Consider the following 72089-nt stretch of genomic DNA (forward strand, 5'->3'; position numbering starts at 1 on the left):
AAAAGCACACCAAAATAGTAATGAAACCATGATAATCATAATGAATATATAGAATAAGATTTGTAAGGTGGGTTGCCCACTACTAAAAAACCTGTCAAAACACCATTAGAGGGATACTGATAAGGAATGGTGGGGTAAAATGCTTCATCCATTGTTTTTGTCCTCATGAAGGATTTTAATCCCCATTCTCGGTCTATTATCTCATTTTAGGGGTATTTTATTTAGTACTCTCATATTTTTTAATTTTAAAATACTCTTATATTTATCTAATATTTTATTTGATATTTATATACATTGTCTTGTATTGAAATACCCCTAAATTTTATTCAAATATCCTTTTAGTTTCTTAAAATTTTATTTAAAACTTTTATACATCGTTTAATATCAAAATACCATCTATATTTTTCTAATATTTTTTTTAACACTTTAATATCTTATCAAATATCTAAATGCCCCATTTATATAATATATGAACTTGATTTAATAAATAAAATTAATTTTTGGACTAAGATTCATATAAATACCTTATTTTTCACGAATTGATTTTTTTTACTCGAATTTAGAAATATGAATTTTCTTCCTTTTGAACAAACTTATATTATCAAATATTAGGTAAAAATAAAGGTGAGAATGAGAGTTTGAATGATACGAGAAAAGTACAAGAGTGAGTTTATATAAAAGTGGTGAAAAGTAGTATTGATATTTAAAAAATTTTTTAAGGTATTTTTACTTGAGACTTTGAAAATGAGGTGTTTTTACTTAGTTTAGAGTAAGATGAGACATTTAATTTAATTTAGGGTATTTTTATAATTTAGAATAAAACATTTAATTTAATTTTTTTTATAATATAAATTTTTAGTGTGCACGAAAAACTATTGATCTGGCATTGACTTCACAAAATACAAAATCAAGGCTAGATGGACCCTCCCTGTTGAGTCTTGGTCAATAAAAAAGCTAGAATCTTGCCGAAGGAAGAAATTGTGGCTAATAATAAACTATTATTATGAGATTTTTTGTCTACTTTATTTATCTATAAAATTAAATAATAATAACGTACCAGTATGAGATTTCCGTTCACTTTCTTAATTTTGACATTTATGTCTTTAAACAATGTTAATCCCATCAAAGTTTAATGGTATTAAGTAAACGTGAAGAATTTTGCTTGGCCTTAACAAGAAAGAAAAATCAATGTAATGTAAAATAATAAATTTATGTATAGTATTTTTAGGTATATAAATATATATACATTTATATATATCATTATATGATTAGATGAGTTTTAATTGATGATAAAATAACACTCAATCATATAATGGTATATATAAATATGTATATATTTAAAATAAATATATATAATATTACTTGATGAAAAATGCCGTCAAGAAATAGCTGTCCAACCACTTAATTTTTTTATTTTATTTATGTTTTTGAAAGTTACAAATAAATTAATATTATTTTATAATAATAAAGAATTATAAACATCATTTTGTTCCTGTGACTGATTGAAGGATAGAGATTAAAATACTCTAACAACATATCAGCATCAACACTGGCCTTTGCATGACAAGCACTAATGAACAGAAAGTTGGGACAAGAAATGGCCAAAGGACTTATTTCGACCCCAAGTATCCTCTTATCTTAAGCTTCCACCTTTTAACTTTAAAAATCTCAAATATCTATCCATCAATAGTTAAAATTAATGGTTTTAGGGATAAAATCGTTATTTTATTTGTAATATTAAAAATAAACTAAAACTTTAAAAACAAAAAGTTTTTCTCTAACCCAAGTTTTAAAAAATGACAGTTCCCCCCTAGAATTTAGTTTTTAAATCTTTGACGTTAAATCTGATACTGTTGTGGATGACAGATAACTCTTGATGTCTCTTCTCCCTCTAGTGGCTAAACTTCTCTTGTTTGAAAGCTTGGAGAGAGTCGATTGATGCCAAAAATAACTCAAGTTTGTTGGGAAGATGAAAACGAGATCTAACGAAGATGAAAAATCTCGTCTTTGTCAGGGAGACAATGTTTCGTCTTTCTCAATGAAGTATTGTCTCTTGCTAGGTTTACGATCATCAATTAGAAGGAAATATGGTGAGGGAGTGATCGTTGGAGGAAGAAAAATGAGATGCCATTAGAGAAGCTCTAAAGATGACGTCGAATTTTGAAAACAAAACCTTGGGGAAGCAATGTTCTTTTTTTAAAACTTGGCCAATGGGGAAAATTGTTGGTTTTAAGGGTTTGAAGGGGAAAAAAAAATAAAATTTTAAGAAGTTAGAGTTTCGTTAACTTTAACCGCTTATAGGTGAGAAATAGCCCTTTAGCCATAAGAAATTTAGAATTTTTTTATCAATAAAATTATGTATATAACTAATTAATATAATTTTAAATATAAAAATAATATGTTATTTTATAATTAAATAATTAAAAATAATATACCACCTAATCATATATTAACATATAATTTATTATATTTAAATTTATTCTAATTATTTATGCATCGTAATCTTTCTTATTTTTCATTTCTTGACCTCACTTTCAAGACTTTCAACTCTATAGAATTAACATTCTTTACAAATAATAATTAATTTATTGACACATTAAAATATATATTATGTATTGTCTAAAAATTCAAAATTTGACTCAAGTGCATGGAATGGAAATTTTCTCTTTGAAATTATATATATACGACTACTTGCATCCCCACTGACCCACGAAACTTTTGGCTATCCTTCTTTCTTTTTTTTTTTTCTGAATATGAAGTTTATTTTCCAATTTTGATGCTTTCAATAGAATTGTATATTGCAAAATTTCTACATGATATAAATAAAACTAACTAGATGCCAAAAAAAAATGAAGTTGTGAGCAAAAAGACATTTTCATTGACGAAATCCAATTGAGGTGAGATGCAAAATTAGCAGCCACCAAGGCAATCACATTTTCCAGGCCAACCAATTTATTTTGGCCTAAGTTTTGATGCGTTTCAAAAATTATATTTATAAAGTTCTGTCAAAACACCATTAGAGGGATTCCGATAAGGAATGATAGGATAGAATACTTCATTCGTTGTTTTTGTCCTCATGAAGGATTTTAATCCTCATTCCCGGTCTATTTTTTTATTTTAGAGGTATTTTATTTAATACTCTTATATTTTTTAATTTTAAAATACTTTTATATTTATCTAATATTTTATTTAACATTTATATACATTGTCTTATATTGAAATGCTCCTAAATTTTATTCAAATATCCTTTTATTTTCTTAAAATTTCATTTAAAACTTTTATACATTGTTTAATATCAAAATATCATTTATATTTTTCTAACATTTTATTTAACACTCTAATATCTTATCAAATATCTAAATTTCCCCTTTATATAATATACGAACTTAATTTAATAAATAAAATTAAGTTTTGGGTTAAGATTCATATAAATACCTTGTTTTCACAAATTGACTTTTTTAACTCGAATTTAGAAATATGAATTTGTTTCTTTCTGAACAAACTTATAATATCAAATATTGAGTAAAAATAAAGGTGAGAATGAGAGTTTGAATGATATGAAAAAAACATGAGAGTGAGTTTATATAAAAGTGGTGAAGAGTAGTATTGATATTTTAAAAATTTTTTGAGGTATTTTTACTTGAGGTTTTGAAAATAAGATATTTTTACTTAGTTTAGAGTAAGATGGGACATTTAATTTAATTTAGGGTATTTTTGCTTAATTTAGAATAAAACATTTAATTTATATTTTTTTATAATATAAATTTTTAGTGTCACGAAAAACTATTGATCTGGCATTGACTTCACAAAATACAAAAGGCCAAATGACTATTTCCCACCTAAGATTTGATGTTTTCTCAAGTTTCTACCCTTTAACTATGGAAACACCAAACACCCACCCATGACCGGTTAGATTTAACAAAACCCTAACGGTGGTAAGGGTAAAATCGTCATTTTCTCGATAATATTAAAAATAAACATAAATAGATTCTATTTTACCCCCCTAAACTTTAAAAACTAAAACTTTCCCCCAACCTAAGTTTTAAAAAATCGCAGTTTCACCCTAGGGTTTCTTTTTGAAATCTCTGGTGATATCTCCGGCTCCATTGCCGACGGTCTCTCCCTCCCGAAACATCCTCTCCTTCTGACGATCTCTTTCCTCCCATTTGGACCCTCCATCGGAGTCGGAGAAGCCGTGGAAGACGAAGAACTTTGTCGGGGAAGACGAAGCTCTTCGTCTTCCCAATCGTCGTCGTCGTCTTCATCTTCCAATTGTGATCGGGCTTAATCTTCGTCTTCATCTTTCAACTGCGATCGTCGTCGTCAGATAAGTCGTCTGGGAAGACGATTTCTCTTCCCAGACGACTTATCTCTACGTCGGATGAGTAGTGCAAGAGTTTAGGGAGGCCGTCGGTGGAAGAGAAACTGTCGGGAGGAGAAGACGGCTGGTGATGGTGTCGGAGAGATAAACCCTAGGGGAGAAATGCAATATTTTCAAACTCTAGGGGGGAAATGAGATATTTTCAAACTTAGCTTAGGGAAAAAATATTAGTTTTTAAACTTTTAGGGGGGAAAAATGAGATTAAATTTACCACCGTTAGGATTTTGTTAAATCTAACCGATCATGGGTGGGTGTTTGGTGTTTTCATAGTTAAAGGGTGGAAACTTGAGAAACCATCAAACCTTGGGTGGGAAATAGTCGTTTGGCCAATGCAAAATCAAGGCTAGATGGACCCTCCCTGTTGAGTCTTGGTCAATAAAAAAGCTGGAATCTTGCCGAAGGAAGAAATTGTGGCTAATAATAAACTATTATTATGAGATTTTTTTGTCTACTTTATTTATCTATAAAATTAAATAATAATAACGTACCGTTATGAGATTTCTGTTCACTTTCTTAATTTTGACTAAATCCAATTTGACATTTATATCTTTAAACAATGTTAATCCCATCCAAGTTTAATGGTATTAAGTAAACGTGAAGAATTTTGCTTGGCCTTAACAAGAAAGAAAAAATCAATGTAATGTAAAATAATAAAATTATGTATAGTATTTTTAGGTATATAAATATATATATATATATTTATATTTATCATTATATGATTAGATGAGTTTTAATTGATGATAAAATAACACTCAATCATATAATAATATATATAAATATGTATATATTTAAAATAAATATATATAATATTACTTGATGTAAAATGCCGTCAAGAAATAGCTGTCCAACCGCTTAATTTTTTTATTTTATTTATGTTTTTGAAAGTTACAAATAAATTAATATTATTTTATAATAATAAAGAATTATAAACAGTTTTTTGTTCCCGTGATTGATTGAAGGATAGAGATTAAAATACTCTATCTAACAACATATCAGTGTCAACATTGGCCTTTGCATGGCGAGCACTAATAAACCGAAAGTTGGGATAAGAAATGGCCAAAGGACTTGTTTCCACTCAAAGTATCCTCTTATCTCAAGTTTTCATCTTTAACTTTAAAAATCTCAAATATTCACCTATGAGTGGTTAAAATTAATAGTTTTAAGGATAAAATCGTTATTTTATTTGTAATATTAAAAATAAACTAAAACATTAAAAACTAAAAGTTTTCCTTTAACTCAAGTTTTAGAAAATGATAGTTCCCCCTTAGGGTTTAGTTTTTAGATCTTTACCGTTAAATCTGATACTGTTGTCGATGACAAATATCTCTTGATGTCTCCTCTCCCCCTAGTGGTCAAGCTTCTCTTGTTTGAAAACTTGGATAGAGTTGATTGATGCCAAAAATAACTCAACTTTGTTGGAAAGATGAAAAATCTTGTCTCTTGCTAGGTTTACAATCATCGATTAGAGGGGAAGATTGTGAGGGAGTGATTGTCAGAGGAAGAAAAATGAGATGCCATCAGAGAAGCTTTGAAGATGACGTTGGATTTTGAAAACAAAACCCTGAGGAGGAAATGTTATTTTTTTAAACCTTGGTCAATAGGAAAAATTGTTGGTTTTAAGGGTTTGGGGGGCAAAAAGAATTAAAAATTTAAAAAGTTAGACTTTCATTAACTTTAACCGCTTATGAGTGGATAAATGAGATTTTCAAAGTTAAAAGGTAAGAACTAAGATAAGATGATACTTTGGGTGGGACATAGTCCTTTGGCCATAAAAAATTTAGAAATTTTTTATCAATAAAATTATGTATATAAATAATTAATATAATTTTAAATATAAATAATAATATATTATTTTATAATTAAATAATTAAAAATTAAAAATAACCTAATCACATATTAACATATCATTTATTATATTAAAATTTATTCTAATTATTTATGCGCCGTAATCTTTCTTATTTTTCATTTCTTGGCCTCACTTTCAAGACTTTCAACTCTATAGAATTAACATTCTTTACAAATAATAATTAATTTATTGACAAATTAAAATATATATTATGTATTGTCTAAAAATTCAAAATTTGACTCAAGTGCATGGAATGGAAATTTTCTTTTTGAAATTATATAAACACGACTACTTGCATCCTCACTGACCCACGAAACTTTTGGTTATTCTTCTTTTTTTTTTCCTGAATATGAAGTTTATTTTCCAATTTTGCTGCTTTCAATAGAATTGTTTATTAAAAAATTTCTACATGATATAAATAAAACTAACTGGATGCAAAAAACCATGAAGTTGTGAGCAAAAAGACATTTTCATGACGAAATCCAATTGAGGTGAGATGCAAAATTAGCAGCCACTAAGGCAATCACATTTTCCAGGCTGACCAACTTATTTTCACCTAAGTTTTGATGCGTTTCAAAAATTATATTTACAAAGTTTAAAAAACTAAAAATCTTATCCATAGGTCAATTACCATTAAAATTTTTTGTTTGAGATAGGGGTAAAATCATTATTTTACTAATAATATTGAAAAAAAATAAAATTCATTCATTTTCCTCATAAGGTTTAAAAACTAACACCTTCAGCCTTGTCTAATGTTTTTTAATTTTGAACAGTCACAATTTCTACACCCATAATCTATGGTTTTTTCTTTCACTCCTTCGACTACTATCTCTAACATTGACGACCTCCCCTCTTCATCTAAAATTTTGATCAGCGCACGGAGACCTCTCCTCTTCAAATCTCTTTGTTAAGATAAAAAAACCGATCTCTTCGTCAAAGATGAAGAGATCTGGAGAGGGGAGGTGTCGTCCAATGTTTTAGGATAGAGAAGAGAGATCATTGACGTCAAAGATAGTAGCTAGAGGGAAGAAGAAAAAAATCCTAAGTTTAATGGGGGGGGGGGGGGGGTGAATATGGGTTTTTAAAGTTAGAAAATTTTAGATAAAAGTGAAATTTTTAATTTTTAAAATTTAGGGAAAAATGTGACCTTTTAAAATTAAATAAACTTTAGATAAGGATGAAATTGTTAATTTTAAAACTTAAGAGCAAAATATAATAAATTTTATAATTTTTTAAATATTATTAATAAAATAACGGTTTTATCCTTATTTCTAATAAAAAATTTTAATCTCAATTAGATTATAAATAAGATTTCAAATTTTTCAAATTTTGTAAATATAACTTTGAAAAAACATTAAAACTTTGGTGGACAATACTCCTTTTGCTCATTTTCCATGTACTTATTTATGCATATAAAAATGATGCTTCCCTTTCCTCTGTCATCTTCAAGATTGATGCCTGGGGAAATAGTCCTTTGGCCCATTTTTCATGTGTTTATTTAAGCATTTAAAAATGATGCTTCCCTTTCCCCTCGGCCATCTTCAAGATTGATGCCTCTGACCCCACCACAGGAAATGATGAAGGGTTGTACATAGCATTAAGGGGCATTTGATTTAAAGGAATAAAGAGCCTCTTTTAGTTTATCATCTATTATTTATATTATTTTATTTAATTTATATAATAATTTTTATTATTAATAGGAAAATAATAAATAATATAAAAGTTAATTTGATCATTATTTTTATTTTAAGTATTAAAATATTACCTTAATTTTATTATAATTGTATCTTTATTTATTATTTTTTAGGATAAAAATAATCATATTTTTTATTAATATAACAAATAATCAAAAAAATATTTTAAGATAATTATATTGAAAGAGTTTAAATAAAATAATATATTAATATTATTTTATTATTTCTAATCAAACACAATATTATAAATAATTTATATTTAAGATAACATTTTAATTTTAATAATAAAACATTGTCTGAACCGAACGCTTCTAAAATTTTACAGAAATACTTAAAGCAAGTTAATATTTTATGGTTATCGATAATTTTGGGGCCAAAGGACTATTTCCCACCCAAAGTATGATGTTGTCTCAAGTTTTCATTTATTAACTTTGAAAATCTCATTTACCCACCCATAAACAATTAACATTAGCGGAACTCTAACTCCTTAAAATTTTATCTCTTTTTCTCCCCCTAACCCTTAAAAATTAAATATTTCCCCCTTAGACCAAGTTTAAAAAAATGACATTTCTCTCTAGTGTTTAGTTTTCAATCTCTGACGTCAAATCTGGTGTCATTACCGATGAAAAAACTTTCTCGACGCATCACCATGCTTCAACGTTCTCTCTTCCCTCCTCTAGAATGTCGGCTAACGTAAATCTGGCCTGAAAAGATGATAAAGCTCTTCGTTTTCCCATACGTCTTCTTTTAGGAAGACGATGAGCTTCGTCTTCCAACGAAGCTCTTTGTCTTTCCTTGGTAGATCTACATTGGCCTATGTTCTAGAGGAGGGAAGAGACAACACCAGATCATGGTGATGCATCAGGGAAGTTTCATCATCAGCGATGACGCCCGGGATTGAAAACTAAACCCTAAAAGGAGAATGTTATTTTTTAAAACTTGGCTTAGGGGAAAATAGTTAGTTTTTAAGAATTAGGGGGGAAAGCTAGATTAAATTTTAATTTATTTTTAATATTACGGATAAAATGATAATTTTGTCCTTAAAACGTAATTTTAACTGTTTATAGATGAGTAAATGAGATTTTTAAAATTAACAAGTGAAAATTTGAGATACCAATATACTTTAATGAAAAATAGTCCTTTGGCCATAATTCTGGTGTGATAAACGTATAGCGTCATCCTCTTATGTAACACCATTGAAAGGCCACTGGCAAGCTTGGGTTGCCCGAGCATCATGGCTGGGGACAAAACAAACTAAAGTAAATAGAGAAAATGTTCTCAATACTACTTTTGTAGGGAGGGTATGCTTGAAAAAAATAAAATAAAAAACAAAATACTTTATGGAATTTACAAATTAATTGGTCACTTACAGAGAGTAGAGGGTAAAATAATGTGCTAGTTACAAGTCAATCATAAGAGTAATGGAAAAACCGAATTGGACACTACAAGAAATTAATGCATGCATAACCATTTTAATAGGCAACCAGGTTGAATCTCTATGTAAATGTGGGTGCATATGGTGAACGACTCGTCCGCTCTACAGGTATAACACATCTTTGTAAGTGTATAGTCTATATTACAGTCTCACAAATACCTCTTTATAATGACTTTCTTAAAAAATTCTTTAAAATCAAGTGAAAAAGTTATGTTTTCATAGATACTTAAAAATTTCTCTGTCTACGGAAACTTCATATCCTAAACATATACTTAAGGGATATATAAATTTCAATTGTGCAAAATGAGATCTGTATCTCCCAATTTATCACCTTAACCCTTGTAAAACATGCAAAGTCGTTTTTCTTAAAATCAAATTTAAAAAATCATCAATCTATGATCTGTTTTCTAAAGTCATGTTATCGAGCCCAGGTAAATCTCATCTTGAGCTCTATTTAACTTCTATGTATATGCTCATGACACTTATGTCTTATCATATTCTCTCTCAAACTTATCTTAATACTTCAATGTATCTTGATTATTCTTTAAATTCTCATACGATAACTCAATGAACAATTGTCGATCTATCATGAACATATACCCATTAGATTTTGAAGGCAATCATCACTTTACCATATGAATGATTGTGCACTCTTCTACATGAACATTAATAGATTTTAGGTGTTATGAATGATCACACAAATCCTTTGTACAATCATTACAGTGTACGTATAAACATGACATTCATATAAAATTCCAGTCAAACCACTGTATTCATTAGGGTTGTTAATCGAGTTTAATAAATGGGGCTCAGTTTATTCAAGTTCAGGTCCATAAAAAAAAAAAAATTTGGCTGGAGTTTGGGCTTATTTTGGGTCTGTTATGTAACTTTTAAAACCTACCAAAACACTCGTACAATCCCCTATGGGTTTACAAACCTGACAAATAAACCCTTTGCTCATAATGACTTTTCAGGCTTCAGGCTCTATAAGGCCTCGAGTTTGTGTAGACTAGCTGGAGGCTTGAATTTTATTCAGTCTAAAGTAAATTTTTTTGTTCAAACGGGCCTAGGCTTACTTGGCCCAATTAACAGCCCTAGTATTCACAAAAATCCAACCTCTTAAATCCACATCTTAATCATTTAAATTATATATTTAATATCAAACAAATCCCAATAAGCTCTTTACACTTTTCCAGAATTATATAAAATTTTACACATCATGAAAATCACTTCTGAAACGAAAATCTGACCTCCTATTTACCTAGATTCTTTGCAAGCATAGTTTGATGTCGGATTTAACTTAGTCGGAAAATGGCCTCTGGACTCTAGAATGAACAATATCAAATTTCTGTAAAATATCAAACGTGTATAAAACGTATTCATCGTGTGTAATGTGCTCGTTTAAATATATTTTTGAATCAAATGACTACTGGAATGGTCGTGTATTCTCATTGAACAATAGTTCAATCTCCTAAATTATTTGATGTGGCATGTTATCCACTTAGCCCATTTGGCACAACACAAACAAACTTGCATCCTTTCTTCAGCAACCTCTATATAATTTCTCATACTCGGTCATTTTTTTTCACAAAACTCATTTATCAATTCAAATCATAATTCTATAAAATGACTAAGCTAACCTTGTTATGCACATGCAGGTGTTACAGAGGGTGTTATAATTGTGGGGAGGAAGGGCTTGTTCGAATTATGAACAAAAAGTGAAAGATGATGAATCAGAGGTTGTTAACTTTCATGACCAATTGTTTCGGTTTTTGCCTTGGTTAACTATGTTACAATGAGGACTTGGTAATGTGGGTATTTCTGGCAATTCGTTGGTTTTAAATTTTCTTGCATTGCTATAAATTTAGTGTTTCACATGTTGTCCAATGTGAGATAGAAACTTATAGAATTGAGTGTTCAACGCAATTTCAAAACCAAAACAGTAAGTGGATGTATGTATTTGTTCAAACTTAAGGGTTAAAAAAGGACTGACATTTTGGATACCCATTAGGGCCATTACATTATATACAATGTGAGCTTAGTTAAAGTTCATGTTCCAACAGGCATGTGTTGAGGGTATACATAGAAAAGTAATGTTATGTGTACATAATTTGGATATATAAATGATGTGTTACCATATGATTGGATGTTACTTTCATTTTTAATTAAAGATTATTCAATTATATGATAACACATCATTTGTATATCCAAATTGTATAAAAAAAATATACGCATAATTTTATTGTGTATAGAAATACAGAAATGAGATCTAAGTGAACAGAAAATTCTTTGCCTTAACCAAGCACTAGAAATTAAAATGCTATACACAAGGGCGGAAATATCAGTTATAACAAAAAGTGCTGAGATTTTTATCATTACACCTTAACTACAAAACTTGTTCAAACTCTAGCAATTTCAACTGATTTCTGGAGGGCTTGCAGAAGACTTCTCATGATTCGTGGTTCACCAGGTGGTGGTTTATCCTTTAATGGTCCATTTCTAATAGCTCGAAATATTGGACCTGAACTGCTAGTTGCCGGAAAAACCAAGCAATCTATGTACACAAGGACCTCAGTCTGTCCATCCCCAACTGTAATAAAACCCAGTCGTGCTCCACCAGGTATTTTGTCTACCTGTTCAGTGTTTGGAAGATGTCAAATAAACATCTTTAAGTCAATTCTACAGTAGTTACGCTCTATAACCCCCCCAAAAAAAAAAGCATATCCCGTTGAAATCCTTGAGATTGCAAGCAATACATTTATAAAATTGATGTAACATTCACAGGAAGTTAGCTAGGTGCATTAATGACACCAGCTAGACAACTAGAGTTTTTACTGGTACTATATTATTCTGTATTTTCTTTATCTATCAATCATATTAGTGCATTTGCCCAGATAGAGCTCGGATTAGGATCCTGGTCCTGAGATAATGCTTCGAAGTTTATGGTTTTCCAGATGACATTTTTACCAGCAATTTGAGCAAGGTTACAAATATTATATATATGATCAATAACTGTAACTTGTTATTACTTTCACAATACATTTTACCCAGAAAGATACTATAAAATCTAAAATCTTTTACATGTACCAAACAGGAAGTAACTACACAACCAAGTTAGGATAATTGTCAAAATTAGTGGCCGGCCAAAGAAATATGGTATATGGAAAATGAAATAATAGCTCTAGTGCATAGAATATTAAGATACACAACCCAGAAGCTTCGAAACATTTAAGAATTATAAGGTCACTAAATCAAATGACCCATAAAAATTTCAAGATTTTGTCTCTCTCATATTTTTTTTCTTAAACCAATAAAGAACAAGGCCTTTGTGTCCACTGCCATACAACCAGAAGCCTCACAACTTTGGTCTTCATTTCTTATGCACTAACTTGAATATCCATATCATATGTAATTAATTTTGCAAATATGAAGTTATAGCTCATTCTAATAGATAATCTCAAGCTATCTACATTCTATTATGAACTTGGCAAACTCTACAAACAACCAAATTTGCAATGGATAAGAGTTGCTATTCTTTTACACACAAAACAGTAACAAAAAGGAGAATGAATAATCAACAATTTTCAATCTTTGGTTTGGCTTTCAAGAGACCAAAATCTTTCCCAATTTGTCTAGCATTTGAGAGGCAAGACTTTCTCAACTTCCACTGACTTTCGAGAGGCTAGCTATCTCCCTCAACTAGCAAAGGTTGCCCAAACAAAACCCAAATTTTCCATGCCTTCTTTTATCCGAAATCCCTCTCTTATACTTGTCTATAACTGCCTCCATAAACTACCTTCATAACTGTTTGCATTTCACACTCTTATTCTTGCCCATAACTATCTTCATAACTGCCCACTTCCGCATTTCATAACTGGTTGCTTCCCCATTTCATAACTGCCCACTTCTCACTTTTTTATGAGTCCAAACATTATCAGCTCATTTGAGAATCACCTTGTCCTCTACATGAGAAAATTGGTAAGTCCTCTTATTCCGTGAATCTCCAGGCAAATAGTCACTCTTGATCTCATCCTTCACTAAATCAATCCTCTTCATCTTCAAAAATTGTACCTACTCTAATATCATTCCATTAAGAATTTGGCAAGCTCTACAAACAACCAACTTTATAATGGATAACAGTTGCTATTCCTTTACACACAAAACAATAACCAAAAAAAAAGAACAAGCAACAATTTTCCCTCTTAGGTTTGACTTTTGAGAGACCAAAATCTCTCCCTAATTTGTCTAACATTCGAGAGGCTAGACTCTCTCCAATTCACAAGCTTTCAAGAGGCTAGTTCTCTGCCTCAATTGGCAAAGATTGGCCAAACAAAACCCAATTTTTCCTTGCCTCTTTTTCTCCAAATTCCCTCTCTTGTACTTGCCTATAACTGTCTCCATTAACTGCCTTCATAACTGTCTATGTTTTCCACTCTTATTCTTGCCCATAACTGCCTTCATAATTGCCTCTTCCCCAATTCACAACCGTTTGCTTTCCCATTTCACAATTGTTCACTTCCCACCGTTTTATGAGTTCCAACACATTCAGAGTCAAAAACTAAAATTTAAGAAGTTTTAATGAACATGAAAACCCCTTGGAGTGTTAAATGTTTGTCCCCTTAGATTATAAAAAATAGCTTCATTTTTTTTTTTTTTCCGATTACAAGCTTTAAACTCGAAAGACAAGAGATAAAAGTACTGACTCACCTTGAGGGGCATAGGAAGAGGCAGATTAGCTCCTTGACAAAGACTGTTAGCCCACTATTTTAAAGACAAGCAAAAACAGAACAAATAAACAGAACATTGAATCAGCAAATTGTGATACTTCCTTTTTATTTTTTTGAATTTTTAGTTTATAATTTCCAAGGATGTGGCTCCAAATTTGCAGCAAATCAATTGGATGGTAGCTAGTAAATTACACAAGTAGAGATATTTAAATTAGCTTTACTCATTTGTCTCCAGTATTATTATTATTGCTATGGCTGAAGCTGAGGGTAAAGAACTAATAAACAAAGCAGAGGACAAAGAAACCCAGAAGAAAATTCGGTTAATTTAAGATGCATAATTACGTAATGTATTTTTCATAATTCGATTTAATAATCAAAATGCAGTTTTCACTGACAATATTAAGTTGAAAAATCATTACACCTAATGACCATGACTTGATTTTGCTTTATTTTTAACTCTTCTCATGACCATGACTTGTAATATAAATAATAGTAATTCATCATATAATAAAATACCTGGAAAAGTAAACTGTCGAAGTGCTGGAGATCGGTGTTTGGAGGCAATTTCATGGTGCCAAGAGAGACACCATTTTCATCATCCTCTGATGGCACAACGCTGTCGTTTGGCTGGGAGGATTTGGGAACTGGAATCAAGTTCTGTTGGCCTAACAATACACTCTGTTTATTGAACTCCTTTCGGCTATTTCTGGTGTTAAAGATGAGAACTTGATAGCTGTGAATAGGCATAGAAGAAGATATGTGTACGTGTGAACTCGCACGCATGGGTTTAGTTAGCCTCATTGTGCAGGCCATGGTTGATGAGAATGCCTCTGAGCTGAGCCCCAGGAGGAGTGTGAGAACTGAGAAGTAAAAGTTTGTGATTGAAAATGGATAAGGTTGGATTTCGGGATGGCATGGTAAAGGGATCTCAATCTCCGGTCCCCATCCCAATAGGGTATATTGCTCCCCGTCTTTGAACCATTTTAATTATAGGAATAATAAAGATTTTTTATCCTCTTACAAAACAAAATTTCCCATCCTCTTTTATTTGAAAAATCTTCTTTCATTTTTAAGAAAAAATATTTTTTTATTCTTTAAATGTAATTTAAATATATTAAATAATAAAATTAATTAAAATTAAAATCAATTTATTATTTAAAATATCACAAATATTATATATTAATCATTTCAATATATAAAACAAAAATATAAATAAATTTAAAAAATATAAATAATTTAATACTAAAAAAATATATTAATATTTTAAATAAAGAAATTAATATAAAAGGGTAAAGATGAGACAGGACAACATGGGGCAGAATGGGGACGGGACACATATCTCTATTTCTAGTTCATCTCTGATTACAGAAATTTTTTTATCTTTGTCTTCACCCTCTTCTTTATTTTTATTAGAAAATTTTCTTTTCATTAGGGTTAAGAGAATTAGAGACTCTAAATTTAGACCGAAATCACCCTCTCTTATTGAAGCTGTAAATTTAAGGCATGCCATGTCATTTCATGCCCATGTAAAGTCCTGATAGACCCATATTTTCACGGCCATTTGTGGCATTTTAAACAGCAAAATTGAAAGATCATTGGGCGAAAATTTTGGGTAAATTGACAAAAACTAGGGAAAATCACCAATCTAACTGATAAAAAAATGAAGCTAAAACTGTTATACATCTGAAATATTTGAAATTTTACACCTTAAAGGAAGAGGATGAATGCTTTTCTTGCTCAACCAGTGTTAAATTGGCACAAGGCAAGGCATAAATGAACATCAACATCTAAATAGCTGTGTTCAACTCCACATGGTCAAGTTTCCGTAAGACGCAAGAGTTGCCTCTGCTATTTCCCAAAAACCAACCACTCAAATATTCTTCCCCTATCTATGGACCCCAATCTTAGAAATTATGAGTGGTCTTCAAGTAATTGACACAGCAACTAATCAAATAATTTTCAAGAGGATGCAGGCAAATTGCAAAGGAATCCATCCTCAGTCGTTCTGGATATGGCTTTTGTCAAATCTTGTACGATGACCATCCAATAGAAACACAGAATATTTTGCACTTTCCTGGAAGCAAACTGGAAATTTCTGGTAAACTATTTAAGTCATTTATAGTCAAAATTTTCTGATAAATCTCGTTGTAGAAAGAGATGTTTAACAAATTCATGGTCTAAATACAAAGAATTAGAATCCAGTCAAAGCCGCCACAGCCCCACCAGGAGAGGTCTCTTCTAGTCATTCTAGTTTGTATTGCAGAAGCTACACGTTACCATCTCTCCCTATAAATTTGCTAAGCATGTAACCTGAAGCTTCATCCATAACTAAATTAAACTGCTTGCTTCTACTTCTACTCCCCTCTCTCTGCTAAAAGCCGATAAAAAAATGGCTGTTCTGTCTGTGTTTTTAAGCTGTTTCATGCCTTCTTCAGAGTCTTCACGTGTGTCTGATAATAATGGTGATCTGGGAATCGTGAAAGTTTCTTCAGAAGAAAAAGCTAAAAGCAAATCAAAACCATCATCTTCTGGAGCTCCATTGGTTGTGCCTTACTTCCCTTCTGCTACACAATTCTCTCGCTTGTAGTGCATTGAGAGACCAACATATTTCTGGTTGATCAAATGTTTCATTTATGTAGTTTGTGGGTTTTTTTATGCCTTAAATAAAAATAATATTTTACGTTTTTGCTTTGTAATCTTTACAGAATTATGTGGTTGAGTGATTTATATCTTGATGTATCCCCGTGAACCTTAAGAAAGGCACCATCTCTCCACATACTAGTTTCCATCTTGGTCCCAGCCCTGAGCCCACCACACAATATCATCCGCGGTTGAAAGCTCAAAGTTCATGTGGGTGATGTTGGAACTTACAAACCACCTTTTCCTCCTTAAAAGAAAATGCTTTCAGACTCAGGCCCGATCTAGAACTTCTAAAAAAGACGATCCCCTTGAACTTCTCAAAACGACGATCATGTAACCAGACAAAATCACTGTAACAGTGTATGACAGTCGTCTCAGGCCCCTAGTGCTCAAGCAAATTTGTCTGCACAAAAAATAAAGTTCCCACGCATTCATCATATAACATATTAAATTTTCTTGTTTGATATACATCTTTATGCTCGGCAAAACCAGTGAAAAAATAGGGAATGACAATTGCCATTTGAAAGGAAATATCAAGCATATATTATTTGATGAAAAAAAATCTAAATGGGTAGTTCAGCATTCGTCTAAGCACAGAAATTTCAGAGAGATTAATTGATGCAGACTCAGAGAATAGCAAGATTTGTACAAAAGAGTCAAGCCTTCTCTGAAAACATTAGATTAAAATAAATAATTCAACTGAAACTCTCGCTATGTTCTTTACCTTTGACAGCAACTAGGCCAGTTTTCTCTAGCATAATTTTAAGCACTTTGTCACCACAACCAGCACTTCTAATGAAATAACAAGTCACTCAGGACCCTAGTCAAGTAAAGGAGAGACTAAAAACAGGGTGTGCATAATTCAGTTTAAATCGTAAATCAAACCAAACTATTTAAAAATTATGATTTGATTTGTAAAATAATTTGATTTGAGTTGATTAATTTTTCAAAAGTAGTTCTTAATTTGGATTGCGATTTGGACAATTTTTAAATTGAACCAAACCGTACATCATATTTTTTTAAAAAGTAATATTATATATATCTATTTCAAAATACAAATAAATATATATTTATATGTGTCATCACGTAATTGAAGATTACTTTATCTTTAATTCAAAATTATTCAATTATATGATAATATACATAAAATGTATACTTAAAATAGATGTACATAGTTTTATTATTTTTTAAAATATATATACATAACTATATTTAACAAAAATTTTTAATTAGTAATTATGTCTACATTTTTTTTCATTTTTTATTATTTTCTTTACATATATATTATATAAATTTTATATTTATTTTAAATATTTATATTATACACTACAAATTATAATTCAATTAATTTTATTAAATAATATATATTTGTAAAATAAATAATTCAATTAAATAATATATATTTAATTTTATTAAATAATTCAATTAAACCCAGCAGCAGTGTTATTTGTTTTATTTTTTAATTAAAAGGTTTGAATGATTAAAAGCCATTTTACTTCAACATGAATAGAAATGTAAAATATAGAAAAATCAAGAGCACCCTGATGGTAACTCGACAGGAGATTTAAGCTTAAACGTCATTGCCCAATTTCACAGGCTCGGTGACTGAAGCCGATATGTATAGCTGCAACAATGGAGATTTAAGGTTTCAAATAGATGTTAATAATAAAACTATATGTATATATATATTTTTAAATATTATATTAAAATTTTGAAAATTAATTTTATACTTATATAACTACTCATGGTTTATAAGCACATCCTATGTATCAATTTCTTGACATTTATGTGATTACAATTCATTTAAGTTAATTATTATTTATTTTAATTTTAATCAACCAAATTGAAATTAGAGGCCAGTGAAGTCATATCCTAACCTTTTTTTAATTTTAATTATTAAAAGGTCAAAGGACTATTTCCCACCTAAGTTTTGATATGTTATCAAAATCATATTTATAGGTTTAAAAAACCTAAAATCTCACCCATTTATTTGAAATCTCAATTAAGAACAAGAGTAAAATTTTTACTTAATAAAAAAATTTAAAAAACTAAAATTTTATTATGTTTACTCTTTTCAGTTTGAAAATTTTATATCTCTTCATCTAAAGTTTACAAAATCAATATTTCCCCTTTAAAGTTTATAAACTATCGTCAAAGACGGTTGTCTCTAGCTATGTGGCTCTCCATGTCAATCAAATTTCAACCATAAGCGAAATTGATTTTCTCTAACGAAGAGAAAATTATTTTTATTTGAGTGTCTTCCTTTAATTATCTTTGTCTGAGATGAAGACGATTGTCAGAGGTCTTAGACAAAGGTGACATGGCCTTTTGAGACCTCTGATGATTGTCTTTGTCAGAGAAAATCGGTTTGTTTAGTGGTTGAGATTTGATTAACAGGAAGACCCAATGCGATTGAAGACAATCATATCTAGTAATGGTTTATAAACCTTAAAGGGAAAATATTGATTTTTCAAACTTTAGGTAAAAAAAAGTGAGATTTTCAAACTGAGAGAGACATATGTAATAAAACTTTAATTTTTTTATTAAATTATGGCTCCATCTCTAATTTTAACTAATATTTTAAATAAAATTTTGAGTTTTTAATCCTTATTAAAATATGGACGAGAAAAAGTCGTTTGGCCTCATTAAAATTTAGAAAAATATAGTAATAACCTTTATAAAATATTTATCCGAGACTGGACGCCTATAACCGCCATCTTTAAATCCCTAGCTCTTCTTTCTCTCAAAAATTGACATCGCCCGATCACGGAGACAGCCATCGACTGCATCGTCGCCTCAGAACACAGAGTGAGCTCCGCCACTAAGCTTCAACAGGTTCCCCTTTAAAATTTTATATTAATATCTTAAAAAATTTTAATTTTTTCCTTTCAAATTTCTGATTTTTCTTCAAAAATTTTTCATGAATTTATCCGTAAGTGTTCAATTCACTATTCATCTTGAGTTACGCAGTAACAGGTTCAAATCCTTTGTGCCTCTGTACAAAGTTCAGATTTTTTTTTTTTGGTTGTGGAACTTACATACTATATTATAAGAAATGTATTTGTTTCAAATATCTAATTTGAAGGAAGCAAAATAAAATGGGCATATATTTGTTGAGAGTGTATTGGATAAATATTTATGGGTAATGTGATATGTTCATATATGTAAGACGCTTTTTTTGAGGTATTATCTATTTAGGGTTAGTTTTTTTTTTTTAAACATTATGAAAGTGGTTAAAGATAATTTTTGGTGTGAAAATATGCACCAAACGGAAGTATATCAAATCAGAGAGATTCAGATGTAAAAATACGAAAAGATGCAGTATGTAAACAAGAGACAGATAATTTTTTACATGGTTCGGTCTGAAAATTGAAGAGTTTATGTTCACGGTGTGTTATTGAGCTGATAGAATAAGATTACAATATAGTAACAGCTGAGTGTTTGTAGTTGATTCTTTGATTATGCCCTTTTCCCTTGATCACTATTTGTATTTATAGTGGCAATGCTACATTAGAAATAATGTAGTAGTTAAAGGTCAAGATGTCGTGGCAGCTTCCAAAATGGTTGGTAGCATAACTTAGTTTAACTGTTTTTGCTGATTTTTAGGAGGTTGTTTCCTTAGTAATAGGAAATACCCATTCAATGTGAAGTTAATGCTGAGATTGTGGTGAAGGTGGTCCTTGAATTTTGCTGGGAAGCTTCTAGAAGATAAGTTGTTCTTTTGTAGACCTAATCCACTACTTGCAAGCTGGGGAATATCGCTATTCACTAGTCACTCTATAGTCATAACCACAAGTTGATTTGTGAGAGATATTTTGATCGCATAACAATAACTTATTTTTTGAGTTTTAACACTTGGGTATTTTTTATGAAGTTTTTTTTTTAGTGACCCTAAAATCGATAATACCATTTTTTCACTCGGAAGAAATTGTTATTTAAAAGCAATTTTTACATAATAATAATTTTCCTAACATTTATTTGAATGGAATACATTCACAGATCTCTAAGTAACTAGAAAGAAGTTTAAATCTCTGGTAGTTTAGGCCTGTGGAAACAATGGGAAGTGCACCAGCTCAAATACCAACAAGTTTTGGCCATGAGCTTAGAGCTTGCTTGCGTTGCCGCCTTGTCAAAACTTATGATCAGGTATCATTCATCCTGTTTGGTATTCATGGGTTTTAAGTTCTGTTAGGGTTTGAGTTACTGAGAATGACTCTTACAGTTTAGAGAATCGGGGTGTGAGAACTGCCCCTTCTTCAAGATGGATGAAGATCACGAGCGTGTTGTTGATTGTACTACTCCTAATTTCAATGGGTATGCTTTGTTTTGTTTGCTGCTTTATGTCCGCATATGTTCAACTTAATTTTTTGCTTCATATTGATACAATTGAACTATAGAAAGCATCCTCTATTTGACATTTGCTTGATGTTTACTTTGATTTTTACAGGATAATATCAGTCATGGATCCTACTAGAAGTTGGGCTGCTCGCTGGTTGCGAATTGGTATGCTCTACTATGTTGGTGGATGTTTAAACTTTAATTTTGGACATTATTTTTGTAGAGCAATAAATCATACAAAGACATTTTGAATTGCCATGAAGAATGTGTATTTAAGCTAGAAACGTCCCATTCATCGTTCTTATTCAAAGTTGGACGTATTATTTTGGATCAGAAGCAACAAATTTATCAATGATTTTGAAGTTGAAGACTGAAACTTGAAAAAGAAACTTATTATGGATATTGTTGATGTGAAGTGGAAATAAGATTGATTGAAGGTTTATAGAAGATACTACTCTTTTTTGGAAATATAGGTTGTTTTGTTAAGAGGAAATCTAGCTGTTTCATTCTTGTGTGTGACATTGTGCATTGCTCTTGATATCATTGGGTAGTAATTTTTGGTACTCGGTCTCTCAAATTCCTTAAATATTTTGCAGGAAAATTTGTCCCTGGTTGCTACACTCTTGCTGTCTCAGAGGCACTGCCAGAGGACTTGCAGGTTTGAAATTTTATATTATTTGCAAGATTCTAATTGATACTTACCAAATAAAAAATAAGAAATTCTAATTGATTGAATGACATCATATGCTAGTTGTTTGATCTTCAATTAGGTGGGCAGTGATATCAATATTATTGATGTTGTGCATGCTTTTTTTTCTGTCAAATCATCCATTCTTGGCCTATAATCCGTGGTGCATTTTGAGGTTGAGATGCTGTTTGTTGCTAACATTCTCAAAAGATAAATATTGATGATGACTTCTAGAATGGCATATGTTTTGGATGAGCTGGCCAAGCTGTTATGAATTGAAGGGTTGAGGTAACCAAGATTAAACAAATTATTTCATGGAATAGTTTTCAGTATCTGGCCAAAGATACTGGCATTTCGATGATATTACTTAAGTCTAACGAACATCATTGCAGGGAGGGTAGAAACCCACTAGGACAATATTGCAAACTTGGGAGCCTATGGTTGACAAGTAGATTAATGTTAAATCTCTGAACTCATAATCAATGAATAGTTCTAGGAATGTAGATGAGAATGAGATGAATGTGAAAACTGCTAACTCATAATCATTGACTAGTTCTAGGATGCAGATGAGAATAGGAAGAAAAAGAGAAAGAAGTTGAAGAACCAAAATACTATCAGTGGAGGAAGAGATTTTTTAATTAGGCTGAATAGAAAAGAATCCCTTGATGCAGCAATTGTTCTCATCCTAGCACTTCTTTGATCGATTGTTTATTATTGTTGTGTTATGTATTCTGAAGCCAAGTAAGAAACTGAAAACTGTTCTGTTGCTCTGTTGGGTATGCTTATTTGAAACATGTCATCGACTTGAGTTAATTTGCTTTTCCCATTTGGCTGTTGTGTTGGACTTCTTGCAGAACTTATGCGAAGATGAGCGCATCCAATACATTCCACCAAAACGTGTCTGATTGAGAATTTGTCGATTGGTTTTCTGTAATGTTAGAATTGTGTGGAGTACAATCTAATGATTGAATATGCCTCTTGAGCAGCCAATGCAGTGTCAAATTTTCTGTGATATCTTTATGTGAGAATCCTGAATATACTTATAGTATTATCATCTGTGAATCTGTTTTTGATGTTTAAACCACTAAAAGCAGTCAAGTAGAAAGGAACAGCAAAATGTTGGAAATGCCTTATTGTGGGCTGCAAAATTTGCAAAGCGTTATATTTTTATGTTTCCAATGATCAAGCCTTTAAAATCAAATATTGAAGTTTCGAGAAACTTAAATGTTTAGGTAAATTTATAATGGAATTAGAATATTAAGTGCCATGCAAATTCACAACTGGAATTGTTACATACTTGGAATCATAATATTATTAGTGTGAGCAATATTATGCATATTCACTTCGGAAATATAAATCTGTATGCGTTTATGTGTGTTGGGTGTTATTTTATCCTAATTCAAAAGAGTTGTATTATGTGCATAATTTTTGTGTTTAATAACAATGTGTTATTATATGATTGAATAGTTAAAAATTAAAAAGAAAATAATACTCAATCATATGATGATATATCATTGTTTATGCATATAGTTTTATTAAATTTAAAATCACCTAATCACGCGAGCACATATATAAGTGTATATATTTTTATGTAGCCAAAATAGGTATACAGTTTTATTGTATTAATATTTAGTGTTAGGATAATGCTATAAATACAATTTTATATATAAATAATAATGTGTTATAATATGATTGAGTATTATGTTTAGGGATGACAATTTGGGCCCGACTTTAGGGGCCCCTACCCTCCCCGACCCTAATGGGGAGGGAATTCCCCTATAAAAAAGGGGAAAAGGGCGGGGATGGGGACGAAAAAAATCTCTATAATTGGAGACGGGGATACATATGTCTCCGCCCCGCCCCTCCCCTCTCCACCCCACCCCACCCCACCCCCTAAATCTAATATATTAATATAATAATTTCTAAACTATTAAGTTCTAGAAATTTTTACATTATGATTTATTAAAATTATAATTATAATTTTACTAATTTTTGAATTATCAATTACAACTTTTACTAATTTCTGAACTATTAATCTAATATATTAAAAAAACCCTAGAATCTCATTATCATAAAATGCAAATGCACCAAATTGAGCATATTTCAACTTCAAAATTTAGTCAGTCAATCCACTAGGTTTTACAAAAAAAAAAAAAACGAATTATAAACTTGATAAAATCAATTGAAGTGAATGAAAAGTGTTAAATTTAATGTTATTATAAAATTACCCTAAATCACATACATGAAGAGTTACTAATGAAGAGATTGATTATTGCGTATTGTTATATTTTATGAAAACTTTGTATTTGAATTAAAATAATAATAAATATTTTGTAGCTCTTGTAGCAAGTGATATTTTGGGAGAATATGATTTATTTTATTTATTGAAATGCATCAAGGAATTAAAATTTATATTTACAGGTATGGTGAGGGGATTTTTGATATTTTGGGAGAATATGATTTATTTTATTTATTGAAATGCATCAAGGAATTAAAATTTATATTTACAGGTATGGGGAGGGGATTTTTCCCCACGGGTACGGGCCGGAGATGGGGAGAAGATTTTTCCCCACGGGTACGGGCCGGAGATGGGGAGGGGATGGAGAGAAAATTTTTCTTTGCGGGAAGAAGACGAGGATTCTTTATTATCCCCGTAACGGGGACGGGGCGGAGACGGAGATTGATATCTCCTACGGGGACGGGACGGGGATTGATATCCTCTCCCCGTCCCTCCCCATTGCCATCCCTTATTATGTTATCTTTAATTATTTAATTATATATAAAATTATATATATAATAGTTCCATTTAATGGGTACACTAAATAAGTTTATAACTTTGTTTAGCGCTTCATTTAATTGTAATTTAATGATTAAATCTACTTTAAATCATTCAATTAAGTCATATTTTTAATTGGTTCCAGAAACTTGACTTAGGAATTTTACATGGTTATAATATGATTGAATATTATGTTATTTTTAATTATTTAATTATATAATAATATATTATTATTTATATATAAAATTATACGTATAATAAGTTACAATTAACGGGAAGACTAAATAAGTTATTAACTTTGTTTAGCGCATCATTTAATTGTAATTTAATGATTAAACCTACTTTAAATCACTCAATTAAGTCATACTTTTTAGGGAAATTGAAATTTTTAGTGTTATTTTAATCTGTGTATACATAAATATCATTTATTTCAAAATTTAAATAAATATGTCACAATAGTAATCTACTTTCTCAAAATACCCTTTTTGAAATGATCTATACAAAGATTTTTTTTTTTTAGTAACTTTTTTTCTCTTCTTCCTCAACTCTCTAATAAGGAAGGAATCATTGCAGCATGAAAAAAGTAATTTATTAATGGAAGAAGACACGTGATTGAATAATAAAACTCATGAAAAATCCATTATAAAATATTCAATTTGGACATAAGGGAGAGAGAGACAAAAATTTAATTTTATTGTGATTTCATATTGTTGGATTGTTTAATGCTATTATTTCATATTATTTATATTGTTTAAAGTTATTATAATATTATTTAATGTTATAGTGATAGTTATAAAATACCGAAATATAGGCCAGGAAAAATTTCAAACAAAGAGCAGGTTAGTGTTAATATTACGCCAACCCTTGGCGTTAATACCAACCGTTGGCATTTTCGAGTTAATGCTAACCTCTCGGACCCTAGTAAATTTATTTATTTTTTTCTGTTTTATTCCATTGCATTCAATTCCTTTATTTTTTATGCTTGTTTATTCCAATCTGATATTCATGTGTGTATTGTTTTCTTTGTCTTGACAAAGAGTTACAAAAAAAATTACAAAATTGTCATTGTCATTTTTTTCTGTTTTTTATTCCATTAATTTAAATTCGGATCAAATTTCAAATTAATCAAATCAAATCAAATTAATTTAAATTTGAACTAAACTAAAATTCAATTTAAAAAAATTAAAAAAAAATTTAAAAAGAGTTCGCTTTGAGACTTTTTAAACAAAAAAAAATTTAAAAGGGTTGGCGTTTTATTTACAATAAGGGTTAGCGTACGCTAATCCTTTTTTTTCCAGTAACTTTTTTTAGTGATGCTAATTCTTTATTTCTTCTAGTTAAAACCCTATCAAATGATCTTTTTTGATCATTCTAGTAGCTGAAGTCTAATATAAGGTATGAAGTGGATGTGGTCGAGTTTTGGTGGGTAACTTTTTTTGTTTTATATCTTTATTTCGAAGAATTCTTAATCTGAAATCCACTTCACTTTTCAATTTTTTTCCTTCTTTCTTTTGTTTTTGAAGCACTGGCTCTGTTTTTGAGTACTTGTTTTATTTTTCACAGTATAATTCTAAAGTTATAGAGAAAAAAAGAGAATCTCTCTGTATGGGTCATCACTTGAACGTTGATGAAGAAGAGAGAAAAATTACAGAGAAAAAGAGAAAATCTCTGTATGGGTCATTTCAAGAGGAATATTTTGAAAAAATAAATTTAATTTTTTTATTATATTTATTTAATTTTTTAAATAAATTATATATATATATATAAATTAAAATAAAGGTAAAAATTTTAATTTCTTCCTTCTTATTGGGTCATAAACTTGACTTAGAAATTCTACATGGTCAAAATACGGTGCCCGTCAATATTCTCCGACCAATGACGTGGCGGAAGCTTATTGGGTAACCGAAAGCAGAGCAGAAAGTATCAAAGTACCAAAACCGCCTACTATTTTTGGATCCTCTGCATATGCAGAAAAGATAAGTCATCGAAAATTTTGATGTTGACGTCTATTACTCAGCTGGACCCCACCAACGAAAAAACGAGACTCAAAAACATCGTCTACGTCATCCCTGAAACCGACCTGTGGGCCCAACTCCCACTATTACTTTGATTTTATATTTGTTTTGTTTTCCGATTTTCCACTCCACACTCCACACTCCACTTCTTCGCTCTACTTTCTGCGACTCTCCGCCACATCACTCTTCCTTTATATTTTTCACAAAAATCACTAATTATTTGTTTTCGGTGGAACCACTAATCGAATGGACCCCACTTTCCGTCACCGCCGATCCCCTTCCTCTGATCGATTCCTTGGCATCTCCTCCTCAACCTCCACCACCTCTGAAGTCAACGATGACGAGCTGAACGAGGATGATATTTTATGGACCAGCGACGACTCAACGGAATCAAGTACTTTCACTACCAGTACTAGGGCCAGCGCCACACCAACCGCTGTCTTCTCCCCGGTCAAAAATCACAACCGTTTGCAATCCTTCACGCAAGGTTCTGGAATTCTCGCGGCGTTACCAGAGCACGATAATCGTCCGGTTCTCTACCGCAAATCGTCTGTATCGTCCTCAACGTCCTCGACGTCAGCGAAGATGATTCCGACGTTGCCGAAGCCACCGCAGATGGAGAGGTCGCAATCGATGCCGATGAGAAAGTACCAGCACTCGGCACCTATGAACGTGCCGGTTTTGTCAATTGCGATAGCGAAGCGGAGGAATAGTAGGTTTTTGGAGTTAGATGAGGAGGATGGAGACGATGAGATGTTGCCACCTCACGAGATTGTAGCGAGGGGCTCTGGGATGTCGCCGAAGACGACGTTTTCGGTATTGGAAGGAGTCGGGAGGACTCTGAAAGGGAGAGATCTGCGGCAGGTGAGAAATGCTGTGTTTCGTCAGACGGGTTTTCTTGATTGATGAATCCACAATGTACACAAATTAATTAAACATAGCTGCAGCTGCTTCTTTTGTTTTTATTATGTATCAATTTTTGGGTATTGATTAGAAGAGGTGTGGGGATTCAGTTTGTTCATGTTCTTGATTGATTTTTGTCATCCAATGGAAGAAAACTGTGTTGTCTTTAGATTTTATCAGCATAATTTTGATTTCTCGTCATTATTTTAAAATAAATTTGCTGAGGCATGGATGAATTTTTCCTTTTATTTTTACTGATAAGGGAAACGATGGAACTAGAAAATAATCGCAATTTTGTTAGATTAGCTTGTAAGTTTAGAGGATTTAATGAACATGTAGGGAAAGGTTGAGGGATTTCAACCTATAATCTTAGCAGAGTAGAAAAATCAAGGTTCTTTTGAAGTCAATCGAGAAGATATTGAATTATCAAGTGATCTCAGTGGCCTGTAAGTTCCCTTTTCTTCCTGTTTGTGCTGTTAAAATATGTGCCTGAGAGTCATTTGTGTGAATGATTCATATAAAGAAGCTTGATTTAATTATCTTGATGTTCAAATTAGCTTTTAGTGAGAGTTGATACTTACCATCAGCTTGATTTTCAAACCTTTATCTTACCTTGTTTTCTGTAATCTCTACTCTTATAGCTGGAATTGGTTCTAGTTTATGAGATTAATTAGATTTGCAGAACCGTAAGATTTCTCTGTGTAATATGTAAATAAATGAGATCACAACCTATTTTTACAGCTATGATGAAATCACAGCCTTTTTTTTTTTTTTTCCAAGATTTGATGTTGCTGAAAGTGTTTTCCTCATTTTCACATCTCTTCTAACTTGTAGCTGGACACTTGTTGATAAACTTATTTATTTTATATCAGTCAACACCAGAACTTTAAAGATGTTGAACTTGAAAATATGCAACACAAGTGAATAATTAAATCAGTATTCAACATTATATGTTTTCATCTGCATTTCTTACTTTGTATCGTTCATTAACTTGTCGTTTATATGTAAACAAACATAGACAACATGAAGGATCAGATAGCCATGTAATATTCAATGTTAGAGCAGATTTTGTGATTCATTTTTGCTTGCCTGTTGGATGAAAACGAGGCGGTTGTAGAATTGAATGCAAATGTTTGACATGTGAAACTTGATCAATCTTTAGATTCTTTACTGACCAAGTGTTGTTGCTTTCATGAGTTTGTGAAAATCAAAGCTGTGAAATTATGGGTGAAATAAGTCAATATCAAGTCCAATTTGTTATGCTTTAATAGTGAAAGTTGTTGCAAAAAACTCAACGAGAATAAATAAGGTGGTCTCATGTTTCTTAATGTGTAAATTTGAATTGGTAGGCTCTTCTTTGTTACATAGATGTGTTAGCCAGCAGATTGAAAATATGTAGTTATTGCTTTTTGTGAGTTGTCAATTTCCTTTAGAATGCTGAGGAGAATGATAGTGATGGAATTCGCACAAGTGAAAGCTGTGTGATACATGAAAAAACTCCCCCTCATGATGATGTTGAATTTGCAAGTTTGATTTTGTGTAAAATGAAAAGATTTTTTTTGTTATAAACTCAGGAATCTTCAGTTCATTTTTCGCTGAAGGTTGTGATAGATATTTGAACCTTTAACGAATATATATATATATATATATGTTTTGTAGTGAAGGATCTCACTCGAACTAGATTGTCCTTTTAAGGTTGAACCAATACATTTGAGTAGGTCAAACAGTGAGGCAAATGTGTAACCCTCTACAACTACTTAGCCGGTTATTTTGCAAGTAATGAATGTGAATTGTACAAAGAATAACGTCTATTTTTGGATGCTCGGACATTCGTTTATACATAGCATCACTTTCCTTCCTATAGTATGTGTCACTAAATACATGGCTTCTAATTCTATTTTTGCATAAAGTACTAAATTTTTTAAAATTAATTCTGAATTTTTAATAATAATTTCCTTCTTAGACCATGTTTCCTCCCGCATTTTTGCAGCTTTAGTAATAATTTTGATTTTGTTCTTCAGATGGTGAAATTTCCCAATAAAAATGACTAAATTCTAAGGGTTTATCTGGTTAATGGAATTAAAATATTAGTTTCAAAATCTATTTTCTATTTTTTATATTATTATTTAATTATATTTTATTACAATTATAAAATAATATTGTGTTTCCTTTAATAAGAATGTGCGTGGTTAATATAATGTTTTTATTTTCAAAAAATAAAATATTATAAAATAAAAATTAATAAGTTTGAATAATTATTGTGTTGGATTAAATATAATAAAATATTAACAAGTTACTTTTATATTATATATAAATATTTATCATTATTTAAAAAAATTATCTTAATAATATTTAATATTCTCTTCTTGTACTCTCAAATTGTCCTGAGTCGGAGGGGCATAACCTGTTACAATAGATTATGCCAAGCCCACGGGGTCAAGTGTGAAGTTTAACACACAGGTCAGCCCGTCAAAGTGTCAGTCACTATATTTAAAAATAATAGTTATATATTAATATATAAAAAATTTGAAGATTTAACATAAAAAACTTAAACGTATTTATTAATCTTACAGAAAATAAAAAGTAATAAATTATTATAAAAACTAAAGCCTAATAATTATTTATTATTAATGTTATAAAAAATAAAAATTAATAGAAAAAATTAAATTGATTAATTATTTAACATTAATGTTATAAAAAAAATCTAAGAAATTAAAAAAAAATTATAAGAAAAACAAAATATAAAATTAAGCTTACTAATCTACTAAAAGTCCAATAACCTACCCATTAAAAGCCCAACTTAGCCCATGACTATTAGACAATGTCATAGACCAACCTAACCCACATCAACAAGTCAGACTATGCCTAACAAGCCAGGCCAGCCCGTCAAAATTTGAAAGCCCGCATAATAACCCAACAATCCTTGGATGGTGTCCTAACAAACCCTTGACAAATCAGCCCGCTTAATTATATATTTTTGTAATAAATATTATTTTTTGTTAATATCTTTTAAATTCTCCATATTAATCTTTGATTTTTATCCTATATTAATTATAAATAATTGATAAATTTGAATTCGACACATTGATCTTTTAGTTTTTTTTTTTTTATGAGATTAATAAAAAACCATTAATAAATTTAAGTTTTTCATAATAATTTATTATTGGCTTTTTATTTTCTATAAAATTAATAAATAAGTTTGAGTTTCCCAAATTAATTCTTTGGACTACCCATATATTAATAAATAATTAACAATTTTTTAAATTATAGTGCACAGACAAGCCGGCTGCAGGTGAAACTCCATGACTCATGCACAGCCTAGTAACCCACGGGCTGTGATGCCAACCGGCCCCGACATGTCTATTTTAGATTCATCAAGTCCGTTTTCATCAATTCGTTCAATTGATAGACGATAAAGAAAATTAATTTAAGACGCCTAACATTCAATGAGAACAGAAATTAAGAAAACAGTCGATCTGAATAGAATAATGGCCCTCAGACATCCAAGGATAAAGCAGCAGAAGCTCTCAAGCCTGGTGTTACGACCTTGCTCAACTACTGGTCTGCGTCCCACGTTTCTTCCTCAGCCTCGGCCTCGACGAGATATTTTGAAAGCTTTCTACAAAACAGTGTAGAATATAAAAATGCTACCAATAATGTTTGTACATTGGTTACGACCTTGCATATGTGTAGCACAGGTTGTTTGCGAGGGACTGGAGTCCATCAGCAGAGAACTTGTTCTCATCCCACAGTACATGGTAGTGAGCTGGCCGGCTTGTACCCTGAATTCCAGCATGGCTACAGCTATAAAAGTCAAATTCAGTGGGGTGACAAATTTTGGAGTCCACAACAGTGCCAGGCAATATATTCCCACTCCTGTCAACCGTAATGCGGTCATGATGGTTGTTGGCAAACAACCTTGTGTGGTGACGTTTCTTAACCACGGCGAAAGTAACAGGAGGCTGATAGTTTGGTTCTAGGGATGCACATGCCTTTCGAATAGCATCTAGTTCATAGAGCAACACTTGATAGAACTGCCCTTCACTGACACCATCCCTGTAAAAGATAATGCGCTGTGGCTTCTGCCCAGTTGCTCTGCGGAAATAAATTCCTTAATCATGGCTCCTGAAACTGTGCCTCTTACAGGATCCTGCCATGTCTTGTACAAATCTTGGATGAGCTCTTGTCGATGAGCTTGAGCACAAACCAATCCTGCATATTTTGTGACCTCCGGCTAATCTTGTGATGCCACAACAGCTGCAATTGATGGGCTAGAATCCTCTCCGGGGTGAGGATGGGTAACATCAGCTCCAAAAATTATAGTAGGTCGGTCATTGACTAGAGGTATACGCCTAGATATTGCATCAACAAGCACAGTATTCCTTCCTCCAACCCTCACATTTATCTTCAACGCCACATTAGCTAAATAATGTTTACTCATCCTGAAGACATGCTTAGTTAAACAGCACTGGGAAACAACACCAAGATCTGCCTCACAAATACGCTTCAAATCACCATGACTCAAGCACAGCCTAGTGACCCACGGGCTGTGACGCTAACTATTTTAGAGTCATCTTCATCAATTCATTCAGCTGATGGACGACAAAGAAAATTAATTTAAACAGCCTAACATTCAATGAGAACAGAAATTAAGAAAACAGTCAATCTGAATAGAATAATGGCCTCAGACATCCAAGGAAGGATAAAGCAACAGAAGCTCTCAAGCCTGGCGAAGGCGAAAGCTCTCAGGCGGCCACTGCGAATGTTTTGAGAAACAAGCCTTTCCAATTTGCCATCACAGACCCTTTAAAAAAGAATCTAAAAATCAACAAACACTGATAAAGATAAATAATGACAAGTACAGCCTAGTACCCCACGGGCTGTGACGCTAATCGGCGGAGACATGTACATTTCAGATTCATCAAGTCTATTTTCATCAATTCATTCAATTGATGGACGATAAAGAAAATTAATTTAAGAAGCCTAACATTCAATGAGAACAGAATTAAGAAAACAATCGATTTGAATAGAATAATGGACTCAGACATCCAAGGAAGGATAAAGCAGCAGAAGCTCTCAAGACTGGCGAAGGCGAAAGCTCTCAGGCGGCCACTGCGAATGTTTTGAGAAACAAGCCTTTCCAATTTGTCATCACAGACCCTTTAAAAAACAACCTTAAAATCAGCACACACTCATAAATATAACTAATGGCAAGTCAGACAAAGTATTTATGCCTCAAAAGTTTGAGTTCAAAAGGAATACTTTCCTTCACACATCTAATTGATTCATCATTCTTGCCCAAAGTAAAAAATTGTTAGGTCTTAAATGTCTCCCTCGCTGATGGATGAGACATTCCGAAATACAAATCTGACTCGAATCAACCTATTAATTGAGACAGCAAAAGAGAAAATTAACTCTTTCAAGCTCAAAGAAAGGAAAACATTACAAAGCCAGAAGTAGAGGGCATGTCTCGTCGGAGAGGGATAAAAGGGGGAACTCAGAAGGAGAACCCTAATGAAAATCCCCAAAATAAGGCGTTAATATTGCGCAGCTATGACTCAAAACGCTTCCATTCTAGTTTCTGGAAGGCGATCTTAAGGGCTGCGCTTTAATAAAACCTAGAGAGAAGAAGAAAGGCACACTGGAAAAACCCTAGCGGCTCAATTGAGAAGAAGAACAAGGTGAAACTTATAGACCTTGCTTTTTTTTCTTATTGACAGTTTTACCCTTGTGTTTTCTGACTCTGGGCCTAGGCCTGTTTACGTATGAATCCGTTTCAAGATTTTATTTTTTAATGTCAACTGATAAATATCTTTTTATTTTATTTTTAATAATTGTATAATATGATGTATCATAATATAAACATTTCATGCATGGTTAATTTATTTATATGAAATAAGTTTAGATAAAATATAATAATTTTTTTTAGTTAAAAACATTTCATTGTCTTCACTTCTATCACATAGGATTCCATTTTTCTGTTATTAAAATTATAATAAAGAAAAATAAAGTAATTACAAGGGCCACATTACCATTTTTAAATTCAAAAACCAATAAATTTTTTCTAATTCTACTGGTAAATTCCATTACATTTTAAGGTAAAGAAAAGAAAAAACCAAAAATATCTGTTTTAAATAAAAAGACGACATAAACATTGAAGAGATATTATTATACATTCGTATGATGAAGATTCATTTGCTCATTCTTGATCACTCAACATCATCGACAACGATAATAAATATTCATCATCAGCCTTATGCTTTTTTTTACCACCACCACCGCACCATACCATTCCCTTATAATAGCAATTACGAGGGTAGATATAAATTACAATATTTTTTAAACTAGATCGATAATAAAATCGGTTGTCTCACTGATTCATAATTTGATTAAAAATTAATCGGTTCAATTTATTGTCAAATTATAATGATTTTTTAAAATAATATCATATTAACTAACATATTTTGCTTAAAATATTACAAAAAAAAAATCAATTAGGATACTCAAATCTATGGTGATTGGAATATATCATTTTTTAAAAAGTGATAATTATTCACCCGATTTCAATAAAATAATTAGATGGAAAAAATCTTCACCTCATGATATAGAAAAAAAACATAATTCTGTAAGTCATTACCTATATAAGACATTTCAATAGATATGAGATATTTTTTTTCTTCATTTTTATTTTATTTTTGAATTTATGTTTTTTTTTTATAGATCTTTATAAATTCATTCAGTCTAACCTAAAATAATTAAGTTATTAAAAATAATTAAATTTTTTAAAAGTATCATAAATTTTGATCAAACCCAATTATGTTGGTTTTAATCAGTTTATTCGGTTCTCTAGTTTTGATTGGGTTTGACTAATTGAACTAATAAATTATTTTTTAATATTAACCAACTAGATTTAGAGTTAGCTTCCAATTCAACTAGTTGAACCAATCAATTTGATTTTCAAACCAATGATAAAATTAGGAGAAAATTTCGTTGTAGTGTAATAACAAGTTGGATTGTTCCCTTAAGTAGATAGGACACAATGCTATCAGCAAACATACTGGCCAAGAAGGCACCTACTCAAGAAGAAACTGCCTCATCATGTTCACTTACAAAAGACCTTTGCCTAGCTTTACTTTCTTTCTTATACTAGGAACCAAGGCTTCCTAGTTAGCCTTTCGGTTGTACCTTCACATATGAATCCTGATATATCCTTTGTTGGGATAGAGAGCATTTCTTCTTTTCCTCAAGTTCCTTCCCCTCGCTTAATCATCAATAAGACTACCACCACATTGTGCCATTGAAAATCTTACTAGCTCCCCTCGCCACCATCGACAAACACTATCACAACTCTTGTTATTGTGAAACAATCTCAAATAGACATTTAAAACAAATGAATTTTTGTCAAAGAGAGTAAATTAATTTCAATAATAAAAATTACACTGGTTGAAAATGAAAAATTAAAACAAAAATCGATTCTAATATCAAATTGAAACAAAAAACCATTTGAGAAATTGATTTTAACCATAAAAATCACACCAGTTCTAGTGTAATTCTTGTTAAATCACACCGAAAAAAATGGTTTGCTTATCATTCCCCGTTGGAAGCAATTGTTAATGGATTAGGAGGAGCAACAAAAGACTCTTATAGTCTCACCTCATCATCTCATTTAAATTGAGATTTGAAGAAAAGTATATCATATCGAATGAAGCAAAGGTATATAAAAGAATACAAACAAAGAAATAACATTAATCAAGGGCCTAGGGGGTTGATGATAGAAAAAGTTCTTGAGATGGTGGTCGGAAAAGAAAATTGCACTAAGAAGATTGGAGAAGAAGGAAAAACAGTTGCTTCAAATAATTTCAAAAAAATGTTTTCTTTTTTAACTTTTATTTTCATAAAATTATAATTTATATTTAAAATTAAATAAATAAAATTATTTAAAAACCTTTTTATAGTTATAGTTGATGAAAAAAATTGAATGAAATGAAAAAATATATCGTTTTTCAACTTTAAAGATAGACACCTTGTTGTTTTGTCACAAAATTCGGATGGAAAATAATCGATACCGCTCATCAGCATTTCTAATTGGTTTTTCCATATTATAATAAAATGTTATGTACCATGAATCCGACCTTTATTTTAACATAGAAATTTTTTTAATATATGTTAACTCAGAATAAAACCAATGTATAATTATAATTTTGTCCCACAATGCCAAGTTCATCAAGAACATATGGATGAAGAAACTTCTTATTAGAAATGTAAACCCATTGAAGAACTACCACATTAACAGAGAAAAATATAGTATCTGCAGAACACATCAGAGAAGTTTCATATTCAAAGTTGCTCGAACATGTCAATTACAAACTTATTAAATCAGACTGCGAAGCGGGAAAGATACAGTTCAAGCTTTAATTCTTCCACCATGGCAGCATCTGTGCTCTCAGCCACCTGTTCAAAAAATCAAAACCAAACAAGTGCTCAGGGGGCCAACAAGAACATCTGTTTAATCATATTGAATTAACGTGCATACTCCTGTCGGCAACCTATCACAAAATTTCCTTATCAAAAGACACAAATAGGAAGTCGTAAATGATGAAATCAAATAGCAAAGCAGCCCCTCAATAACGTGCAACTGGTTGCTATAGTAGGGAAGACATTGCGAAAATCACAGGAAGTAATGCAAAACTTCTGAAAATTCTAGTGACAATTCCAATTGATATTAGTTCTTCCCTAAAGATATTTATCTCATATCATCCAATACCTTTCAACAAATCTCCCTTTTCTATAACCATTATTACCTCACAGGCGCAAAACACAGAGAACGCAAATAATTCTCTCCTCCCCAAGAACCAACGATACTGCAAACAGAACAAAAGAACAGTCTCCCAAATACAGAATTCAAAAACGCTGTACTCAAACAAATTGTGTTGTGGAAATTAATTAATAACAACACTACGGATGCTGCAGATCATCCAATGAATAGAATTGAAATCCAGGTATGCATTTTATTTACTGTTTGATTTACAAAATTACAAAAAATGGCATGCTTAATTTCCAACATAATTTGAAATAAACATACGTCACAGAATTGGTTGAAGGCCAAGTTCAATTTAGTTCTATGTATAGAAACCTAGCCATCACAGTAGCATATTTAAACCTATTGGCACACTCACCCAAGTCTGAATAAAAGTGATAAAGCCAACTTAACATTTCAGGGAATTGTTGATCCCCACAGCCCCCAATCATCAAACAGCTTAAGCTAAAAAAGCTACTTGCAGTAAAATTCACATTGTCTTTGAAATTCAAAGCAATTAACAGGATGAAAGTTTCTTTATATAAGTAATGTTATATATATTTATAAGCTTTGTTTAAATTTGTACAATTGAAAACTGACATAAGAAGCCACAAGGATAGACTTCTCTAGAAATAACAGATAGCAATGACCCATCTCAAATTGAATATCTCACAAATCCCATCACAACATTGGAACTCCAAACCTATATATCACAGAATTTCACTTGACTCCAAAACTCAAATAATTAAAAAAAATATAACTCTTGGACCTCGTTTATCAAGTAGAGAGCAGAAAGCCACCAAGAAATTAAATTGTGACTTCCTAAATCCTTTTAACAATACAACATTGAGTATTCATTTGTACCTTGAATAAGTGATAAAGCTAATTTTCATTGATTTTAGTTCCATCAAACTGGTTCCTTCCCCCCAACCCCAAACAAAAGAAAAAGGTCAAACATTACAGGCCTTTATGATAAAGATAATACTAACTCGATCCTAAACAAATTCTTGTAAGTAGGGGAACCTTTTTCAGTTTTGCACCAGAGAACATCACTTATGTCTATTGAAATAAGCATATGATAAACCCCACATCACAAGCCTAATAATCTCTCTATGCCTTATCAAAACTCTACTTTGGAACTCCATACAACTAAACATGCTAAAATAAATACATTTAAGTTAAGCACAAAGCCAGAAATCAAATTCTAGTCTAAAAATTAAATGGAAGACAAGAAAACATTCAAGTAAAGAAGCAACTACAGCTACTCCTGAAATGAAAAGCAAATCCTACAAAAGCAATCGTAATATCATGAAAATCTCTCTTCAACTAATTAAGAGAAATAGCACGTTATTGGTATAACAGAATACCGTGAAAGCCCTAAATGTACAACAAACCTAAGCCATTTCATAAAAACTAATAATTATAAAGCAACCTTTTTTACCAATCAAAATACACATATGGACCAAAAATAGATACAATTGACAAACAATAAAGTATCAAAGACAGAACCTTTGACATAGGCACAATAACAACAATACCCACAAATTATAAGAGCTAAGATAGAGATTTTAACATCAAAACTAATCACACCATTAATTGAATAAAAACCCAAACTTCTCACGATCCATTTCATAAAAGCTATGGAAATCCATAAATAATTCGTTAAATGGCAAGAGAGAACTTTTGATCCAAAAAATAAAAACCCACTAAACTTAACAGAGACCCAATTTATAAAATCCAAAAATCTTACTTAAAAATATAAATCTAACCTCACATCAATGAGAAGATGAAGCAGAAGAAGACTTGTGGTGGTGCTGGGAATGAGAAGGAGAAGGAGCGATGACTCTGTAGTAAACTTGTTCACCAACAAGGTAGATGCCAAAAGCAACAAGAGCGATGCCCAAACCAGGAGTGGCTTGACGGAGATTGCTGGTCAATAACGGATGCTTCCTCCACTTGTCCCTCCTCTTGAAGAACTCCCCTGTGTGTCCCATTTTCAACTTCTTCGCAACCACTCACTTCTTCCCCTCACTTGATTCTGCTTTTGCAGTAAAAAGATTCATCATTTACCAACAGCCATGGATATTGTGGACTTGAATGATTTGGGTTGGGCTTTTTGTAGCTTAACGTTGAGCCCACTAATTTGCCTTATTAGCCCACGAACTTAAGAGCCCATAATCAGTAGCTCTTTGTAGATTTTTTTTTTTCAATTGAAAGTAAATGTTGATTCGAATTAAACCTAGATCAAATAAAGATACGATAAAACTCAGCTTGAATAAAAGGTGAGTTAATTTAAGTTTGATGAATTACGGATTTCGATGACTTGAGCCCAGTTTGGTGTGCACTTGAATCCATAGTTCAAAATCCAAACAATATATAATTTATAAACATATGTTAAGCACCTGAGAGTCAACATTTTGTGAATAGTAATGTTTTATCTTTGAATATTTTAGCCAAAAATTAGTACTCAGCCTGTAGTTTTAATGCAAATTGTTTGCAGAATCCAAAATAACTAAGAGTTCAGAGATAGATCAACTTGCAGAAACTTGATGGATGATAATTGGTGTCAGTCGTTTCTTCACTATCTAGCACACCTTCTCCTCTGTGTCTGGTTTGGCCTACTCCATGACGATGAATATACAAGAAAGAATCACAAGGGGTTTCAGACATTAATGAGCCAGCAGTATCCACACATGGTGGATGAGGAACCAGAAAGAGAAGAGAAAACTAGTAGCGATTACAGGATCATATAGATAACAAATCTACCATTCCAAACAAAAGATATGGGGATATACAGTATGATGGAAATCAGATAGATATATATAAGGTTTTCCTCGTGATCACCATAAACACAAATAGGATAGAGCTGGACAACAATCCAATGATGAAATTAGATGGAGAAAACAATCCACCGTTCAGACTAATGCAAATTTCTACTACAAAACTACGTAATACCAATTCAGCAACTATGAAAGCCTAGTAAAATATATAAGAATAAAATGAACCATACAGCACAGGAATTCCGCAAGCTTGAAGGCAGTGGACACAACCTCAAAAGAAAAGTTTGTTTCAAAAGTCAAACCTCAAAATCATTCCCCACTCTCTTGATGGTCACAGTTTGAATTTCATTATGCTTGGCCTATATGATCTTTCCACTATTCTTCATCCTAGCCTTTCATATATCCAACAGCCCAAACTCTTTCGAGGCCATAATTCAATGTGTTCTCAAACCTAGAGGTCAGTTAATTCAATTTAGGAAGGGTAAGCAGAACTCCATTGTCTCAGTCAGAAATAACCAATTCAAAATTAGCTATTAGACCTCAGCAGTATGATCATCTTAACTAGTGATCGAATAAGGTTTATAATAACCACCATTAAAATAATCAACACAGTTTACTCCTTTCTTATGGACATCCAATGTTTGTTCCGAATATGGAGATTAAAATAGTGCAGTTTCAGCTTGGTTATATCACATGACTAAAAAATTTCATCAATAATAGTCAATATAAATCACCAATATACCTTCATGGTGCGATCAAGAGATGCCCTAGCAAAAGTGTTGGTAACTTTCGGATTTTCTATCCGAGCTTGCAACTGTCTCTCCAATTCAATCTATGCAGTTGTAGATGACCATTCCTCTCCCTTTCCCAGGACAGTTTTGATCATGTTTACTCCATTATATTATCTGTTATTAATGGTATCAAACTGGTGTACTTTGTGTGGTTCGTACTTCCGTGTCAGTGAATTATTTGCAAGATGAGCACGAGTTGCACCAATGCCGTTTGTCTTTGGTAGCAAATGGTGGTGATGGTGTGGTGAACAGTAGCATCAGTATAGCTGGTAGTGTTGTCAATGATGTTGTGATGAATTTGTTAAAAGACAGTTTATGAATTTGTGATGAATTTGTTAAATGAAAGTTTGTGAATCTGTAACGAATCTGTGAAAAAAATTGTAAACTATAAGCGTATTTTTATATTTTCCTTAATTTTGTCTTAAAATATAATGAAATTTATTGACAAAACTTAACAGAAGATGGAAAATTTTCATTTTGAAATAGTTCGATTTTCCATTCCATAATTACAAAGAGAGTCAGATTAACAGGGTTTTAGCCTTAAACAAAACCCACAAATTCTACCAACTCTTCCTTTAAAACATGTCCTTGCATAATTAGCTGTATAACATCAACATCACAAATTGTTTAAGTAGAGAAAACGTTTTTTCGGTACCCTTAATTGAACTTTTCGAAGACTATTACTTTTTCACCAACATTATGATGGGTTATGAAAATTGGTTGAAATTTTATATAAAGAGAGCTTTATATGATTGTGATCAAATATTTCAAACTTCGTGCAAATTTAGTGTGAACTTTGGACTTTAAATGTAAAACCAGAAATTCCATGAGGAAAAGTAAATGTCTGACCATTGATCTAAATTTGACATGCATGTGTGGAAACTTGAACGCACATTCTATGAAGATCAATTACAGTTATGCATATATCTTCATCATTAGATTAATTATATTAGACTGAAAATAATATTTTATAATATAAAAGAGTTGTAATTAAAGTCATTAGGTAATGCAAAGTGTTAATATTATAGTAAAAATCCAAAGCGCTCCAATTACGTGGAGAATTGTTAGGCTTTTTTAAAGCTTGAGTATGGTTCCTGAAGGAGTGGATCTGAGCTTATTTGGTTTGGTTTGAATATATTAATTAGCTTGAATGACTCATACTTAAATTGAAGTTTCAATGTGTTAGTTTAAGTCGAATTTGACTTATTTATTTATTTTATAATATTATTTATTATTTCAAATGATAGTGTTTATCTAATAACCCTTTTGATATTACTATTTATTTAATCTGTTATTGATATTATGGACCAATTTAAACTAATTTGGATTGAAAATTAGGTGTTTAAGTTAATTCAACTCAGCTATGTGGACAAATCATATAAATTACTTCTTACGGGGCCTGGACCACGTCTTCTTAGTACATATTACGCAGAAAAAATGTTTTCACGTTCCTGTTTCCCTTGATTTCCAGCAATTGGAATTTGGAACTCTTTGAATATTGCGACTGGTCCCTAAAGTCCTTGCCTACGGCAACCCCTGGCCCATCTGCCGCCAGTCATAGACTTCCATAGAGATAAGCGTGAGACACATTCACCCATGGTTAGCAGATTATACATACCATGAAAAAACCTAATATACAGTATGTGCTCTCAACAGCTATTTTTTTTTCAAGTAAATAAATGTATATATAAACAAAAAGGCAAAGGAATCTCCAACGAGAGGATCCGGGTACAGACTAAACACATCCAATCCAGCGAGAGGATAGCAAAAAACCTCTAGGACATGACTGAGAACAAAACAGAAACCAACAATATTTCTTCTTAAAGGTCCATCACATTGCTCTCATGATAGAGTTCAAGAAGAAAGTAGCAATAAATCTAAACAAACCAGGAAAGATGCAAGAAAGAAATTCAGGTTTTTCACCAAGTATAGACTATACAAAAGGAATCTAAACAAAATGATGTCATAGATATCGCATGCTTTACTTAATGTACAAATATTTTTTTAAAAGCCTAATATATCAAAACATGTAAGATGAAATATATCAATGCTACCACTCATGAGTGTGTAATATATATTAAATTTTTTAACATTAAGTTCAACTTAAGTTGTTACTTTGTGATTTATTGTGTTAATGTTGTACGTTATGAATCTATGCGTGCTTCAGTATGTGCTCTCTTTTTCTGTTGAATCTATCAAACCTGGGCTTAGCTAGTCATACTTATTATCATTTTTTTTTGGGAGTTTATTATCAATGCGAGAGTGAAACGAATATTATTGGTCAAACACATGTAATAACAATTCAACATATTACACGATTCACGTATGTTTACTTCAATAATTTTAGCTGACCCGAAATTCCTGCAGACTAAACTCTACGTTCTAGAGTCGTTTAAGCGTAAAGCAGAGGCACACACGGGTTCTTCTTTCCAATTTCGCGTAAAAGCAGCAGCTAATTGGACTTGACAAATCTTGATTTAGTCAAGAAAATGTTGACTTCTTTTTGACTTGATTCTCTAACCTATTTACACGATTCCGTTTGTGGTAATCCCCAAAACATATCATATATAGTATATATGGTCACACTTGTAGTCTTCTTTTAAAACTCAAAATGTATATAAAATTTTATTTGAAATATGTTAATAGCAATTAAAACAAAATTAACACTTTGAAATGTTGGGGGACCGAACTGTGTTTTATTTATTAAAAAGATTGAACATTTCGATTTTCTTATTGAAGTGATAATTTTGTAGTTTGTTTGCGTGGACAATTTAATTCTATCATCAAATTAATTTCCAAAAAATATAATTCTACCATTACTTACTTATATGTGTTATCATATGATTGAATGATTTTGAATTAAAAATAAAATAATACTCAATTATGTGATGACAAATATAAATATATATACGATTATATACAAAAAATAAATACACATAATTTTACTGAATATAACAACAAATACTTCCTTTTATCATCTCTAAACTAAAATTTAAAATATTAGTCAACATGATCTCAGTAACCCAGTGAAATGGGTTAATTGGAGGAAGCTTCAACTCAATTTGATAGAAGCAGCACATGAAAACTCTGTATAAATCTTGCATGATCCGTCACATGATCAGGTACCACTTTGGATCACTGATTGAAGAATTTTGGAATAAAACCTTTTCAGACAGAGACAACACTGCATTTAATATTCATTATTCAACGTCGTGTTACATTTTTCTGATTGGCGAAATGAAATTCCAAGGAAAGTTTACGGACCTTGGATTCCTAATCAGCTTTTAGTTGTGGAATTTTTTACAAAATCATTCTTTCCTAAACCTACCAACCTAATTAGCTTCCGTTGAATTTAATTACAAAATTAACCTACCCTGCAAAAATTTTATATTTGTTATAATCTTTCGGCGGTGCATGTGATCTGTTTGAAAAAATGGTTACAAAGTTATATTATACATCAATATTATACAATACAATTAATATAAATTTTTATGATATGACCATATCATGCTTTTTATATATCTTTCTAATAATTTTTCAAGTGTGTTTAGGGTTGGCCTCAAACTAAGCGGATTTGGGTTTGAAAACCAGCTCTGCTCAAAAATCAATTCTGTTTGATTCAAATTCATTTATTTCGAATATAAATCGAGTTCAAGTTAATAAGTTTGTGTCATTTTAAAATTGAACCGAACTCAAGTATAGAGAATTCAGTTTGGTTTGACTTGCGAACTAAATAGATAACTCAATTTGGTTTGAACTTGACCTTTGACTTGATTCAAAATATGTTAAATAATTATTAAATAATTTCATTTTGTCGATAAGTCATGAATTCAAACCACAAATCTAAGTTACATATTTAAATCATGAATTTAAACCATAAATTCAAATCAAACTCGAATTGAACTCAAACTGAACTTGAACCATTCTTAATGTTGGTCTGACAAATTTAAATTAAACTCGAATCAAAGGGTATTTGAGCTCAATACGGTTTTTGTGTGTGTGTGTGTATATATATATATATATATATATATATATATATATATATATATATATATATATATTCAAGTGATTATCACTATAAGTTAGTTTTTAAATAAATTAAATTATCAATACTAAAATGAAAGAAATAATGATATGATAAATCTATTCATCCTGAAGCTTGTTTTGCATCTACGGCTCTTTGATATCCGTTTGAAGTCCTTAAAAGTAAAATATTGAATTGCATAAAACAGTACATGCCATTGACTTGGAATAATTCACAAGTTGAAGAATGAAAAATCAACTATATAATGTGTGATATACGGTATTTTCTAGTCATTGAAATATTTGTTGAAGGAATATATTTTTATTCGAGTCATTCTAAGCAATCATAATTATGATAGTTTAATTGTATAGTAAAAATCTAATTTTTTGTATTTAGTATTGTATCGTAAGATACGTCTTCTTAAAAATAAAATAATAAAAATTTTCAATCATTTGATGTACTATACAATGACTTGTAGAAGATGTCACAGAAAATGTAACATCCACATATACACCTAAGGTTATTTTTGTTATTTGTCTCTTATTGTATCTATTGCATTATTGTAACACTCCCCTTTAAAAGTATCGTCCTTCAGAGGAAAATGTTACAACATTGACTAGTTGAACGTGTATACATTTTAAAACTTGTAAGTTAATTATATAAAAACTTGGATAAAAACATCATTTATAAATTATAAAAAATATGAAAATGCCCTTACATTAAAAATATTGAAATTGTGATAAAAGGTGTCCAAAACATTATAAAACATGGTCATAACATAAGTAGCCAGTTATGTCTAATCAAAACCTAAACAAAAATTGAACAATAGTTGAAATGATAGAAATTTCCTCCATTGCTCAATGCCCACTAACCACAGTTTGTTTTGCAATCATCATGATCACCTATACCTACACACATGAAAATAGGAGATTGAATGATAAAATCCCTAATAAGTAAAAGACTCTACTATCAATTTTTTTATAATCTCCAAAATGCCCTTGACTTGACCTATACTAACTTTGTCACCTAGAGTCTATCAATGAACTTCTATTAGGATGATAATGGGTCATATATCTCGTATCTATACTCTTATTGATCTCAAACACATCTAGGCTATATATTATAATTCTCGAGTCAAATTATATCCCACTTTGTCTTAAGGAACCACTCTCTGAATCCCTAATTGGTGTGACCATATTATCTTTAGGTGAAAATATTATCTTCTGGAAGCTATGTCTCATTGTTGTATGCTAGGTTGATTGGACTGGATCGAATATAGAGATTTGACACTTTGACTATGTGAGTACTCACTATGCAGTCCACTTACCTATACCACTATTAGATTGTAGAATATCATCTTAGCTAGGTTTTACTGTGAGCTAGTACCCTACTATGGGTACAGTATCTTATTGTAGACGTTAGGGGTGGATATAAACCGAACTGAGTCTGACCACCCCTTAGTTCGAGTTTAGCTTGAATGAAATATAGCTAAGCTCCAGTTCATCAAGCCAATATTAAAGGTGGTTTGACTTCGGTTTGAATGAAAATGATTCGATTCAAGTTTGACTCGAACTTATAGTTTAAATCCATGACTTGAATATATGACTTAAATTCATGGTTTGAATTATTAACTCATTGATAAAACAATGTTATTTAATAATTATTTAATATAATTTGAATTAAGCAACGAACCAAATTCAAACTGAATCAAACCATTTGCCTAGCTTATGAGCCAAACCGAGTCAAATTCTCTCTAGCTCAAATTAGGTTTTATTTTAAAATGAGTTAAACCTCCTAACTTAAACTCGGTTTAAATTTGAATTAAATGAATTTGAATTGAGCTAAGACTCAAATCACCTCGGATGCATGCTTGCATGCATCTCGAGCCAAACCTTTTATAACGTCTTATCCCCATGTAATATAATAAGAAGTCATTGTTTGAAGTCAAATTTGAAATGTAATCAATAAGATTGTAGCACTCTATTATCCCTACAAATATAAAAGACCACCTGGGGTAAGGGGGGTTAGGGGGATAAGATATTCAAGGTAGTTATTAAAAAAATTCAGCTATCATTCTTAGACAATTCTCCTAAATTAAGTTCTTATCAAGATAATCTCTCTTGTTAGGTTAGTTCATAGTTTGTTGGAACACTTTTCCAAAATTGTCAGTAACATAATCTTGGACTTAGGCTCCGAACAATGGACCACACCATATTAAAAACTTTATTATATCTAATTCACATACTTTTATTTCTTTCATAATAATAGATATCAAAATTGATTAATTAATTTTAATTATTATTTTCGTAGCTTATTTTATACAAAACTTGAAAATTATATACATCAGTTATCAAGGAGAAATCCCAACACAGAAATCTAGAAAGTTTTTATATTGAATGATAATTTTCTCTTTGGTTTAGTTGTGGCTCTTAGAAAGAAAATTGGACAGTCAAGGTCAATTTCCACGGAAAATAAACAAGTTTGGATTCAGATACGCCGTCCGATAACCGAAATTTCTACTTGTTTTATAAATGTATCCAACACTGAAGATTTAAAAATCCGGACTTAAAAATACTTGTTTGTATTGTGAGTTTATTAATTAAAGAATATGAAGAGTTAATTTAACATGTAATTAATTTATTTACCATATAAATCTGGAAAGATATAAAAATGGATAACAAATTAGAGATAAAATTAATTGTACATTTTCATAACATTTTAATTTGTTATCCATTCGGAATATTTCATAAAGTTTGTCTATGTATTTTTATTCAATAAAATAGTATTATAATATTTCAAAATAAAGAGGGTTAATGAAAATAAAAATTTTTAAGTTTCGGAATAAAATACTTAGTCCGTACAACTATACAATAATTATTATATCCTCAATCTTGTCTTTTTTTTTTTTTTTTGGGGTTTTCCTAAAAAATAATATTCTAAACTTGTAATATAATTAAAATATTAAATAGTTTCTGACGAACATAAGGGTGTAGGTGTTTCATTCTAAAATCTATGGATCTTTTTCAACGTTGGAGGTTTCAGGGAACTCTCGTTGACCTAAACCGTGTAGAAAGAAGCGGTAAGACAATTCGTCACAAAAACCTGGAAATTTCCAAGCATGCTCATCTGGTCTCTTCTCTTCCCGTTCTCACTTGCCTAACTTTTCAATCACATCTCAACCATTGATTATAGAATAGTATATATAAACACATTTACAATGAGCTATATTCTACGTGAAAATAAAACCACCATTGAAAACTGAAGTCAGAAAAATCCCAGTTAAAGCTTGATAAATATTAGTTAATATATTGGTGATCATCATGATAGATGATATGCCACCTGGGTTTCGGTTTTACCCCACTGAAGAAGAATTGGTTTCCTTCTATCTGTATCACAAGCTTCAAGGTACCAGAGAGGACTTAAATCGGCTCATGGACCGGGTTATTCCAGTCGTCAATATATACGATTACAATCCTTGGGAACTTCCACGTAAAAATCTCTACTTCTTCATCTCTTTTTATTTTTACTAAATTATTGCTCTTGCTTTTCGTTTTCGATCATCGCTTTTAACTTTACTGGATTCTTGTAAACAGATGGTTTGAGCAACTTTACTGGATTCTTGTAAACAGATGGTTTGAGCTCAGTATATACGTTTACTTCCATTCCATTTCATTATTAGTTTCTTTTCTTTTTCTTTTTTTCCCCTTTTTTTTTTTACATGAAATCCAATGAATTTTCAGAAAAGAAAAAACAAATTTCAAGTATCTGGAAAATGCCATTAAAGAGGATGTGTTAAGTACATCTTAGCATATATTTCAATTCCCTCTTAATATATATACCCAGAAACTGGAGAGAACGAACAAAATCCAGAAAAAAAGTTGTTTGAACAATGATTATTCTAATTCCATGTTAATTTATACATGTTTCTTGTAGTATTTTTTTGGGAGATACAAACTTTTTATGAAAATTAGAATTCAACAAAGCATCCGGGTAGATCTATGCTTTTGAATACCAAACTTGTAATCTTAAATGGGAATCTAAAAGATAGAATTTGTAATTTAAAGGGCTAGTTAGAATGCGATTTTGTGAACGAACTCATTTTTTTAATCTTTTATTCAGAATTTTCAGAATACCTGTGCCATAGAGATCCTGAACAATGGTTCTTTTTCATTCCGAGACAAGAAAGCGAAGCTCGCGGTGGGAGGCCAAACAGACTGACAAGTGAAGGGTACTGGAAAGCAACTGGGTCTCCTGGTTTTGTTTACTCGTCAAATCGAGCAATTGGAGAAAAGAGAACAATGGTTTTCTACATAGGAAGAGCTCCGTCAGGAAGAAAAACTGACTGGAAAATGAACGAATACAAAGCCATTGAAGGAGAAGCATCCACATCTACCTCTGCAACTCCAGCGGTATGTACTTGATTACACATATGATATTATTTATTTCATTACACAAATAATTTGCATATTACCAGCAAATGGGCAGCCTACTATATATAATTTAATTGGTAGATATAAGCATGCGTTAATTGGACACTCATCTCTTTTTATTGTGAAGTGAAAACCCTATTATAATTGTTTTATCAGAAACACCGGTTCATCAATTTCATGGTTGAAACTATGAGGTCTCCAAAACATTATGCTGTTAGGGTGAAACAATCCAATCAAAATTAAATTACTTACACAACGCATACGTTGTAATTTCTTTTAATTATCCATTAAAAAAAAAGTGTTATTGATAAATCATCAGTATATGGAAATAACTTATATAAATTTAGTTTGAATATATGGTATTAGCGATAAATTAATAATGAAAGTAAATGATATGTCAAACACAGATATTCAGTATTCACACATAAATATTTTTAGGAAATATTTGTATAATTAATCTGTATGTGGAAAAATGCTATCTATTATTCACACATAAATAATAAAACAATGTTATATATAATTAGTTTTAAATATTAATATTTAGATGATGTGTTATCATATGATTGAATATTATTTTATACTTAATTCAAAATTACTTATTTAAATGATAAAACATCATTTAAATATATGATTGAGTACGTAATTGGATGTATATATTTATTGATTAATAAAACTATCATGGCTAAATAGTATTCCTACCTTATTAGTATGATAATGTTTCTGAGACTCCTACAAATATTTCTCGATTATTTGAAGGTTAATTAATGTGATTATAAAGTAGAGAACTCAGGATACTAGGAAATCTTAGTCAATTTGGTAATCTTACAAAGTTGAGAACACACTGATATATATATATAATGTTGCCAAAATGAAGAATAAATAAGTTGCACTAAAACTCAACTTTACAAGAAAACCATTGAAGTGCTAAAACCAAGCCCTCGGGCTTGCTTAAGACCATAAAGAGTTTCTCGCAGGTGACAAACATGGTTAGAATACTTAGGATCAATATACCTTGGAGGTTGCTCCATGTAAAACTCTTAAGGGAGAAAACCATGAAGAAAAGTGTTCTTCACACCATGTTGACAAAGAAACCAATTAGACATGGCAATAATAGACAAAATGGTTTGGATAGTGACGAGATGAATAGCAACATTAAAAGTTTCCTCAAAGTTAATGTCTTGTACCTAAAACAACTATGAGCAACAAGAGACACCTTACGATTCTCAACGGAACCATTTGACTTCAATTTGGTTTTAAAAGCCAATGATATTTAACAATTGTAAGAAAAAGGTCAAGGGACTCGAACCCACATCCTATTGGCTTTGAGAGTTGCTATCTCATCATCCATGGTAGCTAACTACTTCAATTGTTTTGGCAATAGATTTAAACCCTTTTTGTTCCTTAATAGCAGTCAAACATGAAATATATAGGTAGACAACATCATATTTATAGCATAACAAGTACGAGATTTGAAAAACCTATGCTTTTTCTGATAATCACCAGATGAGTTGATTGGATTGATAGAAAATAAGGAATTAAGGCACTAGCAGATGAAATCTTGTGAGTAGGTTCAAAAACCGTAAAGGGGTTTGAAGCTGGGTGAGAATTGAGAGCCTCATTATCATAAGAGGAGTAGGACAAGGATGGAGTTATGATGGAATGCTACAGACCTATAGTATTGGAAAGAGAAAAACTACCAACGCACATGACAAGAAACCAAGCATTAAATGAAGAAGAACTTATGAGAGTAGGATTGGTTTCTTAAAAAGAAAAATAGTTTCATAAAAGTTGGCATGTTGTGAGATATAAACAAGTTTGGAAGTGAAATTATAACATCGATACCTTTTATGCAAAAAACTATAACCAAGAAAACATAGAGTTCTGAACAACGAACAAACTTGTAAATGGTATAGTCATGTAATTAAGGAATACATATACAACCAAAAGTACGTAACATATTATAGGATGAAGACTTACCCTTAATTTTATCAAACAAAAATATGCTTCAAAGGGTGGTGAATGAAGTCGGTTGATGAGATGACAAGATATGGAGAAAGCTTTAACCCACAACTCAATAGAAACATTAGCATGAAACAAAAGTGTAAGACTAGTTTTTGTTATATGACAATGTTTCATGTTTGTCATACCGTTTTGATTAAGAGTGTTGGGACATGAGATATATTAAAAAATAACACAATTAGCTAAATGTTCGTGAAAAAAGATTGTTAATAAATTTGGTCCCACCAACACCTTGAAAAAACTTGATCATTAAATCAAATTGAGTCTTAACCATAGACCAAAAACGAAGAAAAATATTATCAAATTTTTATTTTAATCATAGAGGATAAAACTAACTAAAACGAGTATAAACAACCACTAAAATGATATAATGACAAAAACCCAAATGAAATGTAGCAGGAGAAGGTCCTCATAAAAAGCAATAGATACACCATAAAGAAGAAGAACAACTATTATCAGAATTTGAAAAAGGTAAACAATGTGATTCCCCAAAATTATAATTAATACACATAAAAGAACCAACATTCTTTAATTTATTAGAAAAAGAACCACAACAACGTTTTTTCATTGTTTGTAAAAGACAAAAATTTGGGTGACATAACCTAGCATGCCACTTTTTAATGAATACTCGAATCTTATTTTATAGAAGAGAAGAAACAAAAGCTTGATGATTACAATCCATAACATATAACATATACTTACATTGTCCAACTTCTAGAACTGCCATTATTGTAAGATCTTGAATAACAAAATCATGAATAGTCAATTTAACATAACAATTATTATCTTTTGTCAAATGACTAATAGAAATTAAATTCTTTGTAATACTAGGAATAAATTCTTTATTATACTAGGGATTGATGAGACACAAGTTGACTAAAATAATTAGTCTTGAAAATAGTTATAGAATATCCATTATCAACAAAAACCAGATCATTACAAGTATATGAAGCAGATTTTTCAAGCATTATACCATCATGAATCATATGAGTCATGGCTCTGCTATTAGGATACTACTCAAAATCACTCAAATCTTGAATAGAATAGGAAATGAAAGCATCAACTACGTTAACTACAGTGAGCTTTATTTTCTTCTTCTTTTCATAGGTTAGCCCAACACCTATGGGTTACATGACCTTCTTTGCCACAAAGTTGGCATACCACTAAGGCATTAGAAGAAGCTTGTCTCAAGTCATTAGATTCTTGTGAGGACTTTTTTGGATGAATCATTGGCACAAGGCTTGAATGATCTAACCTTTGAGATAGAAGACAATTATTGATCAATAAAAGCTCCTTATAGGACAAGATGGACTAGTAATCGATTGAGCAAATAACTCTTGATTTATGACCTTTGGAATTAATTTAGCAAAGGTGAAGAAGTAAAGCCTCAGAAAACATTGTGGTGGCAAAGTGAGTAAAGTCAAGGCCAACTGCACAAAGAAACTCGTGCACTTTGTCATTTCATCAATTAGACGTCCAATCTATGCAAGTTTCACATGAAAGGCTTTGAAGATGTGAGAGGAAAAAAAACACCATGATTACCATGTTGTAGAAGTAACAACTCATCTTTAAGTTGAAAATTTGAAGGTTGTGTAAAAGCAGCCTTTATAGTAAGCCAAGCCTTTTTTTATGTTGGTTAATCTAAGCACCTATTGCATGACTTCAAGAGAAAGAGAAGAGTATATCATACTTAAGATAGACTAATCAACCAGGAGCCATAATTGATCGACATGATTAGGGACATCTTTGTTACTAGAGTCATGAATGGTCTTAGCAAAAATCTTAAAAGAGCTATTGAAATATCCAACAACCTATTAATAATGAGTAAAGGACCAAACTTATTCCTTCATAACAAATAGTTTGTAGAGTAATCAAGTTTAACAGTGAGTACATGAGCCATTATGTTGAGTAGAAGTATAAAGGTAGAAGTAACACCATTGACTGAAAAAAATACAAAATAACAAGTTTGTGAAGGAAGAGAGCTTTGATGCCATAAAAAAGGAAAGAAATAACACAAATGCTTTGAAAATATTTCTTTTTCATTGTGTCAATGCATAGATATACACACACAAACATGAGATAAACTTATCTTATAATAGTTTCCTATAATATCTTGTAGAATCACTAATATCTAAAACATAAGTTATACAAATGAAATGATAATCTACAAATATAAAGATAATCTTATCATACTAAACTAACAACTATATACAAATATACTGATATTCTTATCAATCCTTATTAGGTTTATAGAGACATTTTAGAGTAACATGATTTGAATATAAATACTCGTGATGTTATCCACATTTGATGAAGGTAAGCCTGCATATTATTAAAATTATGTGCATAAACAATGAATCTTAATTTAATTATTAATAATGACGTGTTACCATGTAGTTAAGTACTGTATTATTTTTAATTTAAAATTATCCAATAACTTAGTAACATATCATCATTAGTATATAAATTAGTATTTATTATTAATATACATAGTTTTATGGGTGTTCATTATGATTCATTCCCTCATTTCTTGACATTGTATTGCTTGGCTAATGTGCCATGTTTTGGGGAACAAGTCATTATCACATCTTTTCCCATGTGTGCAATGTTCTGATGGAGGCTTAACATCACAACTTTTGTACACAATTTTGACATGAAGTTATCTCCCATTCATTAGAAAATAAGGTTGCCAAGCAGTCTCCCAATCCTCAGGCCATTAAAGCTTAAAACATTTCATTAGAAACCTCAGTAAGTTAGGAAATAATAAAAGTTTATTTGAGTTTGAGGTTTGGGAGATATATATATATATATATATATATATAAGAGTCTTTAACACGGAAAAAAAGAAACGTTATCAGTAAAATTTGGAAGTTTATTGTTTGGTGTATCTCAAACGTTATTAGTAAAGTTCTTTACAAGTGATATTTTGTCTTTGTGATCTTTTCATTTTATTAGTAAAGTTCTTATTTTGTTTTTGGCCCGTGAGTATGAATAAAAATATAAATAATTGAATTGAATTATATTATACTTTAATTTGTGTTACTGTCATTATTTTCCACATCTATCTCATTAATTTTGTCTATAAGACCAAGGATTTTACATGATAAATTTAGGCGTTTCAAATTTAAATGTCAAGAATTTCTAATCGTCGTGTTTGATTTAGATGAAAAAACCTTGAAAAAAAAATGTAAGTTTTATATTAAGAGCCCACTAGACCATATAGATTGTCGGAAAAACTTAACACAATGGAACAAATAATGTATAGTTTAATCTAGATTTCTTAGATCTTTGTTTTTATAATTCTCTTTAATTCCTTATGAATCTTCGCATGCAGGTGAGGCAAGAATTAAGTTTGTGCAGGGTTTATAAGAAATCCAAATGCTTACGGGCCTTTGATCGACGTCCACCACCACAACCGGCTGCTGCAGCCGGTGTACAAATTGGCGAGCCAAGGCTGGATCAACAAGCTAATAGTAATGAGTTAATGAGAAGAGATCATCGTCATGATGATTATCAAAACCCTCAATTTGATAACGCAGAGAGAACAAGCTCGAGTTCATCCTCAGGAGACCATGCTCAACAGTCTCTGAACGGAGAAACCAGCAACGTGGCAATGGGTTCTGATAGTGAATTGTGGTGGGACTTGGAGAAAATGGATTGGTTCAACGGGATGGGGTAGGAGAAATTAATAATGGAGTTCTAATTTACTTCAATCTGGATAAGGAGCTATTTATTTATCAACCAAATTAAGGGCCTGCCTTCGGGATACTTAATTATTTCGTAATCCCTCTTCTGTAATCTGATATCTTACGATGAACTTCATTTGATCTTTGGTGATTTCTCACTTACATAGGTGCCACCAACAAAACCAAAACAAACCTTTTCTAGCTACTTCCAATAATTAATTGCAATATAAGGTTTATTCAAGGAATCTCTACAACATTCAATAGGATGTACCTGAAATTTTCTATAATCAAGTTGATTGTAACAATCAATCTCTCTAATCGATCAAATTGATTATGCCTATCATTGAATTCAAAATTTTATCTAATTAGTATGAATAAATTATTATTTGAGTGTCCATCATATATAAATAGTTTTAAAAAATAGCATTTTTCTTTGAATGGCAACATTTGTTCGAAGTACTGTTGCACTAGAGCACTTCAAAGTCAAACCATCTAAGGTAGAAACTGCCCCAAAGAAGTCTGTCCATGTGTTGATTGTGGGAGGAGTTTATTATGATTAAAATGTAACATTATTGTGGAAAAAGGTTTCTACTTTGCCAATATGTAATTGAAAACCACAAATGAAAACTTGACGAGGACAATTATACAATATAATAACTCTAAAAACTTCTACCACAACGAAAAATGAATAAAGAAAACTTAAGATAATAGCATTTTTGGGTTTAAAGGCTAAACAACGGTGGTTTTTTTTAGATTTACTAGAGGTGTATATAACTTAATTTAAATTATAAAATCAAATTAAATTATTAAAAAATTATGATTTGATTTGTAAAATGATTTAGTTTAGGTTAAAAATTTTTAAAATCATTTTTTTTAGTTTGGATAATAATTTAAGTAATTTTTAAATGCAACCAAATTATAAACTGTATTTCTTTAAAATATATATATATTTGACATAATTTTTTAATAAATAATTAAATGTACAAATTTATTTTTTATATTTATTTTGTCATTTTCTTTATATATATATGGTATATATATTTCATATTTAGTTTACATATTTATTATATTAAGTTCTACATTACTATAATTCAATTAATTTTATTAAATAATATATATTTAAAAATAAATAATTTTAATTAGTTTAAATTATAATTCAAACTAAAATAAACCATATTATTTTAGTTTGTTTTTAAAATTAAAATAGTTTATTTTAGCTAAAATCAATTAAATTGCCCCAAAGTTAAGGGGGCAAAACGAAATTACCCCTGAATTTGAATTTTAAACCAAAATGCCCTAAAATCCTATCGAGATGAAAATGCCCCTCATATCAAAATCAAAGAAAACGATGTGTTTAGGCGTCAGACACACGAAAACAACAAATTCAAAAACACGTTTCACGCAGTCGACATCTTCGATTTTCTCAGGTGATTTTTGTGACGTTTTCGATAAGGAAAATAGACAAAAAGGTTAGTAAAACAATCATTGTCATCTCTTTATGTATTTCAGTTTAAGATTTACTCGATTTGATGTGAAATTTGCGTGTTTAACATTAGGGTTCCAATTTGAAAATTTTGATAAAATTGCTTGATTTGTTGGTGATTTTGATAAATTTCCTTAGGACTTTTGTGTTAGATTAGATGTAAAGTTGATTGTTGTTGAAATGATATTTGAAAACAAAGTTTGGGAGGTGAAATATGACCATATGAATTCGACAGTAACCATGCGAATAACGCTCTAACCACACAAATCCGTGTGGAGATTTGTCAGAGATGGGGAGGTTTTATGCATTTTTTAAACTTTGTGGACCACACAAAGTCGTGTGGTTGGGGCTGAAAATGCGAGTTTTAATCGTGTGGTAGGGCGAAATAGAAATTCAAAAAATTAACAGAGAGAGAAATACAAAATTTTCAAACTTTGTAGACCACACGAAGGCTTAAGTTACTACAGTGGATATAAAGATTTGAGAGCCATGATCAAAAAATTATTAATAGAAAGACAATTACAAATTTTTCGACTTACCTATTTTCGACACTTTCTGGACTTGAAGGATAGTCAATTTAGTGGGATTCTAATACACTCCTTCATCCTTAGAATGGTAAATAAGATAACCTTGAGAGATGAGTTATGGTTTTGAGTTAATGATGTGGATGTAAGATTCAGTCCGTATGAGTTTGCTATTATGACAAACCTTCATTCAGTTATATGGTAGTTATTGACATCTATATTTCATCAAAGGCCACATATCGAATTCTCCAGATATATTTTCATAAGTGTAAGTCAGTTACATATGTTAATCTAAGTAATGTTTTCCAATATAGGCCGTGGGGGGAGTATGACACTGATGCAGTAAAGTTAACACTATTGTTTATCTTCATATGAGGTTATTAGGAAGTGAGAAAAACAATTCCCTTGAATATATTATAATTGGCTGATCATCTTGATGAGTTCAATGCATACCCATAGGGAGTACAAGTGTAACAGATGACATATTGCACCATATGTGATAATAACTTCTGAATTTCTATAGATTTTGATCTGAAAAAAGAAAAAGAAAACTAGCTTAAACAGTATGATATCATGGGACTTCCACTGCTGTTTCAGGTAATTATGACATTTATTAATTTAAAAAAATTTTGTATTTAAAATAGAATTGATTTAATATGATTGTAAATATATACGGTAACCAATTTAAGTTGAAATTGTAGTTTTAGATATACGAGACACTAGACTTGCTACATCGATGAGTGGATATCTCATCGGTTTTAGGAGTTACTCGAATGTTGAGATGACACATGAAAGACATCCAGGGATGAGATTCTATCTCAACTATCTTCACCGGAGATGCAGTAAGTATTAATTTGTTATTGATTAACATATGTATAAGGTATAATAACAAAGTGCACTTAAAAAAATATTTTACAAGATGTTGTTAATCTCATACTAGTTTTATCTCTAGTAGAGAAAGGTACAGATTGGTATAATGATATCATCCGATACACAGGGATGTCAGATAGCCGATCTTCTTCGTCCACATCACCCTTGGTGTCTTCAGGAGATGCATCATCAGGTTTTCCTGACGTTAGTTCTCTGATCGTTGTTCCTTCTCCTACTGAGCCTTATCTAATTAGTGACCCTATTATGACCCTTGTCGATTAGCACATATCATCGAAGCATGTGCTTTTGCCCCTTACCACTGAGCACACGTCAAATAATCCTCTTGTTAGTAAACCGGATTTCTCTATTCATTACTTTGATGTTGTATTGACTCGATGGAGAAATCTTATCCTAGATCGATTCACTGGTTTGGAGGCTAGAATGGAGGATAGGTTTAGTGGGATTGAGGATATGATGGCTCGTATGGAGGATAAGTTGAGTCATATAAAGATATGATGACTCGTACAAAGGAGACATGATCTCATCACCACATAAATACTGTCCGACGAGTAAAAAAGTTAATAATTTACTAGATATTCTATCTATTTATCTTTGTAACCATATAAACCCTATAATAATTGTATATGTTTTTACAGTCTTCTCGTGATGATGGCGATAAACTATCGAGGGGGGGTTCGACATTCCCGTCTCCATCTGTTGTCGATGTGAGTGCTAAATGTTCTGAGTATATTGGAAATGATACTTTAAAAATATTTTTAGTCTTCTATTGACTCGTGAATGTTGAAATTATTACAACGTCAGTTGTTTGATGAGGGATCATCCAAAGAGGATCCTATATTGACTTTTGATGTGAGCGATGACATATTATCACATGAGATTTTTTCGATGACACCTTTTATAATGGTTTAGGTAATTATAACGTCATTTGTAAATGTTATATCTAAATTCAACAATCGTTGATTGATTACCTGTTAATGAGTTTCTATCGACATGTCATAGTAGCCTGACGTTTTTGAGCCTACATCGATGGGGGATCTAGAGATGACATTGACTTCAAAAGTTGATGTACGTATATTATCGACTGTACATGTGTTAATTTCAATAAACGTAACTCTTTGATTAACCAATATAAATTGTTAATACTATTACAAGATGTCGATGATAATGAAACAGTCACATAATTTTCCCATCGACACTATAATAATTGTATATGTTGTTACACTCTTCTTGTGACGATGATAATGGACTATTGAGGGGGGGTCCTACATTCCCATCTTCACTTGCTATCGATGTGAGTGCTAAAAGTTCTAAGTATATTGGAAATGATGCTTTAGAGATACTTCTAGTCTTCTATTGACTTGTGAATGCTAAAATTATTACAGCGTCAGTTGTTTGATGAGGGATCATCCAAAGAGGATCTTATATTAACTTTTGATATAGGCAATGACATATCATCACATGAGGTTTTTCCGATGACACCTTCTATGGTAATTCAGATAATTATAACGTCATTTGTAAATGTTATATCCGAATTCAAATATCATTGATTGATTACCTGTTAACGAGTTTCTGTCAACATTGTCACAGTGGCCTGATGTTTCTGAGCCTGCACTGATAAGGGATCTAGAGATAACATCGACTCTAAAAGTAGATGTACGTATATTATCAACTATACATGTGTTAATCTTGATAAACCTAACTCTTTGATTAACTAATAGAAATTGTGAATACTATTACAGGATGTCAATGATAATGAAACAGTCACACAGTTTTCCCGTCTGCTCCTTCTATGATGATTCCAGTAAATATAATATTGATTGTTAATATTATATCTTATTTACACATTCGATTATTGATTCTCTCTAAACTCGTTATTGTCGATATTATAACAATGGTCTGACGTTTCTGAGGCTGCACCGATGGGGGATCCTTTGATGACATCGACTCCAAAAGTAGATGTACGTATACTATCAACTGTACACATTCTAATATTGTGATATTGTGATAGTGTTGAGGAAGCCACGTCGAAGAGGGATCCCATTATGACATCTATTTTGATATTAGAGGTACATACATTGTTAACTGTATACTTTATAATTTTTGTTAAATAGTTTGATTTACTAATATGAAATATTAATATTGTCATAAGATATTGCCAACGATGATGGATCACCCTATGAGGATGCCATTTTATCATTTTGTTCAGAGGTTGAGGTAAACTGTTGGATTAACCATTGTAAATTGTTACTTTTGTTAATATTAATTGTCATTTGCCCTTGATCTATTGTTACAATAGGATCTCTGTTTGATCTATCTCAACATACCAAACAAGGGAAAACAGGTGATCGATATTGTCCCTTAGGATGATAAGATCACTGATAATGTGGTTGAGCTCCCTGCACAAGAAGACCTCATTCAGGTAATTAAATTTTCAAGAAATTTAATAAGTACGATTGAAAAATATATTATTTATTTACTGAATTCATGTATTTAACTACAACCGGTCTTGAAAGATAATATAGTCGACCTAACTTTACTTGTGGATTCTCCGACCATGACTCTTACCTTACAGAAGATATTAAAAAGTTTATAAAAATCTCACGAGTTAATGTAATTTTAAATGACGTATTATTTGTTTTGTTGTAGTATTTTCTTATAATTCATGATAAAATTGTCAAGAAGGGATCGCTAATTCGTAACCTATACACAAATCTCTTAAAACCACGTATCCCACAATCGAGATTGATTATGCAATTATTGAGCATTGAGCGTGAGAAAGTTTTCAAAAAAGGGTATGCAGAGCTAAATCTTTTCAAGAAATGTCATATGTGCAACATAGAAAAAAAGACCAAAATTGCCTTTTGGGATACACTCATGGATACATTATATTTTGTTTTTAGCATAGAAGATTGTTTAGATGCATGATAACATTATATTTTCTGTTTTTATAGCATGTAGATTCGTTTTTGGGATTATTATGTCGAGGACAACATGATGATATTGCGAATGTTCGTTAGAAGTAGACAACAGTTTTAATTTGTTTTGTTGGACACATCTCTCATGAGTATGCCGCATGGATGAAAGATCAATATAACTATTAGTTTCCTTCGTTCTTCACATTACTGGTGGATACGAATTATCTATCTGATTTACATTTGCAACCTTGGGGTGTGATCGATGAGGTCAGTTTTTGAATATCAATTACTTTTCAAGGAATACTGAATTAAGGTCTAATATATGTGTTTTGTCAATGTGTGCAGATTTTTATCCTAATAAACTTCGATAATGCACATTGGATAATAGGGATCTTAGATTTGAAGGAGTGAAAGATTACAGTTTACAACTTGTTACAGAGTTTTACTATTGACCCAAAGCTATTTAAGCAAAAGATGTTAGGGCATACATTGATGATACCATATTTGCTAGTTGTGACATCATTTTGGTCTCACACGGGTCAAAGTCCAGGGACAATCCATTTGCATTGCATAGAGTGGTGGATATACCATAACAGATGCCACTATCAGGTGATTGTGGTGTGTTCATGTTACAATACAACAAGTGTTTGACACTTTGCCGATCATTATCTTTTGAGGGGGAGGACTTGTTACGCCTATGCATGCGTTTAGACATACAACTATTTTTTCAGGATATTGATTAATGATTATATTATATCTTATTTATATATGTATATATATTTATTTATTCATATGTTTTATATGTTAGTATATCCATATATTAGTTTATTTATATGCGTTTGTCCTTTATATAGTTACTATAAGCGACAAGTATAATAAACAAAAAACGACTGAAAAAGGATATATAAAATCAACATGGACATATATAACAATTAGTAGTCGAAATTTTATAGATACATTAATAAGTACAATCACAAATTTTAAAAATAATATATTACAATCAGAAACTGTATATATGAAGTAACAGTTATAATTACAACATTTATATCAAAATATATTACAATAACAAATATTATAGTTAAAGTAACAAGTACAATAACAACATTTATATAAAAATTAACAAATACAATTATAAGTGCAATGATCTTCCATCTTTTTTTTTTTTTTCTGAACTTGATGATATAGAACTAGATATTGGAATAGGACTCTTGCAATTCTGTCTCATATGTCCAGGTTTGTGACATCGGTTACAAATAAGTTGTTCAACAATCTCTCTTTGTGAAAGATGTTTGTTTTTATTTGCTAGACAGTCTGCATGACGACGATGTAGGAATGGTGGGTGGATAACACTTGCCTCCTCTAAATGGATCCATTTTGATTGATCTCCTAATGGATTGACAACCCTTGCATAGACTATACAATAAAAAGCAGTACTGTAGTATGAATGCAGTCATTAAATGCAGGTGGTGAGCTTCATATATCTAACAACAACAATGACATGCATGCAGAGAATCTGTGATAGTTGAAATTTTCTACAGGTACATGTCTACTCTGTAAGGTCGACCAGGGCATCATATTGGCCACTACCAAGAACTTGATATCGTTCATATGTTATAGGATGCACCTCTAAGTTTGAAGACTTTTGCACATGTTTGGCAATTTTTTTCCTCAACCCAAGGTGTTACTGGGCTGGTGCAAGTATCTGCAAATCATATAAATACAGACAAATATGGTGAATAATTAAGTATAAGTTTACATACACACATTTATAATATATTATAATATTAAATATGTACTTACTTACATGATTTCTTCTTTCATAAAACCTTCACTGTAATGTACTTCTGATGAACTCGATTAGCATAATAATAGGTAAACCTCGAGTATGTCTGACTAGTGCATTAAACGATTCAGTGATATTGGTAGTCATTATATTGTACTTATGTTTTGGAAAATATGCTTGTGCCCATCGATTGAAACCCATTTCATATAATTATGCGGCTGCAACAAGATGCACATGGGCCAATGACTTCATTACTTGTCAGAATTCATACTCCGTGTATGCCTTAACTGCTTTCCAATACATCCATGCGACTTTTGTATTATTTTTGTACTTGGATCGCATGTTACAATGAAGGTGATAATAACAATAACCATGATGCACAACAAGGAATACTTCAGCCATTGTAGAAAATATACTACCATGTCGATCTGAAATAATGGCTAAATGAGGTGTCTCACCAAAACAATCCCTCAACTTTATTAAAAGCCAACACCATGTGTCATGGTCTTCCCTGAGACCGGTGCCAAAAGCCAATGGGTATATCTGATTATTATCATCCAATGTGACAACGATAAATAATTGACTCAAATATATATTATTGGAATGCACGGATACTACAACCCAATGCCATGTAAAAGTATTTAAATCGTTTTTGCTCATTTGTTAGTGTATGTGTCACAGTTCCTGAATTATAACGTACTAAATTATAGCAATACTCTGGTAGCAACATAAACGACTTTTCTAGTGTGCCCCTTAATGATTGAAGTACCCAATTTCTCGCCCGCTATGCTTGTGCGTATGATATATCAATTTTATATCAGTCAGCGATATCCGCAATGATTTCCTTTGGTTGATAAACATGATCAACTAATATAAATTGGTCCTCAAAATTTGTCTTAAAGCTCGGGTTCCTGCTTGCCTATGATGAGGTAATATTTGGTTTCTAGAACATATATGATAACTATCTAAATGACGTAATTCAAAACTATCACTTCCTCCTATCCTAACTACCCGTGCACGCTACTTATATTCTTTGTTAACACATTAACCACTCATCTGCACATGTTTGACTTGTCCACTGTAAACTTATATCCCTTTTGAAGAGCATCTTGACATATCACATCAATAACATATTGTTTACTTAAAAATAATGTATCAATTTTTAGAGAACCAATGTGACAACGATAAATAATTGACTCAAATATATATTATTGGAATGCACGAATACTACAACCCAATGCCATGTAAAAGTATTTAAATCGTTCTTGCTCATTTGTTAGTGTATGTGTCACAGTTCCCAAATTATAACATACTAAATTATAGCAATACTCTGGTAGCAACATAAACAACTTTTCTGGTGTTCCTCTTAATGATTGAAGTACCCAATTTCTTGCCCGCCATGCTTGTGCGTATGATATATCAATTTTATATCAATCAGCGATATCCGTAATGATTTCCTTTGGTTGATAAACATGATCAACTAATATAAATTGGTCCTCAAAATTTGTCCTAAAGCTCGGGTTCCTGCTTGCCTATGATGAAGTAATATTTGGTTTCTAGAACATATATGATAACTATCTAAATGACGTAATTCAAAACTATCACTTCCTCCTATCCTAACTACCCGTGCACGCTACTTATATTCTTTGTTAACACATTAACCACCCATCTGCACATGTTTGACTTGTCCACTGTAAACTTATATCCCTTCTGAAGAGCATCTTGACATATCACATCAATAACATATTGTTTACTTAAAAATAATGTATCAATTTTTAGAGAACCAGTATCGCTTAACACTCTTGGGCTTCTGGATGTAGATGGCTGGTCAGGAAAAGAAGGTAACCAATGAAATGCATCAATACAAACATTCCCACCATCAAAATTTGTTTTTAGAAAACTACTTATACCTCCGATATCTTTATTAACATGTGTCTTCTCTTTAATCTTCGATTCCTCGATTAAAACATCATTCATAACCTTTTTATTAAATTCACTCCACTTTAGAAATTTTTCTTCGTTGTCATTAAGAAATTCTTCCTTACAATATAATGCATCAACATCAACATTATTTATATACATAAAATCTTTCTCTGAGAATTCTTGTTTCGGATTGAATTCGATATTTTGAATCTTTTCTATACCAATAGTTTGATTTTCTGGATAACTACTGGGCTCACCACCTTGTAAACCCTCATTTGCTTGTTGAGCCTCATAACTATCATCATTAATTGTAGTTGTTACAAAAACTAAAACACATTCTTTGAAGAGGTTAGACAAACCGTTAAGAATCTCAACATCTTCATCATTCGAAAATTTTGCTGGAATGCCGTCATCAAGATGTTTTAGTTTCATGCTTAACTGAATGTTAAATATCTTTCGATCTATGTTACATTTGTCGCTCACCATTTGAATTAATGCTTCGAATGTTGTGTGTTCTAGAATTTTAACCAATTTCCTATTACCTCCAACATATTTTATAACATTGTTACCATTTTCTATCTATTTTCCCCCGTATCTAATTGAAATATATCCAGCTATTTAAATTAATCCTATAATAAAATATATAATCAATATAAATAATATGATTGAAAATACTATTTACATATTTCTATTGCACAATTATACATTTTCTATAATTTAATTATATATTGTGACTATTAATATATTTTAATTAATGTGATACTAATTTGTGAAAATATCACTTTACCCCTATATTATAAAATATCATTTTATCCCAAAAATATTATTTAACATATCTCTAACACTCTTCATTATAAAATATCATTTTATCCCAAATATTATTTAACATATCTCTAACACTTTTTACTGTAAAATATCATTTTATTCTCTAATATTATCTAATCTAATCCTCTAACATATTTTATTGTAAAATATTGTTTCACCCTATACTACTATAATATTTACAATATAGCCCATGCATTTTTTATTATTTTACTTTTTACACACAACTATAATTTATTATATAAAATATTACATATAATTGTATTACTAATAAAATAATAACGATTGAAGTAATAGCAGGTATAAATACCTTGATATCACGAATTTTTCTCTTCTCGCTCGAAATTCTGAATATAAACTTCTTTTTTCTTTTCAGAAATCTCTCTTAAATATGTTAAAAATAAAGGAAGATATATGATTTATATAGAAATAAAGAAATAGTAGTTTTGATATAATTTTGGAGTATTTTTGTTTGAATCTTAAACCGCAAAATTAAAGGTAAATTTGTTTCTCTTAAAAAAAGGTAATTTAATTAATAATAGTAGTTTTAATATTTTATAGGATATTTAAGATATTTTTATTTAAATATTTTAATATATGAGTATTTTTATTTAAATCTCAAAATTTGGGATAAATTTTTTTATTATCCTAAAAAAGGTAATTATTTTAATTTCTTTTATTTTAGTGTGGAAATCTTTTAAATTATTTTTTAAATTTATTTTCGAAAAAAACTATTAAATTTGACCGTATACACCTGTTAGGCTTTGCTGCTAGATTTTGAAAAGCGGGCAACAATGACGAAAATTGTGGTTTATTTTGGGGGGCACTTTTGTCACTTTGCATTCGATTATATTAGTCATAAATACTTAGACTAAAAATAGTTGTTCATTTACATAAATCTGATCATTTAAGTTAATAAGCTACAGTAAATTACAATTAAGCTGATCAGAGAGCGATTAAATTACAAATATGTAATATGATAATGATTGATTTGCAAGTGTGGGCGTACATGTTAAGTTTCCAGCCAAATTCAAAGACCAGATGGGTCCCAGAAAACTGCATTTGGTCGCAAATGTGAAAACGAAGGAAAATTCTCATAATAACGACAGAGAAATCCCCTTGAATGTCAATTCTAATTCTAAATAATCATCTTCCTTGACAGCTTACTGACCCCACAAGACAGTCTCATTGGCCAATTCAATGAAAACAAAATCTCATTGCCCGCCTTCATTTTTCTATTTCAGTCAAAAAAGTTAATTCACGCCAACCACACAATCCCACATCAAACATCAAGTCATTGCAGTTTTTTAAATTCATAGAATTCATATCGTTTCTAATTAGGTAAGGTAATTGTGATGGCCCAGAGAGAGGAAGAATTTCTAGGTCGAATAATAAACCACCAAAATTTTGGATTTAGCTATAGAATTGAAAGATGCCTTGTTGGAATTTTGATTGAAACCTCCAAGGATTTATCAAGTTGCGTTGATATATTTATGATAGTTATAAATTTTCTAGAAATGAAGTGAGGTGTCCCGATGCATTGGTCAATTTATTTTCTTCTTTTTCACGATATATTAGATAACAAAATAATTAATATGATCTATTTAAAACTAAATAATATTACATATTTTAATAAAATACTTTGTATTCTAATATGATAATTCCTTGGATAGAGTTAGAGAGATTTATCGTTAATATTTATTATAAGTATATATAATATTAATCTATTAATTTTATATGTTAGGTTAACATCCTATATTATATTATTTTTCCTGTATCACCCAATACTCTTTTGCTTATCTTTTAACCCCCTTCAAAATTTCCGGCTCTATAACTTATATTAGAGCTTCTTCCCAGTTTTCTGGGACTGGAGAAATGTTAGGATGAATTCAGTGTACTTGATTAATTGAATGACATGCTGGTAATTCAACGGAAATTTATTGATAGAGAAAAGGGAGGTTGTTGCACTTGAATTTATTGATAGAGAGAGTATTATTTGTTAGAAGAATCTTGAAGAAACAAGGGAAATTCATTGATGGAGAAAGGAAATAGATGCATGCATGCTTCTAATAAACGCAAAGAGTAGGGTAAGTTCCAAGCCTTGGTGGCGAAGAATATTGTCAATAATGTCATGGGAAAAAGAAACATTCAATCTAAAAGTAGGCTAGTAGGTAGGCCAACCTAAGTAAGAATATGCATTGAATCATTTTAATTCCTTCTCTACAATTATCAAGAGCATTAAAAAGTAAATTATGATAATTTAAAGAGTACTGTTGAGGTACTGTGCCTCAGCAACACAGCTTTTGATTGTAAATTCTATTTCAACATGATTTAATTTGCATGTTGGCTGTACTGGGAAATTATGTTTACAATTAAAAAAGGGACACTTCAAGCTAATAATATTATATATATATATATATATATTCTTCAATCAAAACTTTCCTAAAATAACCATATTTTAACACTTTTGGATTCACTCATTGGATTAAAATAATATTTTAGATTTAAATTCTAACATTGAATATGTATGATAAGACTAATTAAAAAATTATAAATAAAATAATAATATTTTCTCATTATGAAGTGCTGATACAAATTATGTTAGGACTATATTTAATTTTGAGATGGATCGAAGGATTTTAGGAAGAATGAGAAAACACTAAGAAAATCGAAGAAAAACTGAGAGACAAGCGAGAGAAATACTGAAGGAAAATGAATAACAGTTTAAAAAAATATATGGACTCATCCCAACATCTTTACAAATATCCATCAAAAGCAACTCCAGAAAACTACTACAGACCATCACTCCAACATTAGAACACAAGCATGTCATTATGATACTCTAACACCAAAACGTCTCCACATCATTTCTAACTTGAAAAAAAAACACAACACTACTACAAAACATTGCTCCACCATCAGAACAACAACATATCATCATATAATTTCTACGCATCAAAACTTAAAAAAAAAAAAAAATACAACCACCTTTCTTAGCTTCTCTAAAATCACATGGGACAACAATGTAGTAGTGGAATTTCATGTTAATCACTGTATGATTAAGGATAAAACAACCAATTCCATTTTTATTGTAGGGAAATTTTAAGGAAGGGTTTTACCAGCTGAATATTCCTGCTTTAGTTTGTAGCAAATGCTCCTCTAGAGCTCCTTATTCTCATTATTTCCACCTTGCTAAAATTTTTTTTTCTATTTTTAACATAATTTAAGACAATACAATAATATTATAATATAAATTCATATAAATTAAAAAATATATATTATTGAAATCTATTTAATTGTTATGAATTGTCATTTTAGACATATAATCGACTACGTGTTAAAAAAGTTAAATGAGATAACGATGCTTAGAATTAAGATTTAACTCTATGCTTTTGTTTTGGCAGGCGTGTGGGGACAGCATTGATCGAGATGGCAAATAAGGTCTTTTGTATGCCTTCACTTTGATTGGAAACCATATATTTAAGGATAACATTTATAGATAGGGAAGCGCTTGTCTATACGCGGTATCCCAATCCACAGCCATATAGAAGGGATAAGGAAATAATTATTTTTCACCATATTAATTAATGAAACAATAAAAGGAAAAAAAAAGTGATTGTTATAAAATTAATTTAACAAATATGAAAATAAAGAAACGAAGAAAGAATTGAAGGAAGTGAGAAAAAATTGAGAGAGTAATTTTATATAGAATCCGGATGAAGAGAAGAAAATGTATATCAAATGAAGTGAGGAGGGGGGCTATTTATACAAATCTTGGCCGCCCCTCCAGACAAGCATATGACCATTTTCAAACCAAATTTTCCAAGCCCATTAATGCATTCACATTATAAAATAGCCAAAGTCAAATTCATGTGGTGGAAAAATCCACCATGTATAATACTCCTCATTGGATTTCCATCACTTACAAATAATTATATTAACGGGAGAAGGACTATTTCCCACCTAACTTGTGATGCGTTTCCAAAAAACCACCCACGACAGATGAAAATCCACTTTTCCCACCCATGAGCCGTTAATATGGATGATATCTGTTTGCATAAGGGTAAAATGTCAATTTTGCCCTTGTTAGATGAAATGACAAAAATACCCCTCAATTTAGAAACAAACATTTCACCTTACCTAAAGTTTTTAAACTTTAAAAACTAACATTTTCACCCCCAAACCTAGGGTTTCCATATTTTTCAAAATACAGCCACCCCCCATAACTTTCAAAACTAGCAGTTTCACCCCCATTCTTTAACTTCTTCTCCCGACATCGTCGTCGACGTCGTCACTGGCCTCCCCCTTCTCCTGGTGGGATGGCGATGGTGCGATGAAGAGATCTTCATCTCCTCATCGCACGGTGTGACAAAGAGACGGAGATCTCTTCGTTGCACGATGCGACAAAGAGACAGAGATCTTTTCGTCGCACCACCGTGCGACGAAAAGGTCTCTCTTCGTCGCTCCACCCAGACGACGAAGGATAACTCTTCACCATCCTTCGTCACTCGTCGCATCATCCAGAAGCTACGACGAAGGATGACGAAGGGTCGTCCTTCGTCTACTCTTCCAGATCTGGATGACACTTCATTGTCCAGATCTGAGCGATGAAGGGTTGTCCTTCGTCATCTTTTGTAGTCAGAGATGAAAGATCGATTGATTGCATCGACCGTCGGTGGTGGCTGGAGAAAGAAGCAGACCCTAGGGGTAAAATCTAAACTTTGAGGATGGGTTAGTTATTAGTTTTTAAAACTTGGAGGGGGAAACGGTAAAATTTTAAAGTTTTAAGGTTTTAAATAGTAAATGATGATTTTGCCCCTATCCCTAACTGAAAAATTAGACGCTAGTTTGGTCATGGGTGGGAAAAGTGGATTTTCATCTGCCGTGGGTGGCATTTTGGAAACGCATCAAAAGTTAAGTGGGAAATAGTCCTTCTCCCTTATATTAACCTTGCTAAGAAAAAACCCAAAGCAAAGGAACATAATTATTAAATGTTCTGTAAGTTGGTGTTGGATGTGCTTAAACTACCTCATTAAAAACCTTACTAGGAAAACCCAGTTGGACAAAACCTAGTGAAGGAAAAAAAAGTACAATGCACCTTTTTTCCAGTATGTGATAAACTTTAAATATTTGCTTGACAAATGCTCTCCTTGATGAATGCTCCCCTTTTTTGTAGTAGGATTAATTTGGTTGCTTGTTGAGTCATCGCATACCGATGTTATATACTAACTTCTTAAATGTTGACGTTGGTAATGTCTTAGTAAACAAACCTACAAGATTCTCACTGAATCTTATTTGTTTGACATCAATCTTTTTACTCTGCTGGAGCTCATGAGTGTAAAAGAACTTCATTGAGATATGTTTAGTTTTGTCTCCTTTGATGTATCCACCTTTAATTTGGATAATACATATTGCATTATCTTCATATAATATGGAAGAAGTGTCTGTTGTAGAAGAAATATTGTATGCACTCTGGATATGATGGATGAAAAACCATAACCATATGTATTCTCGACTAGTTTTATAGAGAGTTAAAATTTCTGAATGATTTGATGAAGTTGCAACCAAGGTCTGTTTGGTGGAGCGTCATGATATTGTTGTGTCATTATAAGTGAAAACATATCTTGTATGTGAATGAGCCTTATGGAGATCAGAAAGATAACTAACATCTGCATATCTAACCAAACTAGGATTTTTAAGTGATTTGATAGAATAGAATAATCTCAAATCTCTAGTTCTGCATAGGTAACAGAGTATATGTTTAATTTCGTTCCAATGGTGATGGGTTGGTACAGACCTAAATCGGGCTAATAAATTAATTGCGAAGGATATATCCAGTCTCGTACATTGGGTCAAATATAATAAGGCTCCAATGACATTAAGATATGGTATTTCAAAATCAAGTATCTTTTCATCTTCTTCTTTATGATGAAATGGGTCCTTTTTTGGATCAAGAGACTGAACAACCATTGAAGTGCTCAAAGGATAAACCTTATCCATATTAAAGCGTTTTAATAATTTTTCAATATACGTTGATTGATGGATAAGTATTCCATTTGAACTGTGCTCGATCTGTAGGCTGAGACAATATTTTGTTTTCTCCAAATCCTTTATTTCAAATTCTTTTTTCAGATGTTCATCAGTTTTTAAGAGCTTTTCAAGAGTCTTAATTAAATTCATATCATTAACATAAACTACTACAATACTAAATCTCGATTTTGACCTTTTAATAAAGACATATGGGTATATAGAGTCATTCACATAGTTCTCTTTTTTCAAATATTCATTGAGGTGATTGTACCACATATGTTCGAATTGTTTTAATCCGTACAATGATCTTTGTAATTTAATTGAGTACATGCCTCTTGAATTGACTCTTTTTACTTCAAACAATTTGTATCCTTCAAGGAGTTTCACATAAATTTCAGTGTCCAAATTTTCATACAAATAAGCAGTAACTACTTCCATTAGGCACATATCCAGTCCTTCAGAGACTGTTAAATTGATTAAATATTTGAATGTGATTATATCCATCACAGATGCATATGTTTCATCAAAGTCTATACCGGGCCTTTGGGAAAAGCCTTGGGCTACAAGCCTGGCTTTATATTTAGCAATTTCATTTTTCTCATTTCTTTTTCTCACAAATACCAATTTATATCAAACGGGTTGTACGTTTTGAGGTATTAGAACTATAGGCCTAAACATTTGATGTTTTGCTAGAAAAGCTAATTCTGCTTGAATTGCTTCTTCCCATTTAGGCCAATCATGTCTTCGTTTGCACTCAACCATAGTACGTGGTTCAAAATCATTATCATCCAGAGTTTCAGTAGCTACTGCAAATGAGAATATATCATCAATTATAATTGTTTCCTGATTCCACATCTTTCGTGTATGAACATAATTTAAAGATATTTCAATATTCTCATTTTTTTGTTCTTCAGGATTTTGTACTACTTCAGGGGTTTGTGCCACTTTAGGGGCTTGAATCTTTTTAGGGACCATAACCTCTTCTGGCGGAGTATTAGAAAGTGTGAATTTTTCATTTTTCTTAGGATCATTATGATTGATATTTGTTTGATTATTTGCCTTTCTTTTTCGAGGAACAATGTCCTTTGATCTAACAGGTCTACCATACTTCTAGCGTAAGGTAGATTGATCAGTCACAACATGAATGGACTGTTCAGCTATCACATTGATTCTTGCTGGTGTATTAGCAGTTGGAATATGTGATCTTGTCAGTTTTGTTGTATCTACAAATGCATCAGGCATTTGGTTGACAATAATTTGTAAACGCATTATCATTTATACTTTAGTTTCACTTTGGGATGTGCAAGGATCTAAATGAGACATGATAGATACATACCAAGTAAGTGCATGCCTAACTTCAGGAGGCATTTTATTTTTCCTTAAAGATGGGAAAGTTGTCTCATCAAAGTGACAATTTGTAAATCATACAGTAAAAAGATCACCTGTTAATGGTTCCAAATACCTGATAATGAATGGTGAATTATATCTAATATATATTTTCAAATGACATTGGGGTCCCATTTTTGTGCATTGAGAAGATGCAATAGAGACATATATAACACAACCAAATATTCTCAAATGAGATACATCTGGTTGGTAACCAAAGACCAATTGTAGGAGAGAATATTGATGATAAAAGGAAGATTGCAAGCGAATTAACGCTACAATATGTAATATAACATGTCCCCACATAGAAGTAGGTAATTGATTTTTTAGTAATAAAGTATGTGCAATTACCTGAAGTCGTT

At 31.2% G+C, this 72089-nt stretch overlaps 5 protein-coding genes, 3 non-coding genes and 1 pseudogene across 13 annotated transcripts; 3 read left to right on the forward strand and 6 right to left on the reverse strand.

Moving 5' to 3' along the window:
• Nucleotides 1-11641: 11641 nt before the first annotated feature.
• LOC123211864 lies at nucleotides 11642-15060 on the reverse strand. 3 transcript variants are annotated; one of them, XM_044630808.1, is made up of 3 exons: nucleotides 14600-15055; nucleotides 14064-14117; nucleotides 11642-11989 (listed from the first exon to the last, which is right to left on the reverse strand). In XM_044630808.1, the coding sequence occupies exons 1-3, from the start codon at nucleotides 14894-14896 to the stop codon at nucleotides 11756-11758; spliced, it is 585 nt and encodes a 194-aa protein (XP_044486743.1). In that variant the 5' UTR covers nucleotides 14897-15055; the 3' UTR covers nucleotides 11642-11755. The 3 variants fall into 3 exon arrangements, with proteins under 3 accessions (XP_044486743.1, XP_044486751.1, XP_044486760.1); XM_044630825.1 differs by lacking the exon at nucleotides 11642-11989 and adding an exon at nucleotides 12769-13427 and having other exon boundaries at nucleotides 14600-15060; XM_044630816.1 differs by lacking the exon at nucleotides 14064-14117 and having other exon boundaries at nucleotides 14600-15058.
• Nucleotides 15061-19382: 4322 nt separating this feature from the next.
• LOC123208981 (transcription elongation factor SPT4 homolog 2) lies at nucleotides 19383-22811 on the forward strand. Of its 4 annotated transcripts, none has more exons than XM_044626684.1 (6): nucleotides 19383-19531; nucleotides 20723-20869; nucleotides 20946-21037; nucleotides 21171-21226; nucleotides 21658-21719; nucleotides 22604-22811. In XM_044626684.1, the coding sequence occupies exons 2-6, from the start codon at nucleotides 20780-20782 to the stop codon at nucleotides 22652-22654; spliced, it is 351 nt and encodes a 116-aa protein (XP_044482619.1). In that variant the 5' UTR covers nucleotides 19383-19531; nucleotides 20723-20779; the 3' UTR covers nucleotides 22655-22811. The 4 variants fall into 4 exon arrangements, with proteins under 4 accessions (XP_044482619.1, XP_044482610.1, XP_044482632.1 ...); XM_044626675.1 differs by having other exon boundaries at nucleotides 19401-19558; XM_044626697.1 differs by having other exon boundaries at nucleotides 19403-19558; nucleotides 20762-20869.
• A 3975-nt stretch (nucleotides 22812-26786) lies between these two features.
• LOC123221967 lies at nucleotides 26787-27446 on the forward strand. The gene has a single exon (XM_044644960.1). It carries the CDS (start codon nucleotides 26787-26789, stop codon nucleotides 27444-27446), a length of 660 nt encoding a protein of 219 aa, XP_044500895.1.
• A 3380-nt stretch (nucleotides 27447-30826) lies between these two features.
• Nucleotides 30827-33106, reverse strand: LOC123193524 (annotated as a pseudogene).
• LOC123196212 lies at nucleotides 32124-32247 on the reverse strand. The gene has a single exon (XR_006497637.1). It is a non-coding gene; the product is annotated as a small nucleolar RNA SNORD14 (small nucleolar RNA).
• On the reverse strand, nucleotides 32480-32603 carry LOC123196177. The gene has a single exon (XR_006497627.1). It is a non-coding gene; the product is annotated as a small nucleolar RNA SNORD14 (small nucleolar RNA).
• LOC123196153 lies at nucleotides 32649-32746 on the reverse strand. Its single transcript, XR_006497618.1, has one exon. It is a non-coding gene; the product is annotated as a small nucleolar RNA Z266 (small nucleolar RNA).
• A 4903-nt stretch (nucleotides 33107-38009) lies between the features above and the next one.
• On the reverse strand, nucleotides 38010-38255 carry LOC123209042 (NADH dehydrogenase [ubiquinone] 1 beta subcomplex subunit 3-B-like; the record flags this gene model as incomplete). Its single annotated transcript, XM_044626760.1, has 1 exon — nucleotides 38010-38255. A coding segment is annotated over one exon (240 nt), but the record flags the coding sequence as incomplete, so codon positions are not given.
• An 8830-nt stretch (nucleotides 38256-47085) lies between these two features.
• LOC123193389 (NAC domain-containing protein 90-like) lies at nucleotides 47086-54275 on the forward strand. Its single transcript, XM_044606358.1, has 3 exons — nucleotides 47086-47324; nucleotides 47955-48244; nucleotides 53619-54275. The coding sequence occupies exons 1-3, from the start codon at nucleotides 47156-47158 to the stop codon at nucleotides 53961-53963; spliced, it is 804 nt and encodes a 267-aa protein (XP_044462293.1). The 5' UTR covers nucleotides 47086-47155; the 3' UTR covers nucleotides 53964-54275.
• The last annotated feature ends 17814 nt before the right edge of the window (nucleotides 54276-72089 follow it).

The sequence above is a fragment of the Mangifera indica genome, chromosome 1 (genome assembly GCF_011075055.1).
Source record: "Mangifera indica cultivar Alphonso chromosome 1, CATAS_Mindica_2.1, whole genome shotgun sequence".
Lineage (NCBI taxonomy): Eukaryota > Viridiplantae > Streptophyta > Magnoliopsida > Sapindales > Anacardiaceae > Mangifera > Mangifera indica.

Coding starts and splice junctions, on each gene's coding strand:
- LOC123211864 (XM_044630808.1), bottom strand. CDS start 14,896: ATGGCCTGCACAATGAGGCTAACTAAACCCATGCGTGCGAGTTCACAC. Junction 14,118..14,599: donor TCGACAGTTTACTTTTCCAG/GTATTTTATTAT, acceptor TCTTTAAAATAG/TGGGCTAACAGTCTTTGTCA. Junction 11,990..14,063: donor CTCTTCCTATGCCCCTCAAG/GTGAGTCAGTAC, acceptor AACACTGAACAG/GTAGACAAAATACCTGGTGG.
- LOC123208981 (XM_044626684.1), top strand. CDS start 20,780: ATGGGAAGTGCACCAGCTCAAATACCAACAAGTTTTGGCCATGAGCTT. Junction 21,038..21,170: donor ACTACTCCTAATTTCAATGG/GTATGCTTTGTT, acceptor TGATTTTTACAG/GATAATATCAGTCATGGATC. Junction 21,227..21,657: donor TGCTCGCTGGTTGCGAATTG/GTATGCTCTACT, acceptor AATATTTTGCAG/GAAAATTTGTCCCTGGTTGC.
- LOC123221967 (XM_044644960.1), top strand. CDS start 26,787: ATGGACCCCACTTTCCGTCACCGCCGATCCCCTTCCTCTGATCGATTC.
- LOC123193389 (XM_044606358.1), top strand. CDS start 47,156: ATGATAGATGATATGCCACCTGGGTTTCGGTTTTACCCCACTGAAGAA. Junction 47,325..47,954: donor CAATCCTTGGGAACTTCCAC/GTAAAAATCTCT, acceptor TCTTTTATTCAG/AATTTTCAGAATACCTGTGC. Junction 48,245..53,618: donor CTACCTCTGCAACTCCAGCG/GTATGTACTTGA, acceptor CTTCGCATGCAG/GTGAGGCAAGAATTAAGTTT.